Consider the following 72089-nt stretch of genomic DNA (forward strand, 5'->3'; position numbering starts at 1 on the left):
CCAATGCATCCCCAGGATTGCCCCCGTGCTCCAGACTCCCTGGTGTCTAGTGGGGGCAGCTGGTGGACGTCTGCAGAATGCACATAGACAACCTCTGTTGCTGCCTGGCACTTCAGCCCAAGCATGTCACGCTGGCGCTCCATCATAGAAGCCCTGGCGGGTAGCAGTGGAGACGTCCACCGGCTGCCAGAGGGGAGGATCCAGGTCCCCTGCAGCGCATCCAATTGATTACACCAGAGTAATGGGTTACCATCTAACTGTCCTGATTAATATTTTGGTAATTTTTTTGTATTTTACGAGTACCTTTGTGTTTCACCAGAAAAACAGGGAATTCCTCACCCATTCCCTCAAGATGGTAAACTTGCGAGCAGGGCCCTCTCCACCTAGTATCGGTTTGTCTTAGTCGTCATACTAGTGGTCATACTCCTCGAATACATATATATATATATATATATATATATATATATATATATATTGTAAGAAGTGTTGCATAAATTGTTGGCACAATATAAATAATAATAATAATTAAAGACCCTTACTACGCATGAACTACAGTCCAAAGCTCTGCTTTTTCACATACAATAAATGAGTCTTGGGGTAGGGAAGGGTTGGCACCTTTTGACCCAAGGGACTGGTGATGCCTAGTGCCCTCCAGCCCATTACACACCCTCCCAGTAACTAGCATACACATCAGCTCACAGACTATCACCTGAGCATCTCACACTCAGTCTTGGCCAGCCTGACCCTGCTAGGGGTAAATGTCAGATATTTGTGCTGGCTGCTCAGCCCCACAGTTTAAAATGGACAAAGGAAGGCCAACACTGGTATTACAGGCACTCTGGGCAAACAATGTCACATGACAATTACACTAATAACGAATTGTTCATGCGTGATGAATATATAAACATGCCATTCTAGTAGCGATTGGGGGATGTCCCAGAAATCACCGAAGGCCTGCTTGGGGCACCATTATGGACTTTCTGTACCTCTACTGCGGTTACAAATCTATAGAGACAAACAAAATAATATGCCATGTAGTTTCCTGGGCTGCACTGTGTGTCGGGCGCTGCTCTGCACGCAGGGCTCAGCGGCGCAGCGCTCTCCCTCGCATGCCCTCCTCATGTTGCTGAGGGTGTGTAGAGCACTGGGCGGGGCCTCCTCTCCCACCGACTGCGAGCCGCAGCCCGGGGCAGCCAGAGCCTGGGAAGGAGGGGGGAGAGCAACAGGAGAGCCGGGAGCAGCATCCGGGAAGCGGGGGTCACTCACACAACAGGTAGCGAGGAGCCCTTCTTTGGAGCCATGGGCTTAGAGAAAGAGAAAGCCGATGCCCGGATATTCATGGATGAGGATGACTTCAATCGTTCCTCCGTGCCAATGCTGACGGAGAAAAACATTGACAATTCCCCAAACCGAGACCCTCACAGACTGAACAGTCACCTGAAGGTAAGCAGGTGGGGCTCCATTGACATGTTGCGGGGTTACAGTGCCGGTAACCTGCTTGCGATTCCGGGGCGCTACTTTTATGTGTGCTCGGGAGATCTGCTCTGGACTTATATGGGGATATGCAGTTTTCAGCTAGTAGGGTCATGCTTCACATTCATGTCTGGCTTTACCTTGCAGATAGCTTTTGAAGATGTGATCGGGGAGCCTCCGACAACTTACAGCTTCGATAAAGTTTGGATCTGCAGCACTGCGCTCTTCGAGATCAGTAAATACGTGATCTACAAGATCCTCACCCTGGTCCTGGCCATTCCTCTGGCCTTTATAGCGGGGCTGCTTTTTGCGATCCTCAGCTGCCTTCACATATGGTGAGTAGGGGTACTGTCCTGCATGGTGCTGATGTCACACCCTATGCTTCTTGGTATAAGCTATGATGGCACACCAAACATTGTCTTAGCAGCCTTCACACATGTAGATCCATGTCTAATGTCAATAATGTGATTGTAAAGTAATAATGAAGAATTGGGGCATATCATGTATTTTCAGTATTAATGACAGGGACGCCAGGTGTTTCCATCATTTTTATTCAGTGAGGTCCCTGTCAAAAAGTCTCTGCAGCATGGAAGAACATAGAGATTTTAGAGAGTCCACTCCCTGGAGTGAGCTTTCTTACCTTAGTGCATCTCAAGTGTCAACACAAATGACAACATAGCCTAATGTTGTCCACTGTACAGCAAGTCCCTTGGTAACAGGGCTGGAGAAGAAGGGAGACATCCCTACAGCCTACTGGGTACAAAGCTGCCCCAACAGGGGCAATAATGTGTCAGCAAGATGTATGTATAGCTCTGAAAAAGGAATGTTTTGCTTAACCCAGAGATACTCACATAGTCCAGGGGTGTCCAAGTTTTTTCTGCAGTGGGCCACTTCATCAGTGCGGGCCGCACTCATTTTTCACTGTGTGAAAATATGGCCTTTAATAAGATATGCAGATTAAAATAAAGTAAATGACACAAAACCTTTACTTTTCCTCTCACTGATTTCTGGGCCTAGAAAGTTTTGTGACTACAAATTCAGGATTCTGGATAAGTTAAAATGAAATAGTTCTATTTATTTTAGGGATACACCGAAATGAAAATTCTGGACCAAAACCGAAAATTCAGGGTTCACTTAGCCAAAACTGAAAATGACCCCCCACATACTTTTAATAAAAGTAAGTTGCACACCGAAATTGTACAAAAAAAATTATATATTATGATTGTCAACAGCAATCTCAGGCATACCCAGATTCCAGCATGTACTGGTTGGCTGGGAATTGTGCCAGTAATTTTTGTCCAATTTTAGTGTGTAACCACACTTTTATTAAAAGTAACACACCACAATTGGACAAAAAAAAATCAACAATATGACTTGGCATGATAGGAGTGTGGTAACAGCAAACACACTCTTTTCATACCCAGGCAACCAGTAAATGCTGGAACCTAGGCATGATGGGACTGTGATTGCTGTTAGCAGATTGCTGTTAGCAATCACACTCCTATCATGCCAAGTCAGCCAGTACATGCTGGTACAGGGTGGCTGTAAGTGCAGACCCCATACTGCTGGCAGCATCAATACACAAGGGGGGCAGCTAGCCAGGTTTCAGCATGTACTGGCTGACTTGGTATGATAGGAGTGTGATTGCTAACAGCAAACACACTCTTTTTATACCCAGGCAACCAGTAAATGCTGGAACCTGATGATGGGACTGTGATTGCTGTTAGCAGATTGCTGTTAGCAATCACACTCCTATCATGCCAAGTCAGCCAGTACATGCTGGTACAGGGTGGCTGTAAGTGCAGACCCCATACTGCTGGCGGCATCAATACACAAGGGGGGCAGCTAGCCAGGTTTCAGCATGTACTGGCTGACTTGGTATGATAGGAGTGTGATTGGTAACAGCAAACACACTCTTTTTATACCCAGGCAACCAGTAAATGCTGGAACCTGATGATGGGACTGTGATTGCTGTTAGCTGTTAGCAATCACAATCCTATCATGCCAAGTCAGCCAGTACATGCTGGTACAGGGTGGCTGTAAGTGCAGACCCCATACTGCTGGCAGCATCAATACACAAGGGGGGCAGCTAGCCAGGTTTCAGCATGTACTGGCTGACTTAGCATGATAGGAGTGTGATTGCTAACAGCAATCACAGTCCCATCATGCCTAGGTTCCAGCACTTACACATCCATGCTATCACACACACACTCATTCATTCATATACTCATTCATTCCCTCACAGGCATACTCATTCAAACAACCTCCCCCACCCCTTACCTACTACAGCTCTCGATGCCGCTCACAGACTTCAGCAGGGGGCGCGGCCTCCCTCGTTCTCCCCACAGAGGAGGCAGGACTGGAGCAGAGAAAAGACCCTCCCACAAGTAAGCGGCAGGGCTTGTGATCCTGGCTGCCGATCTCACGCGGGGCGCATTTGACCCGCGGGCCGCATTTTGGACGCCCCTGACATAGTCAAAGTCTACACAGATATATTCTCTTTATTTAACTGTAGGATGGTCAACCTTACAATTACTGACTTGCCCACCCAGATGAGACAGACAATAATATGTCTCGCAAATGAAGTGGAACAGGCCTGTTAGTGGGTTCAGAATCTTTAATCTTCTGTTTGAGGCAATAAATAATGCTGGGCAAAAGGGTCAAAAATGCTTTCGGAGGACAAAAGCACAAAAGGCTGGCCTCAATGGTGACTCCTGTGGAGGTAATGAGGAGTAAGAATCAGGCCATAAACTGGGAGATTCCACCTACTGATGTTATGTCACATGCAAATATTATTATTAATTGATTTATATAGGGAATCATATTCTACAGTGCAACAATGTTTCTTAAACACATTTTCAGTAGACACTCAGACACAGAAACATGGTTTTTCACACAAGAGTTTGCTTCAGGTGAAAGTGCTGCTTTATGCCCGTTGTCAAAGATGCATATTTTTAGGAAATACAAATCCGTAGCTTCTTTTGGAATTTTGCACATGTGGCACTGGCCTAGGCCTGACCCAGGGCAGCACTTTAGACCTTCTTGTAGAAAGATATCCCTCACTTTTTGGCAGTGCGTATACACTGGGCCCTGGGATATGATGGTGATCTGCCACGTGTAGTATGGCACAGGAGTAGCACCTCTTCAGATCTACTGCCCTAGACCTAGTTAATTTAGGCCAGAATATGATGCCATTTTTTACCTCACTGTGGGTATTTGGCCCTTTCATAAAGCTTGAGACTATGGATATTTTCAACCATCACTTGAGCTGTTCCAGTGACTGTGGGCAGCATCGTGCATTCTTTGGCAAATGTTCACCAAAGAAAGCTAAACTCATAGAGCTTCTGTAAGAATATCTGATCTGGCACTGTATAATGTATAGGTAAATCAGTGATTAGTGTTTTAAGAAATCCCCCACATTACCTATGCATCATACAGGGCCAGCTCAGCCCTTCCTGCACTCCTGCACAAGAGGCTCACTGGGATCGGACCTTCCCATGAAATGTTCAGCTCTCCTATAAACCCCCTCTTTAGTTAATAGATCCCTTCATGCATTTAAAGCATACAGTAAGTGTAGTTCTTCAGTGAGGTGCCCCAGCCTAGGCCAACTAGGCCTAAGCCTAGGGCAGCGGATCCAGGGGGGGCAGTCACCCTGGTACCAACCCCCTGGTATTCCGCTGCACAGTGGGGCAGTTACCAAGAAGATCTTTGATCTCCCCAACCTGCCCATTTACGCTATGGAAGGTGTGCTGGGTGAGCCATGTAAATTATGTCAAAGTTGCAGTCTCCTTTAATTATAATTTCTCTCCCATTGGTTCTTCATTGGATAAATAATATATTAAGCTCCAGTGTACTCTGTTTTATGGGGAATCACCCTATACATACAATAATACACAGTAAGCTCAATTAAGTGTTACTGTGGGTATTGTGAACTATAAATGAAAAAAAAAAGATATTTCTTTTAGCCGGTCGGCAAATATTCTCGGTTAGAACACGTTTAAATATGGGGAGTTTCTACTGCAGTAACAAATGTTTGGCATGGAAAACACAATAGCTCCATGTCATAACTTGTGGAAAAAGCAGGCAAAAAGTGAACTGGATTGGTATCTTGATATTTTGATGCAGAGATTATATCCAGTAATACAACAACTTTTATATAAACAGTAAACTTAACATAAAGGTATGAACATTTGGTTGGATTTATTACAGGGTAGTGATGGACCAAGGAGGCATTACAGGGTAGTGATGGCATTGTAAACTCACGCATTTTGTGAATGTGATTTATGTAATGCATAAGATGAAAGAATTGGATGAAAACACAAATTACCAACATTTAATAGGAATGGGAGAGTTCATTCAACATTTTCACTGGATGGAAGTAGAGGTGGCCACTCCAGCCTCCCTTTGCCCCCCAAAGACATGGCGCCCTAGTCAAAAAAGCCTGCCTAAAAGGAAATCCGGCAGATGTAGAATTGAAGTATAAGATCAAATCGCTTGTGTTCTAATAGTTTGCAATGCACTACAATGATTCCATTGTATGTTGGCTGTGTTCACTGAGGGTACCTGGATTAACCCTATTGTCTTCTTGTAGCTGACCTATACCTGAACCAGGATTAGATAAGCAAAAAAATGTAATGTTACTTTTTGGCAGAATTAACACAGTGTTCTTTAATTTGCTGTATCTAACATAGCATATGCCAGTAGTAACTGAATGGACTGATTGTACACAAGATGAGTCAGCTATCACACGGTGCACACGCTTCCGCAAAAATTGGATAGTCTGCAGTCAAAAAAACTTTTAATATGTAGCTAATTGTAAAATGAAACCTGGTTAGTAGATCTGATTGACTAACAGCAGAAGTACCAGTCCATTATTTACAGATACCTCACTACTACGAACATACATACAGTATCCATACTAGAACACCCTGAGCAGCATCAGGGGTGACGCTCTAGAATGAGTCAGAAAAATGTATTTCTTACATATAGTTATTGTTAAGGTGAAAAAGAGTTCAATCGTCTTTCAGTTACCATTGAATGTTGCAATGTCGTTATCCCTTAGCTATTGGACTTACCTACGGAAACTTTATTCTTTGCAGGATTGTGATGCCATTTGTGAAGACCTGGCTAATGGTCCTGCCATCTGTGAAAGCAATATGGAAGGGCGTGACAGACAACCTTGTTGCGCCTTTGTTTTCCAGCATGGGACGGTGTTTTTCTTCAGTTAATGTTCAACTGGATCATAATTAGGCACAAGTCCAAATCCTCTTCTGAACGCATCAAAAACATGGGGAACAACGTTGCAGCTGGACTGATGGAACACATTCTAACACTGTACATGTACTTTCCGGATAAAACCTCAGTCTTAATGCAGAAATGTGCAAAAAAGAAATGTTCAATTCTAATCATAGCCAACTCACATTCTCTTAAGAGTTGGATATTGGTTGTATACATCAATTCCAATCAAACCTTTTCTATAGAAGTGTGCTCCTGACACATAGGAGAAGTATATTCAATACACTGGACCCAACAAACACTGCCAGTATATATCACCTTACACCAAGCTTGTTATTACTAAAACATGAATAGCAAACATATATAAAGCATGTGTTGGCAGATGGATCCTTAGAGGAACAGTCATGGTTGTTACTTTATGTTAAACCTGACTGTGCCCCAAGTCTCCCAATGCTCTGCAGAGTGTTTATATGTGAAAGTCCTTGTGGCTCTGTTGCTGTCAGGGTTCAAACCTGAACCCTGCTGCTAGGGGATAGAATGTTGTTACCTGTTCTCTAGGAGAGGTATTGAATAGCTGTTCATCTAGAGCAGGGGCGTCCAACCTGCGGCCCTCCAGCTGCTGTAGGACTACATCTCCCATCCTCCTCAGCCAGCCCCTTAGCTGAAAGAGCATTATTGGAGATGTAGTCCTGCAGCAGCTGGAGGGCCGCAGGTTAGACGCCCCTGATCTAGAGACACACACACACGCATGGTGATGGAACCTAAGAGAGATTGTAAAGCAAGGGGCTTGATTTATATTCAGTTACAGTGAGATAAGATTTATTTTGGAATAAGAGTAATTTATTTTGCCTACTTCCACACTGACTGAACAAAGTTGGAGAGATAGCGAAACACACAATTAATTCTACTGTCACTGACAGCTTCGCATCCTGTATCCTGGGATGTTCCCAGGATACATTGCTTGGCCACCTCAAAACCAAAATGATTAAAATCACCAGAATTACACAAATAATACTATTCCTGTATATAGCATATTTGAAGTATTGTTATTTCTAGATCTGGGGAAGCCGGCCAGTGGCCCGACATGAGCCAAGTCGGCTCATCCACAACATAAGGAATTGCAATGTAGTATGCGGATGGTGCACACACCTAAACTCTGATGAGCTGGGCCAAACCAGGAGCCAATATAGGAGTATATATCTTCTTTTAAACACATATGACATATGCAGTATATATATATATATATATATATATATATAGAACTGATTCTTTATAATAAAGTTTTTACTGTATTTTAGCCTCCAATGCACTGAAATATAATGCTTCTTTGTACATTTAAATAAATAGCTATACATTTTTCATCTTTTTGTAGAGTTGTGTTTATCTAATCCGTATCTCTTTGTAACTTTGTCACAGTCTGAACACACCTCTTTTATCAACTGGCGGACTAATTATTCTGTTAATAATAAGTACATGGGGTGCTCTGTGGACCTTTCACAAAGGTTACAGCTCAACACAATACTGCCTTAATCACCCAATGCAATTCATGTATATTGCCAGGTCACCAAAATTATCACCACTTTATATTCACTGTGTTCACATATTCCCTTAGGCAGAGACCTCAACACTCCAGACCACAAGGCACTGACTGCCCCAAGACATATACACCATCTCCCCCTCCCTTGTGCTGGTTAATAAATATGATTTCATATGGTTATAGATGATGAACTGTGGGGGAAAAACATTTCAGAGCTTGGGGGTCTCCTGCCATCGTGCTATGATGTAAAAGGTCAGCTTTTTACGACAAGAATGATCTGTTCTATAAATATAGATAGAATTTTCTTAAACAAGTGTTGTTTTTGATTCTGCATATAACTTGTAGGATGTCTAAATGACCTTTCTAAATGTTGAAACAAAGGCCCAAGTGAAACACTTAATTGCTTTGTATACAATGTATCTTTTATATTTCAGAAAAAAAGTTGGCTTTTCTGTCACTGGATTATTTTATGCCATATGTCTCCATTGCACATCTCATAAAATTACTGATTTCTGGAGGTCAATGTATGACATTCTATCTAAAGTCCTTGAGAAACAGAACTGTGTTAAAGGAGAATGTGTTGTAATTAAGCAAAGGTCCAGCTGGTACGGATGAGTGATTTCAATATCATGGACGCACTCCAGTCATATAACTGTGATGCACCCTGTGGTTTAATTCTCAGTCATAGCTGAATTAGTGGTAATTTTCAGCAGTAGTTTCAGTGATGCAGTTCAGGATTCACCTGGCCAATGGCATGGATACAACTGCATTTATAATATGCCACAGATAAAGCAACCATGATGTCATTTTCTGAGGATTACTATTATGTATTTTATATATATATAGAGTCATTTTTCAACATCCAGATGTGGACAGAAGTGGAGTGCTGCTGTAGGACCACCCTGTTAGTGGCCAGATTCTCAGACCCAATACCGTGTTCTTCTGTGTTGATGAGTTTGAAAGCATGGTAGATTGGTCCCTTGGTGAGCCATGTTCCCCCATCAATCTGTTGCATAATGAATGTGCTTTTCTGGTGGTTCAAGGTTTATACTGGCCCTAAGCAAAAGGATTTAAGGGAACCTTTTCTAAAACAGTACATTTAATCACATACAAATATTGCAATATTACATCATGGTGATGTAACTGCTAGCTGCCTGGTGGTGAGTATGGCGCACATTTACACTCGTAAGCAGTGCATCCAAGGAGCCAGATTGGAAATGCATAGGGTTGGATTCTGATCAATCTCTACGTCCAGTTTAAACAAAATAGTACGAACAGAATCTGACTTAGATACCATGCGATTTTTAGAAATATAATTTTATCTCTTGTTGCACTGATGATGGGAAACGTTTGAACATTTCACAAATGACTAATTACGGTAATTTGTAGGCAGTGTGTAGCTATACTCCACAAATATTTGATAAACCAGCAGTTTAATAAATCACCTTACCTTTTGCAGTGTTTTATACTCTTCCTTTTTTGGTAAAATCAATTGAAACATAGAGGAACATCTGTAGTTTGTGAAAAACAGCTATTTTTAGAACCCATTATCAAACAAACTCCCACAAAAACGGGCAATGCTGCCAACTTTCATCTGGATCTTCTTCCCTAAAAATACACACGGCTAATGCAAAGAGACCCAGTTAAGACCAGCTGGGAGGTCCACAGTGCACTTTGGTCTACAGTTAACACTCAAGTATCAGTGAATACGACTCCAGATTCTTCAAGAAAAGAAGAAACACACTCCAGATTTGGTTCAAATTCTAATTGATTATAAGACCACTCCCAAAAATCTGAATATTAATTTAGGAAAAAAAGAAAAAGCCTGAATATAAGACGACCCTATAGGAAAAAAGTTTTACCAGTAAATGTGAATTCATGTAAACTATGTGAACAATTGTTTGTTAATAAAAGCTATGATTGAGAAAAATATTTTGTTTTTATTTCCTTTTTTTTACAACCTCCCCCCCCAGTTATGCACATCTGCCCCCAGGCTTGCCACTCTGCCCCAGAAATGCCTTATACACCCTATATGCCACATGATATGCCTTTTAACCCTCTAAATGCCACTGTGCCCCATGATATGCCTTTTGACCCCATATGCGCCACTCTGCCTCCAGAATTGCCTTATACCCCTATATGCCACTCTGGCATTTAGGGGGTTAAAAGGCATTTCAGGAGGCAGAGTGGCATATAGAGGGTTAAAAGGCATTTCTGGAGGCATATAGGGTGTATAAGGCATTTCTGGGGCAGAGTGGCAAGCCTGGGGGCAGATGTGCATAACTGGGGGGGGGAGGTTGTAAAAAAAAGGAAATAAAAACAAAATATTTTTCTCAATCATAGCTTTTATTAACAAACAATTGTTCACATAGTTTACATGAATTCACATTTACTGGTAAAACTTTTTTCCTATAGGGTCGTCTTATATTCAGGCTTTTTCTTTTTTTCCTAAATTAATATTCAGATTTTTGGGGGTGGTCTTATAATCAATTAGAATTTGAACCAAATCTGGAGTGTGTTTCTTCTTTTCTTGAAGAATCTGGAGTCGTATTCACTGATACTTGAGTGTTAACTGTAGACCAAAGTGCACTGTGGACCTCCCAGCTGGTCTTAACTGGGTCTCTTTGCATTAGCCGTGTGTATTTTTAGGGAAGAAGATCCAGATGAAAGTTGGCGCTCTACACGCTGCCCGGACTAAGCACCGGGGACTCAGAAGCACCGGTAAGTTGGGGGGGAGGATCCAGGTCCCCTGCATCTGAGTCCCTGGTGCTTAGTCCGGGCAGCGTGTAGAGCTCTACCCGATTCGCGTAGACAACTTCCGCTGCAGCGGAAGTTGTCTATGTGAATCGGGTAGAGCTCTACACGCTGCCCAGACTAAGCACCGGGGACTCAGATGCACTGGTAAGTTGGGGGGGGCAGGAGGATCCAGGCCCCCTGTATCGCTGCGGGGGATCTGGATCTTAGTCTCATAGTCAGACCTATTTATAAGACCGATTATAAGACGAGGGGTATTTTTCAGAACATTTGCTCTGGAAAAAAACTTGTCTTATAATCGAGCAAATACGGTATTTAATTTGAAAGAATCAATCCATATTCTTATCTTTTTCGCAAACCAAAACTGTGCAAAATTTTATGTGTTTCGTGTCTCACTTGACGCTTACTTATAATGCATAGATCCACTGAACAATTATATTAGATAGTACATGTATTTTAAATAAAAGCAACTTCAAGTGACATTTACCATCCTATATAAACCCACCAATGAAGGATGTATATGAAAGTACTTTGTAAGGACTTTCAAATCAATGGGAGCACTTTCTGTGCATGTGGGATCTCGTTCAACCTCCTGGAACTATCTTGCAAGCCGATGCTGATAATGGCTGGCAGTGGCTATACCACATGTGTGGCAACCAAGTCATAATGGGCAAATGCTTAAGAGGGTTATGCAGAATGCCTCTATAAACCTTAAAGGGGGTCCAAAATGAAAATTTAAAGTGGGCACTCAGTTATCGTGTTTATATATGATGGCTGGAATGTCCATTTCAGTCTTGTACAGACTGACCCAAGCAAAATTGCGTTTGGGAGAGGAGAGCTATAAACTCAAGCTATTTTGGTAAACTTTGTTAAAAAAAGGGGAAATTACCATAAAAATCAAAGCTCCAGAAATGGTCATGTTTTTCCTTAATAGATCTATAGTTCCTAGGCTGAACATCCAGAACCACCGTACTTAAAAATTGTCATTTTTTAAGTATACATGTATTTCTGACGCAAACCTCTATTTTCAAGATAAAATGTATTTTTGGGCACAGCCTAATTGCAAGCTAAACTAAACTAGCTATTCTACATTTCCAATCACAGAAGACGAGTGGAATATGGAAAATATTCTCATGGAAATGTTTTTTTCTTCTGTGTGAGAACAGTTGTTGCCATGATTTCCATAATTTTCCATTTCTGTTTCCTATGGCGGCCTCAGATTCTATAAGATGTTGTGTCAGGATTTGTGCTAATGTAAACCAACCCTTTCGCACTCCATGGGGCAGAGAATCCCTGGAAAATATGTTATCATCGTTTCTTGTAATTGTTCTGCATTACAATGCGAGCCAAGGAATGGTATGAATGTGCCGAGCTGTTTACAATATTATAGGAAAATAAAAAAGTAGTGAAATTCAAATTGTTTTAAATGTAGTTGCATTGGTATATTTCTGCCCATGGCTTCAATCCAAATTTAGCTCTGAAAATAGTTTGTTCCATTTAGTCATCACACTTTAACCCTATTTGTGCTAGAATGCAAAGTTAGTCGAATCCTTCATTTAACTTCTTTTTTATTATAGGTAATAATAACATTGTTATAAACATGTTTATTAACACTAATCTGTCTTTATCTGTGATTCTCTCATCTAAAATAATAACGTATGTATATCTATAAAAGGAACATTAATTTTAACTGCATACTGCTTGCCATATTAACATATGTACTAGATATGAAACATGTTAATCCTGCTGCTGTTTCCAAATACGATTCGTTCTTTTCCCCACCCAGTGGTAATTTCTCGAAAGAAAACGACACCAAGCCATTCTGGTCGTCTCTATGTCCAATTCCAGTGTCCATGGAAAGACTTGTGGAAGTCATTGTTGCTTTTGGGGCATTAAGTAAAATGTCCTTCACGAAGAAGGTTGCTGCCTACCCCTTATACAGTCCTTATAAAGGAGAAGGTGACGTCTTCCTCTTAGAAGATTTATGCTATATTGTGAAACCACATACCCATCTTTTACTGGTCACCGCTAATGCAAATTATTTTTTTGGGTGCCCATTGTATGGTTCCAAATGTGCTATTGTCCATACGCAACAATCCATAGCTAATGTTTAAATTCACTTAATGAAATTGCTACTCACAATATATCTAAAACACATAATCGCTTTGAGATTAGGACTGTAGCTCTTTATTTATTCAGGGTAACTTATCTATTATTTGTAAAAGACTTATCACATTATGTTTGAGATGATGTTAGCAGAGCAAGGTCAATCACTGTAAAATATCAAATGTCTGCCTTGTTTCGGTGAAACGCATTGTGCATATGTGTTAAGCATAGTTTTTCCTTATAGGGTCTAATGAAATCTGCAGCTAGCATCTCCTAAGCCGAGTGGACAGCAGCGAGATTTGTGGGTCTGATGCCAAAGATACTTGTTCCTCAGCCATCTGTCTGTGCTTGCATTAAGTTGGGAAGCACAAATGTGATACTAAATGCAAGAAAGCACCCTTTGTCACAGGTGTAATACAGTAAACCATTGCATGGGGAAAGCGGAAAATTATATGCAATGCTGCAGACCACCCGCATGGTGTCAAGATGGTGACACAAGTGAGTGCAGTCCATAGTCTTGCTCTGACGATGGGCCTTTCCTTACTTTGTTAAGCCCGCACTTATAAACCCAATCCATATATACAGTCTAACAGTACTAAACAGAAAGGTATTTGAGGCCTCATATCATACCCAGAGACTGACATCATCCATAACATCCACAAAACTATCAGTCCTGAAAACCCAGGGAACCTGAACGGATAGCATGTCTGTTTTTGGCTTTCTTCCTGTACTTGTCTAAACAGGTCTATGACAATTTCTCACTAAAATCTGTCACACGAGCAAATACTTATTATATCTTACTATTGTATGTTCTAATCATCTCAAAACATACCAACCAATTGTGCAGCTCAACAGGGTGACAGAAACTCTAAACATATCCGTTAAAACATACATTGTAGATAAAGGAGAATTAGGGCCCCACCGGGTCCTAAAACAGGTTCCCACATGCCTTCGTTATGAATACAATCATCATGTATAAATGTATATAACTTGCTAAGGACCCTGGTCAGGTATTGCTATTGGCAAGGGGTCCCTAGGTAAGGGTGATCATCCACCTTAATCCTTACATAGAAACATAGAATTTGACAGCAGAACCATTTGGCCCATCTAGTCTGCCTATTTTACCTGATGTAAGGGATTCAAACCCTTATCAGTCCTTGGTCTGTTCCCATAGTGAGTACAGCTTCATGCCTATCCCATGTATGTTTAAACCTCCCCACTATATTAGCCTCTACCATGTCTGCTGGCAGACTGTTCCATTTATCTACTACTCTCTCAAAAAAGTAGAACTTATCAAAGCCTCTAATCCTCTAGTTTTAGACTAAGACCTCCTGTTCTAAATTTACACCTCCTTTCAAATGAACTTACCTCTTGTACTTTGTTAAATCCCTTTAAGTATTTAAATGTTTCTATTACACCCCTGTCTCTTCTTTTCTCCAAGCAGTGGTGACTCTAGAAACAATATATAGGTGGGGGCACACAAGATACCACAGTCAAACTGGGGGGACATTCATAATTTCCAAAAGTAATGTGCTATGGAACTATACTTTTGTTATCGGGCTAAAATAATACTTGATCATTCAAAATGGGAAGCCTGAAGCCACAATTGAGTGCGACTAATCCTTGAAATAAATATTATAACACAATAAATAACTTTTCCACTAAATAATTTCAGGGCCTTGAACGTTTTGTCCCCTGAAGTCACTACAACTTCAAGAGGGCATTTTATCTCTGGATAAATATAAATTAAATAATTCCTACTGTAAGTTAAGTGCCAGGAAACAGATGACCAAACACACACACCAACACAGGCTCTGTCACACCGACACCCAGACACACACCAGGAAAGGCTGTGACACACAGACAACCAAACACACACACACACCATGACAGGCTCTGCCACACAGACACCCACACACATCAGGACAGGCTCTGCCACACCCACATCCAAACACACACACCAGGACAGGCTCTGACACACTGACACACAAACACACACCCTAGGACAGACTCTGCCACACTGACAACCGAACACACACACCAGGACAGGCTCTGCCACACCAACACCCAAACACACACCAGGACAGGCTCTGCCACACCAACACCTATACACACACACCAACACAGGCTCTGTCACACAGACACCCAGACACACACACCAGGACAGGCTCTGCCACACAGACAACCAAACACACACACACACCATGACAGGCTCTGCCACACAGACACCCACACACATCAGGACAGGCTCTGCCACACCCACATCCAAACACACACACCAGGACAGGCTCTGACACACTGACACCCAAACACACACCCTAGGACAGACTCTGCCACACTGACAACCAAACACACACACCAGGACAGGCTCTGCCACACCAACACCCAAACACACACCAGGACAGGCTCTGCCACACCAACACCTATACACACACCCGAGGACAGGCTCTGCTACACTGATAACCAAAAACACACAAACAGTAGGACACAATCTACGTCACAGACATCAGGATGGATTTTTTCACACTGCATTGTCGTTTATACCCCCCTTAGTGTTGTTGCCCCTTGTGTATTGATTCCCCTGCTGCCCATATATATTATTAGCCCCAGTTGCCGATATAGATCAACACATTAACACACAAACCAAGCTTTGCATGTATAGATCAACTGAAATTCACTTGTGATCTCAGCACTGAAGGTATATATCAAATAAACAGAATCAGACATACAAATCATGTATTTGCAGGTATACAATAATAAAATATGGAATGTAGCATTGCAGGTATAGATCAAATAAATACATGGAAACAGCATTGCAGGTATTAATCAACTGAATAAGACATACAAACACTGTATTTGCAGGTATAAATAATGTATGGAAATATATAGATATGGATCTACAGAATAACACAAAAACCCAGCTTTGCAGGTATAGATCAATTGGAATTCACATAAAAACACGTAATTAAAAGGTATATTTAAAATCCCCTAAATTACAGGCATAGATCACAGGTTGCACACCCCAAAGCCAGCTCTGGTGTGCACACTGCCCACACAGCAATCACACTCCTATCATACCCAGGCAACCAGTAAAAGCTGGTACAGCTAACAGCAATCAAAGTCCCATCATGCCTAGGTTCCAGCACTTACAAATCCAACCAGTAAATGCTGGAACCTAGGCATGATGGGACTGTGATTGCTGTTAGCAATCACACTCCTATCATGCCAAGTCAGCCAGTACATGCTGGTACAGGGTGGCTGTAAGTGATGTGCAGACCCCATACTGCTGGCAGCATCAATACACAAGGGGGGCAGCTAGCTAGGTTTCAGCATGTACTGGCTGACTTGGCATGATAGGAGTGTGATTGCTAACAGCAATCACAGTCCCATCATGCCTAGGTTCCAGCACTTACACATCCATGCTATCACACACACTCATTCATTCATATACTCATTCATTCACATACCTGCACTGCAGCTCCTCGATGACGCTCACAGACTTCAGCAGAGGATGCGGCCTCCCTCTGCGTTCTCTGGTACTGCACAGAGGAAGCAGGACTGGACCAGAGTCATGTGATGTCACGTGAACTCTGCTAGGTTCCGCTTCCTCTATGCCAGGGGTGTCCAAGTTTTTTCTGCAGTGGGCCACTTCATCAGAATTGTATACGTGCGCGGGCCGCACTCATTTTTCACTGTGACAAAAAATATGGCCTTTAATAAAATATGCAGATTAAAATAAAGTAAACTGACACAAAACCTTTACTCTTCCTCTCACTGATTTCTGGGCCTTGAAAGTTTTGCGACTACAAATTCAGGATTCCCTAGATTTATTCTAGGGATGAACTAAAATGAAAATTCTGGACCAAAACATTCAGGGTTCACTTAGCCAAAACCGAAAATGACCCCCACCTTTAAAAATACTAATAAAAACTCACATGTTTAATAAAAGTAGGTAACACGCAATTGGACAAAATTAGCACTATGACTTGGCATGATAGGAGTGTGATTGCTGTTAGCCTAGGCAACCAGTAAATGCTGGTACCTAGGCATGATGGGACTGTGCTCGCTGTGATTGCTGTTAGCAATCACACTCCTATCATGCCAAGTCAGCCAGTACATGCTGGTACAGGGTGGCTGTAAGTGATGTGCAGACCCCATACTGCTGGCAGCATCACTACACAAGGGGGGCAGCTAGCTAGGTTTCAGCATGTACTGGCTGACTTGGCATGATAGGAGTGTGATTGCTAACAGTAGTCACAGTCCCATCATGCCTAGGTTCCAGCACTTACACATCCATCCAGTAAATGCTGGAACCTAGGCATGATGGGACTCTGATTGCTGTTAGCAATCACACTCCTATCATGCCAAGTCAGTCAATACACGCTGGTACAGGATGGCTGTAAGTGATGTGCAGACCCCATACTGCTGGCAGCATCAATACACAAGGGGGGCAGCTAGCCAGGTTTCAGCATGTACTGGCTGACTTGGCATGATAGGAGTGTGATTGCTAACAGCAATCACAGTCCCATCATGCCTAGGTTCCAGCACTTACACAACCATCCAGTAAATGCTGGAACCTAGGCATTATGGGACTGTGATTGCTGTTAGCAATCACACTCCTATCATGCCAAGTCAGCCAGTACATGCTGGTACAGGGTGGCTGTAAGTGCAGACCCCATACTGCTGGCATTATCACTACACAAGGGGGGCAGCTGGCCAGGTTTCAGCATGTACTGGCTGACTTGGCATGATAGGAGTGTGATTGCTAACAGCAATCACAGTCCCATCATGCCTAGGTTCCAGCACTTACACATCCATGCTAACACACACACACACACACATTTATTCATATAATCATTAATTCACAGATTCATTCCCTCAATCACACACACTCATTCAAACACCCTCCCCACCCCCTTACCTGTACTGCAGCTCCCTCGATGCCGCTCACAGACTTCAGCAGGGGGCCTCCCTCTGCCTTCTCTGCTAAAGCACAGAGGAAGTAGGAAGTCACGTGAACTCCGCTTCCTCTGTGCTGTCCAGAAGACCCTCCCACAAGTAAGTAGCAGGGCTTGAGGTGCGGCTCGTGTAAGATCGGTTGCCCTGGCTGCCGATCTTACGCGGGCCGCACCTCGAGGTCTCGCGGGCCGCATTTGGCCCGCGGGCCGCATGTTGGACGCCCCTGCTCTATGCAGTACAGAAGACCCTCCCACAGGTAAGTAGCAGGGCTCGAGGTGCGGCCCGCGTAAGATCGGTTGCCGTGGCTGGGCCGCATATTGGACGCCCCTGCCTTATTACTTTCTACCCCCTCTCCCTCCCTTATCACTTTTTAACCCCTCTCCCTACTCACTATCTACCCTCCCCCTTTGTAGTTCTCTCACCTTTAGGTCCAGCGACGGGAGCACAAGGCTTCTGTCTTCCTTCTCTGCTGCGGTGGCCGTTGCTTCACTGCTGAGCACCGAAATATGACGTCATATTTCGGCACTCAGCATGAAATGCCGGCACCGCGACGGAGGTAGAGGCCTCTCTCCTCCGCATTAAAAATAAATAAATTTTAAAAAAAGACGGGATTTAAAGTCGCATTGCGACTTTATTCCAAATTCGGCAGGGGGGCAACAGGGGGGGCAAGGATTTACCTAGGGGGGGCAATTGCCCCCCTGTAGCGATGCCACTGTCTCCAAGCTATACATATTAAGATCTTATCCTGCAAACCACTCACTATCTTTGTAGTTCTCTTCTGAACTCTCTCCAATGTGTCAATATCCTTCTGGAGATGGGGTCTCCAGAAGTGAACACAATAATCTAGGTGAGTCCTATACGCTATATTACCCAGAACCCTGCTTGTATTTTATGATACTTTATTGCATTGGAAATAATTACTCCCTTGTCCCTCTCTTCCGTTGTCTTTAACATAACAGTGCCCCCAATGCTATATTCTGCCTTTGGGTTTTTAGGTCCCAAGTGCATTTCTTTACATTTATCAACATTAAACCGCAGCTGCCACACTCTCCACCAGTCTACTAATTTAGGTAAATCGTTATTTAGGTCAAATGTAAATTGAAAGTATATTAGTTTTTGCTTTAAATGTCATAAAAGCATTTGGTGTAAACAACATCATTATAAAAATACATCTGCTCAACCATTTTAGCATAAAATTAACTCTTGTATTGTCTTGTCCTTTCCTGTCAGAACACAGGCTCGCAGACGTATTATTTCTCATCCTCTCAGGAGAAAATGTACTTTGTATTGACTCCTTCAGAATCACACACATACTATGTGGTATAGAATTTGCTACACTGTGTATGTCTCTCTTACAATTCAGTACGCCATTCGCTACTTTATGTTTTTTTACTTTCATATTTGCTTCTCATATCATGCTGTCCGCAATTTGCACCTCTCATGCTTGTTGCGTCTAGCCAGTATCTCATAGCCCGTTCAATGAGCTTTGGGCCTGTCCTCCACAGCATTCGCTACAATACATGTATAATAAATATGAGTATGAAATGTTAAAGGAAACACTTTGTATGTAGAGTATATTGTATATTATATACATACTGAGTCTTTTATTACAACAAACAAAAGGATTTTACTTTTTTACAGCGAAAACTACTATATACATATATAGATCGATATGTAAATTAAACATGCTTTACAACACAGAAGTGCCAGTGTAAACAAATTGTGCACAGCTCTTTGATGATCATGTTATCTCATTTTAATAAGCTTCAAGGGGTTGTTGGTGGAGCATGCTGTTCAGGTCAGCATTGGAAATTTAGCAGAGCGTTCCTCCTGCACGAAAGTTTTGTGGCTTGAAGCACCCTATTCCTTGCTGGTGATCCATGCGCCTTGGGGATATGTCTCAGTTCAGCACGGCTGTCATCCAAGCCAAAGCCAAGCAGAACAAACATTGGAGCCTGGCCAGAAATAATCCTGCTCACACAGCCACCTCCTTCCCCTCCTTTCCCTAGCTGTGCCTTTTCACAATACTGTATCTTCCTCGCACAGATCCCTTAAATCATACCTCACTGAAATCTCAATCAGAACTCCTAGCGACTGAACGACAGCATGTCTGGTGGCAAATACATAGACGAGGAGGTAGGAATTGGCACTGTTTGTGGCACAGTCACTCTGGGTGTTCTCTCTCTGTCTCTCGCTCTCTCTCTCTCTCTCTATATATATATATATGTATGTGTTTCGATGTTCCTGGGCACACTAATGTGACCATGGATGAGTTGCTGTAAAGCAATCTTTTGTAGGCTCCAGAGCAGTTTGTTCCCTGACTTCTTATTCAAAGTGTGCAGTTTAGGCAAACTACAAGGGGAATTTTATCTCCTTAAAAATACCTTTATATGAGAATAACATTTCATGGGGGAGTAGAGAATGGAATGTAACTTGGCTCCTTCAGTTTGGGTTTTATAGTGCTTGGCACCCTTTTAACTATTCATATATTACTCAATAGGAGATGCTAGGAAGAGATGTTTATTTTTTGCAGGTGTGCTGGTGCAGATATGGGGCACACATTTCCACTTTAAGGACAATGGAATGCTGTTTGGCGAATCTTAAACCTGGGTGTACATGGTATAACAGCGTACAGATGTTCTAAGACATCAACTCTGAACGTAACAGATCAGCACTTTGGTCATATTTTTGCTTCTGCAGGTAGCACATGAGCTAAATATATTAACATTTAGTTTCATAAAGAATTGATTCCATATAAGAAGGTGGCAGTACTGTATATAGCATTTCAAAAATTAGCTAAAATATTTATTTAATGTAATGACAAAAAAATATTTATTGAGTTAGGGCCACTTTTAAACATGTACTTTTGTGTTGCAGGTGTCACACTAAATGCTTTTAATTAATTATATATAGAAAGATACTAATTTTGCCAGTGTTAAAAAGTTTCATATGTGTGAACGGACTGATGACAGGTTTCCCTAAGATGTTAGCACTAACATGTTCACGTTTATGATAAAGAAGGTCACTTGTCCTGTCTCAAGTCTCAGGACACGAATTAGGTTAGCATCTGGGAGTACATGCATTAAAGTGCCATATGTTAGAGAAACGTCACCAAAAGCATAGAACTTGAGAGTTTGGGAGGAAAGTTGAATATAATGTATATTAATGTATAATAGAAAAAAAATAAAAAGCTGCTTGGGGTTGGCCCCTCATATTACATAGTTGAGAGTGGTGTGGTCTTCATAATGAATAGTTAAATGTTTACTTTTCCAGGGATCTCCTGATTCAAGGAACATACCACTTGTTTCCCACATATATATAACATATAACACATAGGAGTTGAGGGTTTAGGTCATAATGGAAGTCCCTTAAATGCCCAGTAGTAGTCCTAGAAGTACCAAACCTGCACTCCAAGCTTATAATGAAGCCAATAATCATTGTTCAATGGATGCTCAATGCTTGCATTACGAAGCCTCCTTATCTTGTGGTTTCTTGCCAAAATATGTAATTGGTTTTTGCATCTACTTCTTTTAATACACTATACTACTTTCAGCAAGCCCCATGTGTTTACAGTAGGCCCAGCTGGCCAGGGTTTAAGAAGAAATCACCAAAAAAACTCAGGTATTCGGCAAACTTTAATAAATTAAACCCATAGATGCTTAATCCCTTCATACACACTCTCACCATTTACATTGTGGGACTGGGTAGTTGGAACGATTGTTAATGCAATTTTACACTATATGCATTTTATTTTGGGTTTGAGGATTTGAAATGTTGAAAATACATTGGATTATTCATTTGGAATTAAATGTATAAAAAAGGGATGTTATTGATATTTGGGCACATTGTTCCTTTTGATGAAAAAATGCCTAATTATATTTGCATCTCATAATCTGGATTACGGAGTATAGTGCGTTTTTAAATTCACCGCAGATGGAGTTCAACGTGAGGCTTATTCTTTTAATAATAAAAACTGCAAATTCTTCCACACTTGGAAATACACGACATTATATACACACAGTGGAGTAATGTTCTATGTTTTGTGGGTTTCAATTTCTTAGTCATGAACTTGTTTTGAGCTTTCATTGTGTTTAATTTCTTCCTTATTTTTCATTTTGATATCAGTTTCCTGTTTATAATGAAATGTCCCAGCCTTGGTATTTTTTTCGATAACTCAATCAAGTTATTTTCTGGGTTCATTGGATTTAAAGTCCCTGCCATTGAAACCATATTTCCTGGGATATGGTGTTAGGGTTGGTACTGCCGACGTGAATAAAACAGACTTGAATGTGCCGTAACCTGATGGTTTAATGATTGTTTAGCATTATTATTATAAACTGAATGCAAGTTTTGGCAAAGGTTACGCTAGCTGACAAGGATCCCTTTAGGATGAGGATTACAGAGTGACAGCTGATAAACATCAGGGAGTTGGAAACACTGTCCGCACAATCTTTCTAAACATATTTCTTACAAAGTGCCCCTGAACCACATTACCAATAATCTATTAGGGTAGTTTTTTTGCACCCTACTGGAATTTGTCAAGTGACGCCCAGACATTAAAAAGTTTGATCACCAACATGAAGCAGCAAAGGAAAATGCAGGTTTTATCGTCCCAACTGCTCCAGACTACATTGCACATTATGGCAGAGCATGATGGGAATTGCAGTCCATTGTAATCCAGAGTGTAGTATGGCCATGGCTCCCCGTGCCGAATTATACAGCGGTAACAAGTCTGTTAGCCTGTGATTTACATTATCACCAAGGGTAGCACATGCTACACGCATGTGAACTACGAAGCTGCACAGACACACGGCACATAGTTAGAACTATTAAGAAAGGAATGGAGGGGGAGGATATACTTGGCATGTAAACATCCAGCTGGGCACAGTGACTCAGACCTCTATCTATCCCTCTCTACATGTCAGTAATTACAGACACACCCAAACCACTTACACACAAGGGGCCCAGAGGCACAGAACGTGTACCTGGTAACAGCCTCCTACATTGATGTCTACATTAATACATCCTATGTTATGGCATGCTATCTCCACCAATCAGCAGAGATCATATAAGACATGTATGTAGAGTGCTACTGAATAAAGCTTTGGGTGCACATAGGAGTCTGATGCACTGAAAATAATTAAATTAGATCATGTGGCATCTATCCCTGCCTGAATTAAATGAGTGTGGGGCTTGTGAGATGCTGGGAAGAGCTGCTCCCTGTCCAGTGTATGGAAAAAGTATGGGGATGGTTGCAGGGTGTGGCCCGCATGGAAACGGAGCGCTGTCTGCCCCCCCCCTCCGGGGTGTGACAGGGGTTGCCTGCGGGGGTGGTCGGAATCCCCCAGGAATGATGTAGAATTGGCGATCCGATGACCCCTGCTGGAGGCAGTCGGTGCTCTGGTACAGAGGGGTGTGGTGTTTTGCATGGATCCTTTTATAAACCAAGCCTTAGTTGTACAGAGAGAAGTTTGCTCTGCTCCGGCTGACAGCTCTGCCTCTTCCATCTATGGTTGCACGTTGCTAAAGTGCTTCTTTTCTTTTTTTTTTCTTCCCCTTTCCACTTGTCTTACATCCTCCCTCCCCTACACACCCCAATTCACCCCCCCCCCATTCAGGGTGTACTGTACACTGCGCCTATCATCCGAGATCAAGGTAACATCTATAAGCCCAACAACAAGATCATGGCTGATGAGTACGCGAGCGAGAAGGCTGAGCGTGATGCCCACACCAAGGAGATCGACCTGGTCAACAGGGACCCCAAGCACCTCAATGACGACGTGGTTAAGGTGAGGCTGGCGCTGCGCAGGAACAGGGTGTGCAGGGACTGGCCCCAGTGCACAGCAGTGCACGTCCTGCCACCACAACTGGTCTGGCAGAGCATTATGGGAGTTGCGGGTGGGTAACAGCTGGACATGCAGAGCTTGCCTACCTCTGCCCCTAGAACGAGCTTGTGGTTCCTAATATTAACCCCTTGTGTCGTAACTTTTGCACATTCACTTAGCGAAGCCTCTGATCTGTTTCATTCCGTTTCTACCTGTGCAGGAGCCATAGATTTACACGTGTAGGTTGGCTATAATGTGCTGTATGTTATACGTGTCATTTCTGAAAAGCTGTATATTATACCTGTTTGAGTAATGCACCCCATCTAACAAGGCTGCATAACCCCTTTGCCAATGCAATCTATAATGCCTGTTGGGCGTACAGCACCTTGACGTGTTCACCGGGCTGCCACCCATTAAATAACAGGGTTGCCAGGCTGTATTCTGATTGTACTTGTTCAGAGAATGCTGTGGATGCATTAAGTTAACACTGTCCTTTTCATGAACCGAGGGGTATAGACATGCAGTGTGTTACTTTGGACATGTTGTGACATTTGTGTAATGCTTCATTTGTTTTGCTTTCCATTCATGCTGGCAAAGTGTGAAAAAAGTTTTTGAGTTTGGAACCTGAAAGGTTTATGTTCCTGTCTATGCCTGAACTTGAGAGATTCCAGGTGACAGCACAGATTTATTCATTGTATTATTTAACACAAACTTTTCATATCTTGCATATGGCCAACCTGCAAGAAATCTTGCTCTGTTACATACAGGGCTAACATGCTCCATTCTCACAAGTGACACTGATTGGGGTTGGCCCTTCACAATGCATAGTGAAGTTGGGGAGTTGAAATATTTACCTCCCCAGCAAACTCCCTCAAACTCCAGGGTTATTAAATACTGCCATAATAGTGTATTCCAGGCATCACGGAATATCTATTAAGTGTTTCGTTATTTTATATAAACATAGTCTTTTAACTTGTTCCTGAAGCACATTTAAAGTGTAAACTATTAGATGCTTCTCTCTCAGTTGCTGATTTACATGGAGGGATTCACAAATTCTTTCAAATAATCCCAGAGGATACTCTGAATAAAATGTTGAATAGTGAAGAGAGTTTGCATTACATCTGTTTGTAGATTCTAATTTATAATCCATAAATCATACCAACTACACGATGAGTAGGGTGTTTATGTGCCCCAGATCACAACATTTAGACACATCTATCAGTATTTTTAAAAAATACAGCATTACATCTCTGGAGCCAGGAGGAGCCATATATGTTGCACCATTGATATGATAACATTTTGGGAAAGTAGGATCGGGCAGTGGGATGGTTGCCCCCCTTTTGACCTGATGATGATGAGATCTATGGTGGCCCCTTCTGACTTTCTGATACTGAGACATACGGTGCCCCTTCTGACCTTCTGATGCTGAGATCTGTGGTGCCCCCATCTGATACTGAGGTCTAAGGTTCCCTCTTCTGACCTTCTGATGCTGAGAGTTATGGTGGCCCAACTCTCTAAGACTTAAGGCTTAGAGCTACTTTAGCTGTGTCCCACAATGCTGTACATAAATGGATAACCTAATTGCCCCACTAAATATGCACATCTCAGATTCATGCTGGTATGAGTGTATTAAGGAAGGGTTTTATGCACTGCTATATTGAGAGGGGGTCTCCTGTTTTTGTTCTTGAAGCTTGGAGTTTGACTTTTTGTGCGACCTATTCTTGTGACACAGGTAGTATAGTGTAACTCCACCTCCACCACGCCCCTGTTTGCCTTTTTTAGATGAATCTCCTCCCACAATCCACATTAAATTCAGTCTTACGCTGCGCCTGTCCCCTTAAATTAGATAATTATCTTGGTTAATAGAATGGGGAATTTCTGGATCACTGATCCACATTTATTATCTAGATAAGTACATATTATAGAGGTCTAATCATTTTAAATGCATTTTGACTCTGGGAGCTATTTAATGCTAAATAATTTATAGATTTTTGTAAATACAAATATGTTATATCTTTTCATTGGCAAAGTGTCATGTTTTCGCATATACATGTTAATGGGGGCCTTTCAATTTTTTTAATTGTTCAAGGACAGGGCAGAACAGCCATATAAGTAGGTTAATATGTGAAAGATTGCTGTATCACTTATAAACCCTGTGAATCAGGGGCACCACATTATTACTATACATACATTTACTATATATAAGTTTACTATACATATGTTTCCAATACATAACTTGCCCCGCCAATGCATTTTGCAGGGTGCTTGTGTTCAGCATTGTAACCATAGGCACCATCATCGCAGCAACATTACACATTACAGAGGCATAGGGAAGGTCATGTGATCTCTGATCATGTGATCTCTGATTTATTCATGTATTTTGAGATTATAAAACAGAAATAAGATTTTTTTTTTTAAGTTTTGATTCCTAAATAATGTTTTCTATTCTTTTAATTGTAATTCAAGTGTTTTATGTACTCCAGAAGAAGGGTTACCAAACCCTATTTTTGTTAACTGACGTAGAGTTATAAAGTGTGCCTTATTATAAATTAACCATTAGTTATCCATTACATACTGTATGTTAACACATTTTCCTGTAAGGAAGGCCTGTGCACCACTGAAAGGTTTCCTGGCTCATATATTTCTTGTCTAAAACTTTACTTTTGTGATATCATTCACGTGTTTATTTATAAGAACTTATTTTTTGTCAGGTGTGACATTTATGTCATAACAGTTGCCAGTGCCTTCACACCTTTTCACATTTCATTTAGGAGAATCTTCAGTAGGGTGTGTTGTTAAAAAAATAAACATCTCTTTAAACCAGCACTTTGAACCATGCCTGTAAAGTCAAATCCAATTTGCAATCATAGCGAACAACGATTGCTATTATAATTGCAAGGGTCTAGTTGACGAGCTACGTTTTTGGAGCTGGACTGTGATATTATATAACCTGGTTATGTAATATTACAATGCAACAGGAAAACTTTCCAGTCGGATCTGGTCATCCGTGGCTAAATCTACACCTTAAATTTAGTTTTGCCTGAATAGGCACTGGAAACACTATGCTTGGTCTGCGATTTAGCTGAGCAGACCTGATTTTATTAAGACAATAAATAATGAATTAATATTGCCAAATTACCTAAAAAGTCATCATTTTGGTGTGTCCAGTGCCAGCTTTAGTGGTTTTTTTGTCTATCCACCATGTCTCCTGTGCCCTGTTCTCTTTCTTTTAGAGCACCGAACAAAATCAACCACCCAAAGCTTAGTAGATCTTAGGGTTTATTATGCATGTTCCTGCATATACATACTAACCTAAACAGGACAGCTTCCCACAAGCTTGGTCCCCTAGACATTAACATAGATCACCTAAATGGGTTCCGCTGGCCCTTTGCATGGTTGCATGTACGCTAGAACAATAATCTAGCTGTGCAGTCATCTTGACATTATACATATGATTTTTTATGATAACTTTGCTTAGAACGCCATTTATTAACATCTCCTTTTGAAGAAATATACTCACAAGAAAGGGTCATAGCTTTGCATGTAATAGGCAGCTCCTATGATTCTTAGCCATCTTGTGTAGTAGAGCAGCAGCTTTTGAAATTCATGTTGGCCACTCCAGCGTTCAAGGGTCAGACAATTCTTAAAACTTAATTCCCAGAGCAGTGGCATATTCTGGCCTAGGGTGGCAGGTGCAGGGGACTGCACCCCCTCTGCCGCATAACTGATAGCAGATCACCCTTTTTGGGTGAATAGGGTACCCCAGTGCCTCTTTTAACTGGCCCAGTTACAATATGGAATTTGTCAAAGCAACCTAGCAAGAGATGGACCACTGGGATATGATGCCATATAGAGGACAGCACCTACAGAGGTGCGGGTGTAGGGGTGTGGGGTGGCTGGTGGGCTGAATCTGAGTCAGCTGTAGGGAAACCAAAATTCATCATTGCCAACCTCCCAGAGATAGACACTTTTCCAGTTCTTGAATAATGGGTATGGATAAAATCAGGTAACTCTCCAGCTGTTGTTCAGTTAAAACTCCAATGAAACACAGGTTGGGAATCAGAGTACCGGTAATAAGATACCTGATACAAATTTTATCTCTACATAGACATAGAGGGCTTTTCATACTGTGTTAGAAATTGTATAATCCTGGAATCTTAAAGTACCATAGCATACAGGTCACCTCTACTTAACATGAACCGACAGACAGTGGAACACTGTGCACTATATAGAATAAACACGGTCTATATGCAGCATACTTGTAGAGTGTGTTTGACTTACCGTATGTTATTCCACTGACTCCAGCAAATGTGAAGGCACATTCACTGCCATGACAATGTAAGAAAACATAGAAACTGAATGTGTGTAAACCAGCTGTGAAAGATATGGAGCCATGTATTCTGTACGGCGCACCATAAAAGCATTCCATACCTCCAGCCATACAGTGATCTACAAGCAAATTCCTATGCCCCGACCAGTGGAAGATTCAAACACAGATACCATCATTACATTGCGTTCCATTACTCCTAAAAGTGCTCGAGTAATTGAAACACATGTGGCTATGCTGTAGTTTAGTATGATGTTGATATATTTTAAAATTTTGCCAGTCAAATATTAAGTGTAATTCTCATTAAGCTAAATTCGTTCAAAGTGAACTGTCACACAAGTGCTACATTGAGTGGAAATATTTGCTAAATAAGTAAGCGTGCCTTTGACTCAACAATGGACCTCAAATTCTGTATTGTCAGCGTCCCAATCTGCAGCTGTCATGTCAAATTCCACATCTTCCTATTGCACAGCAGCAATTGATTGAACTAGCGTATGCAAAGACTTTTTGTAAAAGAATTAAATTATTTTGCTTTTTATTTATGGCTTGTTTTAAGCAAGATAGTTTTGATGTTATATACAAAATTTACCAATGCTACCCCTTTTTCTCGAATCCTTTGCAGCAGCACAAAGTGAGTGCATTGCATATATAAGGGACAAAACAGGTGTCGATATATATATATATATATATATATATATATATATATATATATATATCATATAACAATTTAGAGTTACAGGTAAGGAGGGCCCTGCTCAAGCGAGCTTTCAGTAGAGAAGATTATACTGTCTTCACTTATTTTTAGAACTTATTTTCAGTCTCTAAAAAAAAACCTTAATGATAGTAATTGTAATATTTCTGTCTTAAAGAAAGTATTTTTTCTGACATGGATTGCTCAATTTAAGCAATTTGTCTAGTCTCTCTCTCTGTGAGACTTACTGCTGGAAGCCTAAAACCCCATGACAGCGATGGGTCAAGCTAAGGAAACTGCATTGGATGTGGATACATGGACAGAGGATGCAGTGTTGTTATTTTTTTCCCCATTACCCCTCCCTGGCTATTTGATATTATATTTTTGTAAGAATAAAGATTCAATCTACAACAACTATCCAGATGTTGCTACTTTGTTATTGAACCTCTCCTTTTTGCACCCTATAATCTATTCACAAGCTGACGCTGATCTCCCCCACTTACAGCTGTGTTACTAGTAACGTGGGCCAGTGACTGTTACCCCTCTGCCCATGTCTGTTTTGCTACATATAATAAACACATATGCAATGTTTATTCATGATTTATGAACCCCTTTCTCTAAGTCTACTGGATTGCACTGGCTTTTTACATACACCGTTTGGTTTTTTTTAAACCAAATTTAGCATAATTGTATTGATTTTCTTGCTAAATAATTTGGACACATCTGCCTTTTTCCTGATGTGATCTCTATACCACCTTATTTAGACAAGCAAAGACTTTTTTCCAAACAGTTGTTAGGCAGCTGCAGCCTAATGAACTGGCTCTTCTCTGTTCTCCTTTGGAAACCAGCACCAAGTAACCGTCCAGAGGAAAACACATAAATGAAGGATTACAATATGTCAGTGGAAAACTGGTAATGAAAAACAGTTTTAACTGTAAACATCAGTTTTCTATTTATATGGAAACTGTAGCCCTCTCTTTCCATTAAAACATGTTTAAGTGTTAAAGCAGACTTCTTGTCACTGTGTACAACAATGTTCGAGGAACAGGATTCTTAAAAATGAACCCTGGAGACCATTTCAGTGCCCGCATAGCATGCAGAATTGACAGCCACCATGTTCCAATTTCAGTCGGCTGTCCATTCTCAGCAGAGTTGGTGTCAAACCTATTTGTATGCTACTGAAATCTCACCAACATGAAATGGATATGAAAGTACTATGTAAAACTTTAATTTGCATTCTTGCAGATGAAAAAGTCATTAACCTGTAGGAGAAACTGCATCCCACCACCCCCTCAGTAGCCCAGTTTTCATGCCACTTATGACTGTACCACCAGCACTATTTACTGATCTATGGGCTGTTCACGGATCTCCCCAACCAACCCATTAATACTATGGAGGCCAGATTTGTCATGGTAATATTATTAATATACATTAGAAGATCAATAATGCAAATGGGAGCTTTAACAATATAAATCAGCTCACCATCTGCCCCAGTGTGAAGAACCAGGCTAGTGAATACGCATAGGACCAGAGTGATGCAGGTGCTTTGGACGTGCACCTGTAGCCTGGGTCAACAGCAGGACTTACCCAACATATTTCTTTCATACTCTCCCATTACATGTATGTTTTCTATATGTGCAACAGTTTTCACATTGAGAAGCTTTATATAAATAGCGAAATGTGCCTCAGTTTTGAATCCCTTCCAGACAATGAATCAACATTTGCGTGTTGTGGAACATCTCCAAAAACATATTTATTAAAAATACAAAATTGCTTTATTGTAGGCCAGCAGGAGATTGTGCTTTTTGAAGTTTGAGAGACACATTTTGCTTCCTGTATTTGTTAGCTGATAAACTAATCTCGAGTGGAAAAGATGGACATTCCAAAACAGCTTAAGGTGAAAGATTTGCATTCTTCATGAAAGATGATAAGAAATGAATTTTGCACTTGGAGATCACAGACAAAGCTTTAATAGCAAGGCGATGACTACAGTAGGCTGACTAATCTAGCAGAGCAATAAATAAACTAACGTGTCACTGGAATTGTATGAACTAAGCATACAAACAATTTACCCATTATGTACTATAAGATACCGTATTTGCTCGATTATAAGACGAGGTTTTTTCCAGAGCAAATGCTCTGAAAAATACCCCTCGTCTTATAATCAGGGTCGTCTTATAATCAGACCTCAAATAGGTCTGATTATGAGACTAAGATCCAGATCCCCCGCAGCGATGCAGAGGACCTGGATCCTCCTGTGTTAATCCCCCCCCCCCCCCAATTTACCGGTGCTTCTGAGTCCCCGGTGCTTAGTCCGGGCTGCGTGTAGAGCTCTACGCGATACAATCGCGTAGAGCTCTACACGCTTCCCGGACTAAGCACTGGGGACCCAGATGCAGGGGACCTGGATCCTCCTGTGTTAACCCCCGACCCAACTTACCGGTGCATCTGAGTCCCCGGTGCTTAGTCCGGGCTGCGTGTAGAGCTCTACGCGATTGTATCGTGTAGAGCTCTACGCTCTACACGATACAATCGCGTAGAGCTCTAAACGCTGCCCGGACTAAGCACCGGGGACTCAGAAGCACCGGTAAGTTGGAGGGGGGGGGGCATAACACAGGAGGATGCAGGGGACCTGCATCCTCCTGTGTTATGCCCCCTCCAACGTACCGGTGCTTCTGAGTCCCCGGTGCTTAGAGCTCTACGCGATTCGCGTGGAGCTCTACATGCTGCCCGGACTAAGCACCTGGGGCTCAGATGCAGGGGACCTGGACCCTCCTGTGTTATGCGCCCCCCCAACTCAGAAGCACCGGTAAGTTTGGAGGAGGGAGGGGGAGTGTTAAATGTGGGTTTGAGGCATTTCTGGAGGCAGAGTGCTCTGTGAAATGCCTTTTAACCCCTTTAATGCCACTCTGCCTCCTGAAATGCCTTAAACCTCCCTATATGCCACTCTTCCCCATAATATGCCTTTTAACCCTCTAAGTGCCAGAGTGGCATATAGGGTTAAAAGGCATATCATGGGGCACAGTGGCATATAGGGTTAAAAGGCATATTATGGGGCACTGTGGCATTTAGAGGGTTAAAAGGCATATCATGGGGCACAGTGGCATATAGGGGGTATAAGGCACTTCTGGGGCAGATGTGCATAACTGGGGGACAGGTTGGAAAATAGAAGGAAATAAAACCAAAATATTTTTCTCAAGCATAGCTTTTATTAAAAAAAGTGTTTAAATGAATTAACATTTACTGGTAAAACTTTTTTCCTATAGGGTCGTCTTATATTCAGGCTTTTTCTTTTTTTCCTAAATTAATATTAAGATTTGGGGGGTCGTCTTATAATCAGGGTCGTCTTATAATCGAGCAAATACGGTACTTTTAATTAGAACTCTTTTTGTTAGTAAGTATTTTCTCTGGATCTTAGCTGTAACCATTTAAATATTAATATACAGAAATGCAGTTTGACAACCAAACCATATTCTTTGTATCTTCATATCTGACAGTTCCTAACTAAAGTGACCCTATCACTATTTTGTTGAAACAGATAGCGCTTCCTCGCTAATTACTGGTACCCCCATTATATTTTTGTATTTCCAACTACCCCTTGCCACTAAGCCTGACATCCTTATTGCTTGGGATGGAAAAGCATTTCCACCATGCTTAATGTGAATGGAAAAGCCACTTCATCTACAGCATACACACACTGAAAATGTCCAGCGGTACAGTGTCAATTGGCTGTATCCAGTTTTTATTGAATTATACATCTGTCCTTAAGTTATGTTGTACAAAGGTGAATTCATAGCCCAAGCAATGCTAAGGGTGAGAAGTGCCCTGGTCATGACCTAGACGTTTAATGGGATAATTGACGAAAAAGTGAGTATATAGATGGGTTGTGTTGAGTGTCAAGCATGTCAAGCATGGGGAGATAACAGGTGTAGACATCGGGGGAAACCCTGGGTATGGCAGACACATCTGAAAGACAGTAAATGAGACATCAGTTCTTGTGACCATGATTTACAATGTATATGTTACACGCAGTGTGGGTCCTTTTATTTTGTACCTTGTCATTGTGTGGATCATAGTCAGCGTAAAAAATGTCAAGTCACCAATTTAAAGTTGACAAGTTTCTCCTGCAAGGAAAGTTGCATTGTCTTGGCTAAATGTATAACTAAGATTATCATTGATTTAACCATGCATTATTCAGGGTGATCTCGCCCCTTCCTTGCAGGAATAATTTGTTTGGGTTAACCCTTCATCATATGGTTAGTTTTAATCGCTGCAGATTGCCTGCTCAATCCGGGTTAATTAAAAAAGTATTTGGGGGACCAATATACTTACTGTAGTTACAACCTCACAATGTTCCTGTACAAAAGGGTCTCTCATACAGGATGAACAACCCTTCCTGTCTTCAAAGAACATTCTTTGAATTTGTTGAGAACTAAACTGTACATGGTCTCCCACCTAATGTAAGTTTATGAGAAGGAATGCAGGACGCAGCTAAATATTTTGAACTGATGTCTCTATTTGTAGTGGTGTTGCTTATTCAAATCTAGTAGAACATTCTGCTGGATGGAAAATGTGACATCACCTCTGTATTCGTTAGTTTCTATATAGAATTTATAAAGGCATTTTAGGGGGGTTTAGGTGTGAGACGTTAAAATTGTTACTGCATACATTTCATCTCATATAGAGAATAATGTAATAACCAGTATGATATATTGTTGAGTAATAGCAAGTAATCCCAATATACTATATCCACCAGAAAAAGGACACAGCACACCTCTTCCAGAGAAATGGTAATTTATTCCAACATAAAGCCTTTCCTCTGATGGGAGGCTGCTCCATTTATCTACCAGTCTCTCAGTAAAAGAAAACTTCCTTACATTACATCTAAACTTCTGACCCTTTTTGACTATCGCCTTTTGCTGGCTGATTCCCTTCGGTTTACCAGGTGTTGACAAAAGATTTCAACATTTTCAAGGAATATAATGTGGCTGCTATTAAATGTGAGTCCTCGTGTAAAAATCGCAAAGGATTTTGTAAGAACTCAACCCTGTAGTGAAGCTCAGGGAAGGAAGTGCTTGTGGTGGGACAAAGGTTACTTGCCATTTGCAGTGAACTGTGCTGAGGTGAAATTATGACCAACCTTGGTATTTAGCTGTGTTACTAAATTCCATAATAGAAAAAGGAATGCAACTAGCAGCATTCTTATGGTTGGTTCTTAAAAGCAAAAGCTCTGTTTTGCATACATGTACTGCCAGCAATATGGATGGTTGGCATGAACTGTATCCTAATTTGGAATGAAAGACTCTGAGACTTTTCAAATTAATAATGTAATAGTCCATTATAAGGGTTCAATGTCGTGACTTGCTAACCCTGGCAATCAAACAGTCGTAAAAACAAAAACAAGCATTATAAAATTGTTTCTTGACAAGTGATAAAGCTTATACTTTTGACCGGGGGACATGTTAAGATCTGTTGCCCCACCACCCTGCCCTCTCCCCTTGTATCTAACACGTACTTACACACACTATCAACACACGTTTACCTTACATCGGTGCTTGAAGACAATGCAAGCTGCCAACCTACTGCTATGGGGTCATGTCATTGGCTTTTTTCATCCAAATTCCAAGTAAATTCTATCTGATTTTCCTTCAGTGACTTGACAAACAAATAACAGGATCTTAGGAGAGCTCCTCTCTGTGTTCTGAAGATAGTTTTCATTCTTTATAGCTCTGGTTAATAGTAACACATGAAACAAAGTCAGTACTCTGCCACATTACCAAAAAAAGAATGTTAAGAGGACAATTGTCCACGTTCCCAGGCCCCAGAGTTTAATATGTGATGCCGGTCACATTTTTTTATAAAACGTAAGATGGAGTCGGAGGAATAATGCCACAGAGCTGACTTTCTATGTGTGATTTGGGGATATTTTGATACAGTACAGTTAAGTAAAATAGCCCATTACATAGCTAGCTTCCCTGCTGCGATAAATTTGCTGATGTGGTAGTGAAAATCCCTAGGGTACAGGTTATAGTCAACAGGGACTCAGAAGAACTCTTGAAGGTTTGCCTGCCTTGAAGGTGCTTGGCTAAAACATTAGAAATTTCTAAGGCGTTCCAGATTTCGATGGCTTTTAGGTCTTTTTTAAGTTCAGCCAAGTAGGGAATAGACCCCAGACATGGGTGGAAATAATGGCAAGGATTCAGTCTGATTCACAATGGCATCTAGCCCAAAATATGGGTTTATTGAGTGGGGGAAACAAGCTTGGTGCACTTATTGGTGAAATTATGAAATATGTTTGTGTTTTTAATTCCTAGTATGAAGCTAGTGACTGTCAAAAAATAGAATCTTCATGTCTGCCTAAAACATTCCACAATGATGTACAGTATTTCAGTGACTTGTACCTGCATGGCTTCAGGACCATGTGCTCTGCATCAGGGGGAATAAAGCAAAGTTTAATGACATTGATGTTGTTGTCATACTCAAAGTTAATCGGAAATAGATGAATCCACAACAATTATTAATGCAATAATCAGGGCTGTTTGTTGATGTCTGTTACTATACTGTCTAACATTTTATTTCTCTTAAATCTCAAAAAAGAAATCAAAGTCCTGAATAAATTAGCTTGATGGCTAAGGATGGAAAGTTACACATTTCTGCATGTTGACTCATGACTAATTCTCTTCCCAGCTGAGTAGCATATGTGACTACAGATGTAACGTTTGGTAGGAATTACTATACACATAGTTTCCATATATAACACAACATATCCTAAAGTGGTTTCCATAGCAATAAGGGCATCGAATCAACTTTTTTTTTTTAAATGAGAACCACATATCCAAGATGGTGTTAACGTGGATAATTTAATGTAAATTTTCATTGAAAAGTTATTTCAATTCACATTCCATTAGTGCATTTTATGAACCATAGACAAACCATTTTTCCAATGGAACTAATTAGGACCTTAAACTGCTACTTTTGGATAAAAAGAGTCCAGATGTGACTGGAGACGATTATGGCTCAGTACTAGCAATTAACCAAGTAGGCATGTAGACCCGTGGGTATTGAGATGCTTCACCAGAACATTACAGAACACAATTTAAGAGTATTTTTGCACGGCAGTAAGAAATATATTTTTGCAATAGAAAAAGCTGCAGCCTGATTTTCAGCTTCTATTAAAGTTACAAGGTGTCTTTGCCCACCTACCTCCCTGCACACTTCATGCAAGAGACGTGTGTACATGTGCAGAAATGTATCCCATTGATTTCAATAGAAGCACTTTCCTGCCCTGATTGACTGCTTCAAGCAGCCAGTCAGTGGCATGAAACATCAGGCCATAGGGAGGGTAGGTAGCTGCAGCTCTGCAGCTTCTCCAAAAGCTATGTTTCCCCCCTTTTCAACTGAATAAGGCACGTGAAAGTACTATGACGGTACCATTGCAGTTAAATGAATGTCCCTAGATACTCGCCAACTTGCTATTTTGTTCCATAATCGCTCTTCATAAGGATACTCCTTCCTGTTAATGTAGCAGTATGAAGGTTATTTTTTTTGATTCGATAGATGACCCTCTGTCTATTTTGAACAATTTGTAGCCACTTTTATATTTTTTCATGCAGTATACCCCATCTCTGTTTAGGTAGTTGAAAGATACCCCAGCAAGGACTAGGATGGTGGACAGCAGAATACTTAGATGCTCTGATCCAAATCATCTGGGCAACTAGGTTATATTTTCATTTTCAATTCCATGTAAGGCGGCATCCTTGTATTAATTAAGTTCTTAGAAGCATTGTCAATATCATAGCGCCCTCTCTTGGATTAAGGTCCCATTTTCTTTTGATGAGCAGCAGAGTGTTCCGCTCATTTCCTTGATTGGCAGAATATTTTACTTGCCTCCACCAATTAGAATGCTTTTTCATCCGAGCTTTTATTAGCATCTTCTCCTATAAAACTAAACCATATGCCGAAGACCCTTTGAAACCACCTGAATTGCTCTCTCATGTATATGTATAAATCTGATATCGCCCTGCATACGACTTCATTGTTTTCTGAATTATTAACGTATAGAAATATTTTCATATTGCCTATATAAATGGAGTCATTAAGGTGAACCGGTGCATTCATGGCAGTAAATATATATCACTTTGCAATATTTGCAGTGCATTTTTCTGTAGACTTTGATAATTAAAATGTAAATGGCACTGTGTGGGCTCTGCCCGAGTCTGAGTTTTATTAAGATTTTTAATAAATTGAAAAATGTAAAACTTTCTAGCTAATAAAACATCAGTTGCAATTCAGAGAAATAATTCATCTAAGAATCCCTTTGATGTAATTCCCAGGAAATGACACTTACTTCACCCAATATATCGGCTTGTTTTATGCTGCTCAGTTTCTACATTAAACTTAAATAATTTTGCCAAGATCCTTTCCATAGCTGATGGGCAAAATGTGAGTTTTTATTGTGATTACATTTGAGTTACTACTTTTCCTGATTGAGGTGATGCCCTAAGAGTATCTTCGTTAACCAAGTGAAGGATACTCAGTCCTGTAATCCATCATGGCTTTTTTTTGTCGAACTAAGGATTTGATGGGAGGAAAATATACATATGTAAATTCTACAGCGGTCCAACCTTGATATGGCTTAAAAATTTGAAAAAAGTCATTTGCAATAGAAAGTAGTTCCCAAGTGTAAAACTACCTTATTTGCAATTCCATTTGCTATATAGATTTACTTATTTAATATCAGATGAGGCCAACTTTTATAGATTATTATAGCGGTATGATTTTAATGATTTTGTGCTGTGCAATTTCCATATGCAGTTCTATAACCTTTGAAATAGTTATCATAAGAGAGAAAATGTGAAATGTTATGATCGTATTATGAATGGCCTGGACGTGTTAACATTATCAATGGATATTGTATTTACTCATCCATCAAGATAAAAATGTTATTTTTCCAGAAATAACATTATGTCTTTGGCGTTGAGATTAAACTTTAAGATTAATATGTCTCCTTGTGCAAATTAGGTTTTATAGCGGAAGAATAGTTCCGTAGATCATGAAAAATTGATGTCTGGTAGAGATGCAGAAGTTTTAAAAATGCCTGACCAATAATATAGAGTTTACAGGATTTCTGACAGTGAAGTAGTAGTTCACCAGGGGGAAAATACAATATTCTGCGATTTAGTCTTTCCAGTACGTATAGATTACTGTCTACTTTTAAATCAGACTGCCTGATGGGACGTAATCTATAAAACTGAACATTTGACTTTTTAATAAAAAAAAAAAAGAAAACTATTAGATCCACAATAACTTGGTGCCATGAGTTTGTAACAAAATAAATATATGTATATAATATATTAAATTTTTTTATTAATTTTCCTGATCCCTTTCTGACATTGAGACAATTGAAAAAGAAACAACATAAATTGATTTATGATAATATAGATGTCGTTTTTACATATCTTAAGCATACTAACCAATCCTCAGGAGAGCCAACAGCATATGATGTCATGTGTAGGTCTCCACTAGTTATGCTCTGGGTACAGTATACCCAAGGTGCCAACAGTGCCCAAATCAGGACACTGGCCAGGGAATCTGGCAGCCTGGGAGTCGGCATTGTAAGTCTGTCCTTCAAAATTGTGTTTAATGCTTTGATATCTTGCTTTTTGTTGGATAGCTCCTGTTCTAACTCTTATTTTTTCCATTATAATTTTGTTGATTTACCATATGAAATAATGTGTTCTAGTGTAATGAATAGTGAAAAGTATTTCAATGTCTTTAAAGCCACCTGTCCAAAACCTCATGTTGTATCTGTTTCAGATTGATTTTGAAGATGTGATTGCTGAACCTGAAGGAACTCACAGTTTTGATGGTATCTGGAAAGCCAGCTTCACCACATTCACCGTCACAAAATACTGGTTTTACCGCTTGCTGTCGGCAATCTTTGGCATCCCGCTGGCTCTCATCTGGGGCATATACTTTGCCATCTTGTCATTCCTGCACATCTGGGCAGTGGTGCCATGCATACGAAGCTACTTGATCGAGATACAATGCATCAGCAGAGTCTATTCCATCTGCATTCACACCTTCTGTGACCCCCTGTTCGAAGCCATTGGCAGAGTCTTCAGTTTTGTCCGAATTACCGTTCGCAAAGAAGTATAGGTGACGTTAACTAAGAGGAAAAGTTCACATTCTGAGTGTCAGTTTTCAACTGCAAAGATTTTTGGGCACTGACATAAGATCAAAGAAAACACTAGATGAGTTTATATCAGATGCAATGTAATTATCAGTATTTGTATTGTCTTTAGGAAGTCGACATTTTGTGAAACAATTCATATGTTGACAGCCATATGTGTGTGAAATACTGTTTTGTTTACTTTCTATGCACCTTGTACTTACATGTAACACGTATATTGGTGCGGCACAGAGACTAAGAAATCCAACAAAATCATGCTGATATTTTCTATGACAATTTTTGGGTGTGATGCATAGAGCTATTGCAGTGGAATGATCTATGTAGCTTGGCAGGTTGTGAAAGAATGTTCTTCCCATTGTATTATCAGCTAACTGCTGTAGTTAAATTCACTGGTTTGATTTCAGAACCTTTGAGTGCCAGAGGGTGACTAACACGTTGTATTGTAGTTTGTAGTTCACCTCTCTAGTACGTAAAAGGTTTTCTGAAATAAGGCTACACAGTTTTTGCAGAATATTGACGATCACTGAGAATGTAATAAGCCAACAATGCTTACATTCTATGCAATCACTATCTTTAACCTCCTAGTCAAGTAGATCATCTCATTTCTAGTGAGATTTCTAAATTCAGTGATTCTATGGATAGCGTAAGGCAATACCTTGGCACTAATGCATGCTACTGTATACAATGTACCGAGAACATTGACCATAATGGAGCAAAGACACAGCTTTAAGACATTTCTTGTGCCCTTTACCAGCTTCTGATAAAGCAATAAAGGCTATGTACAGTATTTTTGCAAATATATATTTTTCTACCTGTTCTTGCCAAAACAGCAGATTATTCGAGAGGCAAGATCATGACACCTTCCTCCAGCATACCCCATAGTGTTTTACTGCTAACAATACTATTTCACTGTGATCCTAGCTGCCCTAGTATCAGATATCACTGCTGCCTCTAATGTTTACACCAATTCATTTTTGTAAAAATGGACACTGGGAAACCATCTGTTTTTAGTATTATCTCAATTATCCATCCAAAAAAGTTGAGATTTCTATTGGATGGTTGACTGCAAAACTATCAAGAATTTTGTATTCTTGAGATAAAAACTCTAGTATGTTCATGGATATTAAATGTGTGATAATAAATGCATCTATGGCTGTTGCTAAGCCAGCTTTTTAATATAAATATATATATTTTATTTCCATTGATTTAGTTGCTTACTTGTTACACTACAACAACACATTTTGCATCTGATATACATGCCACTGCTTGGTTACTACAGTCAAACTAATGTTTGTGTTACTTGCAATTTTCATTTATATAAAGTGAATTATAAAGTGAAACTTTTTGATTGTGCTGTTTTTGTACGTAAACGTAAAGCTTTGTTTTGAAAAAGACGCAAAAAAGACCAAGTCCATAATTTACCCAACCTTCATGGAAAAAAACAACATGCTTGTTTAAAAGCATAGCAACTGTGATGTGACGTGGAGCAATCTGCAAGGACATTAAGTTGGTTGTTATGGTGGTTACACCACTTTCACTTCTTTGCACCACAGCTGTACTTGATACATAACTCCTCATGTCTGTTTTGGTTATTTTCTTTAGTAATACATTTAACATCATACACAGCATCCGTATAAAGATATGGTCCATTATATGGTCTATACTAGTACATGTTTACCATCTAATGCAAGTCTAACACATGTCACCAATGATGACTTGCCATGATGCTTTAAGCATAAAGAGGCAACATGTACTGTCTGCTATCAATTTTTATAATTTGGGTTCGTATGGGTAGTTGCCAATTACACAGAACAGAGTGGTAAACCACTTGAAGATTAGCTCAGACTCAACAGACAGTGTTTTGTTTTGTTAAATGAGCAATCAATATGGTATTTATTCCTAAGGGGTTTTGCAGCAGATGCCTTCTGCCTTTCACATACCTACCAACAGTCCTAATATTTGCAGTAGAGCCCTGACTTTGCTTGCTAGTGGTGCTAGTGTGGCATAGGGGCTGTTCAGGTAGGACTGGGCAGTGGTCATGCCTCCTGTACCACTCACTTAAGAGTTGGTCCTAGATACTTCTAGGGCTGACATTGCCCCTTTCCACACACCCTCATTTCAGGTGTGTGAATTTGGCCACCACAAAAAACAGGCAGTCAGCCATACAAGCTGTAGTTTAGCGGTTCTGCATTCAGTTACCTAAAAATGGTGGGCATGTTCACCTGTTTTCCATATGAATATGCATTCAACTCTACATAGTTTTCTAATACCTAAACTCAAGATGACAGATTAACGTATTGTAACGTATCCTAAAATAAAAAATGTTTTAGCTTTGTCCTTACTGTATAAAGAAAGTTCTAATTTAATCACAGAAAGGCTTAAAAAGTGTCAGACTGAATTATTTAATAAATTATTTTTTTAATCAAACAATAAAATACAAAGAAATGTCGGTAGTATTTGTTTCAGGGAACCTTCAATGTTTGGATAATTCTTGTTTCACTGTACAGTACTTGATGGATGAAATGTAATCATATCATGGGTTATGTTAACACGAGATTTAATAGCATTAGTAAGCGTCCAAGTTCCTAAGTGTAAAAATACAGGGTAAACTTCCAGTTTAAAATGTTCATATAAGGTATTGTTATCAGCAAGCTTTAAATCTAGATTATTTTGCTTTCTGGAAGGTAAGAATATAGTTTGACTTTGCTTTTAGCAGCATGTGGATTCAAGATATTAAGTAACTATTTCTGATAATGTACTTCTTCATTAATGAGGGCCGTTTTGACTTGAGCACAGCAAAAATTAGCAAAATTATTTTTCTCACAGTACAAATTAAATGTAAAATCTGAAATCTAATAGGAATCAAGTACGTTTTTCGCCATTATCGTTATTCCTGAAGAATAATTTACAGAATATGTTGTATCCAAGCATATTTTAATATTTTATACATATTTCCACTACTAATTTATTTTAACTTGTGTAGAAAAAAAATTAAATAAGAGGAGGTTCAGACAAGCATACTGAATTGCTATAGCAAGTTTCACAATAGGCAAAATCAAAATATTTATTACATATACGTTAAAAATGCAATTTTGCGTCTTAAAATAAAAATGCAAATATAGCACAAGTATATAATTTTCTGTATGCTTGTTTAAGTTGCTCCCTACCAAATATGTAGATTTTTATTAATGTTTGTAACTAAAAATAGAGTAGCAGTCAGGGTCTTTATAAACCTTTTCTTAGTCAGATCTTCTGTATCTGTTACAAGGCTCTGTTTTGGAACCAGAAATAAGGATGACCTTTTTTATCGGCTGGTTCCATGAAGATTGAGCAGGCCCAGTTCCCAACAAAACATGTGTTCTGTTATTAGTAACACATGTTAGTGCGTGAGACACAATATATCTCCAGATTTCCAAAAATAAAATAAGATATATAGTAACCACAGAAAGTTCATCTAATAAATCTCAAATTGTTTTGGTTTGATCTATTTTGGTTATATCAAAATTAAGGAAATGCTTCCTACTGCATGTCTGATCCATGTTTGTCCCTGAAGAACATAACCAACTTTCATTATTCTCTTTAAAAATAATTCTTAACCACGTGTACAGAAATTCTTGCAGGATTATGGTGGAAAAGCGGAAATGTTTAGATTAGGATCTTTGCTGGTTCCTTGCTTTCACCATCATATCATGGAATCAGGGAAATAAGATTACTGGTGGCTGGGATTGGAAAGCTAGCAAGGAGTGTCTGAAAAGAGGATGAAGAATATAAAAACGTTAAACGAGAGGAACTTTGCTTACCCCACCAAAGGACATCAAGGCATTGCCCAGGATTGTGAAAATCAGTATCTTGCAAACGCTGGAGAGGAAATTCGATTTGATCATATGTCTGATTGATGTAAGCAACATGCGCATTTTTTATCATTTTATTAGATTTATTGGTGGCACCTTAAAAAAAAAATATTCCATTTAGTCCATAAAGGGTTTTTTTATTTTTAGAAAGGTTGTTCGCAGAATTATAGTTCTGCTGATGTAAGAGTAAACCGTGTTGATTGAGTCCAGACTCCAGAAAGTATACAAGTACTGCACAAGGTCCAATTTTTAGAAGTAATCTCACAGGCTGTAGAAGAGTTTGGCTTTGGTGCTATAAAGCCTAACATTTTTCCAATCATAGATATTAATGATACCCTAGGGCATTCTGGAATCTTTTTTTTTTTTGCAATGCCCAATTGCCCATAAAAGGAAAATCTAAAATATGCAACATGTAAAGCTGCATTGCTCTAATAAAATGTTTAAAAACGAAACTAATCATTAGAGGCTGTTAACTAATGTTCCAAGCACAGTTATTTTTTTCAAAGATGTGTAAATAAAAATATGTTTATACAATAATATGTATTAAATGTCCACAGAAGGAGGATACTTAAATATAATGAACTCCAACACATAGTATATAAATATATTTTTCTGGAGATGCTGTAGAAATAACCTGTTTTGCTGCATAATACCTAATCCCTGAAAAGTTATTTTATTCCATAATTTTTGATAGCGTTTGTTTTAAAAAATATGGTTAGTATTTTTTTGCTACATAAAACCTAAAATCTTGAATTCTATTATTAATATAACATATATTATTTTCTACTGTTAGATCAGCTTGCCATCATCCAGGAGCAGTCGTCTCATTCCTGCTATCATTCCGGCTAATTCAATTTGGAAACAAAATGTGTTGTCACTCACCTTCATTCACTCTCTCTCACACTCTCTAATTTTCTCTAACAATCTGGTAGTACTTCATCCAACCAGGGGAGAGGGTGTACATCGAGGCTTTGTCTAATTGCTGAAGTATTACACCAGGCCATTTCCCCCCCCCCGGCAGATTTGCATTATTCTGGCCTCTTGGAGTACTTCCCAAAAATGTGGAGCAATGCCGCGCCCACGGGGATAGTCTCTCCCCCATTCTTTCAATGGGGGAGGTGGTATGTGCGGAAACTCAACCCTATTGTGGAAGCAGTCTGGGATGCCATGTTAATGCAGAGTAGAGCAGGTAGAAGCGAGCCAAGAAAGAATTGAGAAGTCTCTCCTGATTAGCTGAGAACTCCATCACTCAGAATTCTCATTCTAGGACAATGTATTGCGGGACAGTCCCGGGCAATCCTGGACATGTGGTGACCCTACTTACCGTGTGCCTTCATAACAACCATTCACTTTGCCAGGTGGTGAGAAATTATGTCATATCCCAGTGGTTTGCATTCCTGGTGCTGAGAAGGTTCACTATAGAGGCTATGTCAGCTAGGCAAAGTGCTTCATGGTGTTTAGGGGCTGGTTACAAGGGAGATATCTGATCTCTCCAAGCAGCCCGTGGTGCGCAGGGAATCCAGATCCCTTAATAGGTTGGGTACACACTCTGCCACCTCATTAAATAAAAAATAAATATATTTGTATATGTATGCTTGTGTTTTTTATTTACAAGAAGGGGGACTGTGAAATGTAATGAGGCCACCTGTTATGTTATGATAGCTCTATTGATTGTTTATATGTATATATTATATGATTATTTTATTATATATACTACAATCAATATAGAGCCATGCATTCCATATTACCAAAGTACCCGTAATCCTATAAGTGCCAGGCTGTTAAATACTTAATATGCATCTTGCATAATGTTTACACAAAGGGAATTCTGATTATGACAGCATACATAAAATGACAATTTCATCTGTCTTTACTGTGGCTGTCAATTATTTCCATCACATTAGTATTTATATTATGCCAAGCAACCAGTTAAGCAGAGCCACAGAAAGCAATTTTCAGTGTTTAAACAAATTTATTTTGATGGACTGGTTTAAGTTGTGTACCATGCGAGAGAATTTAATGAAAAGGAATAATCATGTTTGCTGTGCTATGTATTAAATGGAGGCCAGTTCTTTCCAATTAACTTCATAAGAAGCACTTATCTTTTTTCTCAGGTCAGTCAATAAGCTGTTTTTTTGTTTATTTACTCTTCTTAAATATATTAAGCACCTGAAGCGTATTGGATGCATGCACAATTTTATAAAGAATAATACGATAGCTGACAACTCATTACTTAAACCAGGAAGTGTAAGGGATATAAATAAAATCACATACTTTTTAATTAAAGTAACTTCTTGAACCAGGATTAAGTGTAACAATGCAATATTAAAATGCATATTATTATTATTACTATTATTATTCTTACTACTATACTATATTATCCCCAGCTACTACTCTTGCCATTGAAGGCTCAGAACAATGACCCACGTAGCTTTCAGAAGAGAAGAGAAGAAAGCTAGGACCTGTTGCTATAGTTTAAGATGAAGGGTTAGGGACATAAATGCAGGCCCCTATAGGCCTTCAGGGCCTCCAGGCCAATGCTCAGGGGGTTGGCGCCTGATAGCACCTCCCACTCACAGTTAAGTCAACTCATCTGGCCACTTCCTGGATACCCACAACCGTGCACACACGCAGGGCCGCTATCAGGGGGGTACAACCATTATACTTGTAAGGGGCTCCGCTGTCTTGGGAGTCCAATCAGGCAGACAAATTGTCCCTCCGTTTATTATTAAATACTACTTGGCAGGGTCAATGAAAGGATGCTGGCTTAAATTATGAGTTATTTTACTCTTTCCCTTCACTTGCAATTACACCCCTTCATTATAGTATAGCCCAGGTTCACCTAGCTCTTGTCAAGTGCCATTGTTCTCCTTCTCCCTATTGGTCATTAAATCTGTCTCTCTGTTACCCTACTGGCCATTAACTTAGTTTTCTGTTTGTGTTTCATCCTATTGGCTACCTTCCCTTAGATCCCACCTTTCATCCTACTGGACTCCCAGTCTATACTAAACCTTGGCGGAGAGAGTTTTTATCTTTTTTTTTTTTAACAGGTGGCAGAGTTTATTACAAAGGTGGCAATGGTGACACTTTGATTACACAGTGGTTGGTGTACCACATTGTTCTACTGGGCCATTGTTGTTCCCAAACAACTTGTCAGTGCCCCAGGTTGTCTGTGCCATCAACAGCTTGTTGATGCCCCCACCCCCCCAAAAGCATGTCTTTGCCCCAAGATAAAAGAGCAAAATAGATCACTTCTGTAAGGTGCCCCCAAATTTTTGATGGTGGCCCTGTACACACGTACACAACACATACCACATACCTTTAGCATGCAGCCACATACTACAAAATGGTAGAATGAATCCACAGGCCTGTGATTTATAAACCACTGGGTTTAAAGCACCAGGGCTCATTATACCACTCCAGTCCAGCACTGTTCACATACTAGATGCACCTAATGGCTATTATCTACTGTAAAACTCTGTTCTTCTATGCTCTTTTTTGTTGGGTGGCACCCATTTCAGCCATAGTAAAGTTCATAAAGTACATAAATATATATATATATATATATATCCAGTATGTTTTTAATAGCACACTGCTACCTTACGTTGTTTTACTGGCAATGTGTACACGCATCTTTAAATATTAAATAGTAAAAAATAGTAGTGATTCTAAATGCATCACAACAGAAATTGTGCTGTAGTTGATTTTTACATTTCCAGCAGTTTGATCCTTGACTTTCTTCTCAACACAATTACAACACAGGTACCCAGGTAACTTCAGTCTTTGTTCAACAAAAGCATTTCCTGTTGTCCATATGACTATGATTTAGCATGCTTTAAGCAGATGATATAATTCTGTTTTGTATAGACCTAAAAACTGCTCCTTAACAAAGGGCCGGGCTAACCTAAACACATGTAGATTAATGTGCCCATGGGATCAATAAGGTTTGCATTTTTTAGTGTTTGCCGGGAAGGCGCTTTTCCTTCTAGCTTTTGCATCTGTATCCTGTGGGAGATCTACAATCATACCACAAACCTATACACAATTGTTTACTCTGTTTTGTTATTGTGCTGGTATACACTGAGCTCAATATTTTAACATGTTTATTTGGCTAACATATTTATGTTAATAATACCACATTCTATCACTTAATTTACAACCTTTGTTTCTGCAGGAAAACATTTGGGATCTGAACGTTATAAAGGCAAAAGTGGCTTCAAAGAGGTGTCACCATCTTAAAATCGCACCACAAACACCCATGCATGAAAAAAAATGGTTTTTTTTGCATTACAATATATTTACTGAAACCAACAACAATATTTTAAGTATGCTTATATGTATCCCTACATGTTTGCAGATGTATAGTATTTAATGACTGCACCTCTACATACATCTTCTATGATAAATGCAAATACACCATGTGTGCTCAAAGTAATTAACAATTTAATGGAAATATGTGAACACTATTTACATTAAATTAATAGAGGTAGAACCCATGTATGCTATTAATTTTTAATATACTTCCATTGTATGTTGTAATGAAATGATTAAACCCTTACATCTACAATCCGCAGTACAATAAATTAGGAAGATTTTGCCAGAGACAGAACAAAAGGTTATGATTGCTCTTGCATCATATATTAAGCAGATGAAACCACTAAAATATTGTACCCAAATTCAGAAAGAATGGACATGTATTTTACGCCATGAATAATATAGTAGGAGGAACATATATATATATATATATATATATATATATATATACTCCTCCTACTATATTATTCATGGCGTAAAATACATGTCCATTCTTTCTGTACGACTCATGTATATTTAGATGCAAATATATATATACTTAACTTACAAATACAACGTTTTGTTTGCATCTAAATATACATGAGTCGTGCAGTCAGCCTTCTACAATTACACCTAAAATTATATAAGCATGATTAGATTGGGGTTCCTGTATCAAGGCCAAAAAAAATATTTACTAGCAAAATATCAAAGGGTTAAACAATTTTACACAGCTTTCTTTGCTCATATTTACCACGTGTGCCAATATTAGTGGAGGCACTGTACCTTGTCAGCTCTGACACAATACTGTTTGTTTGTAATTACATTTATGCCAGATCTAAATGGTGCTGCTGTCATGAATCTCAATGAGAAAACATGAATACTTTCTAAATAAACAAAAATAATAGTCTCACAAAGAGTTCATCACCATAAAATGTCTCCCCCCCCCCCCATTTCATATAATTAAAATGTCATTCATTGCTGACCTTCACAGCACTGGGAAAATAGGACCCAGATTAAGATGTATATAGCATGTCTTCGCTGGATGGGATTTTCGGTGTGCAAAATTGCAAGCAATATGTTTTTAAGACAACACAAAGAACACTGAACAATGGCAATTACAATGTGTCAGTGTGACCCATACTGTAAAGCAGGAGAAGTGATGTGCGGCTGGCTAAGAACAGCACGACAATATGTTTGTGATGGCAAAGAGTGGATGCGCAGTCAATATGTGACAGGGTTGCACATACAGAGGACAATATGAGTGATGCAGAACCAAATACCAGGAAAGTACAAACTGTTTTCCTGACAATCATTTCCTGACAGAGGCGTTATCTAAAACAATTGCTTTTGTTCACTGCCTGAATAAATTGTTCTGGAAGGTTTGGAAATTGTTATTGCCTGCATACAGCATGAAACCCTTTGACTTAGTAAATTCTAAGGGGTATAGTGTATTTTGCAAAGGTCTTTTGCCCTCTGTTCCAATCACACTTGAATCACATACAATAATAGTGTACCTTGGCCTTATAGATATCTGTAGATGAAAATTGTTTTGCATCCAGAGATTATGAACAGGTCTATGTAGATAAACTCTCCACCTAATGTGGTCGGGTTGTCTTAGTCTGTCAATTCTCGCCTTGTCATACCCCTTGAATATATGTATTGTATTAAGTGCTGCGTAGATTGTTGGCGCTATATAAATAAAAGATAATAATAATAAGCCCTAAATAAAGAATATACACAAATCAACAATTTATAGAATATGTGTACTTAATCCAGAAAATATATATTGTTTTACTATAATAAAGAAAAAATATTTCTGGATTAAATTATTATAATGTATTTTTCTCTTTCTCACAAATACTGATTTATAGATATATGCATATTAATATATATCATAAGGCACCAAAGGTATAAGATGTTAAACATGTATTCTTCAAGCACTCTGGCCTTATTTTGTCAAAGTTCTGTCATTGTTATGCAAAGACTGCCATCTACTGGATTTTAATATAAAAATATGTATAGCGATATTGAGCTTAGAAGTAGAAGTAATTTAACTGCGTGCATTAACCTATTATCCAGTAATGAGTCTTCTACTATGTCGGTTTATCTCTGTCATTTAGTATTTAGGTTGATCATCCCCAAGTACACTTTGGTCCACTAACAATCTGCTCAATATCTGCTCAATATACAACATTTTAATGATCAATTGTCCTTTACCAAACATTGTTCCCTGATCTAACTAAACTTTGTTTGCACCCATAAGGCATTAAAAAATAAAACAATAATCTAGTACACATACTGCAAAATCTTTCAATAATATGAACCTGCTTAACTTCTCAAACAGGCACAGGATTAGATATACTCACGCTCACATACACACAGTGGGTAAATGGGACCCAGGCAGCCCTTTGGCACAATTTGCCATTCCAAGACATGTTTCTGGATAGATTTGTGGAGAAAGAGAATTGTTTATTTGCATTTGCATTATCTGCATTATTCTGGCTTCTCGTGCATTTGTGCAAAACAGAGGCGCCATTGGGACAGAGTCTTCTCCATTCCTCCAATGAGTATGTTTGTTGGCTTGAGAGTGTAAGTGTGTGCAAAAATGTGTGCCAGTGAACCTATATGTACATGTGTATGAGCATGGATCTGTACTTTTGTGTGCCCATGGAAGTGTAAGCGGTTGTGTGTGAGCATGAATGTATATGTTTGTGTGAGAATGAGTATGTTTGTTGGCTTGAGAGTGTAAGTGTGTGCAAAAATGTGTGCGAGTGTGTATGTGAGTTACTTGGGGGCAAAGTGCCAAATATAGGATCTGGGAGGCCAGGTTCACAGAGAAGCAGATGAACAAAGAAGTCAAAGGGAGATGTCGACAAAGAAGACAGAAAAAAGAACAGAAAAAAAGGAGGCAAGAGATGAAGCGGAGCTGCAGGAAAGCAGAGAGGAGCAGTTGGCTAAGGAGGTAGAAATGCATTGTGAGAGAGTATGAGTGAGAGTGTGTGAGCATGAGCAGGGCCGGACTGGGAATGAAAAGCAGACCTGGAAACATTTGCACACCAGCCCCATATATTACCATATTTGCTCGATTATAAGACGACCCCCCAAATCTGAATATTAATTTAGAAAAAAAAAGAAAAAGCCTGAATATAAGACGACCCTATAGGAAAAAAGTTTTACCAGTAAATGTTAATTCATCTAAACTATTTTTTTTAATAAAAGCTATGATGGAGAAAAATATTTTGGTTTTATTTCCTTCTATTTTATGCACATCTGCCCCAGAAATGCCTTATACCCCCTATATGCCACTGTGCCCCATGATATACCTTTTAACCTTCTAAATGCCACTGTGCCCCATGATATGCCTTTTGACCCCTATGTGCCACTCTGCCTCCAGAAATGCCTTATACCCCTATATGCCACTCTGGCATTTAGAGGGTTAAAAGGCATATTATGGGGAAGAGTGGCATATAGGGAGGTTTAAGGCATTCAGGAGGCAGAGTGGTATATAGAGGGTTAAAAAGGCATTTCTAGAGGCAGAGTGGCATTAAGGGGGTTAAAAGGCATTTCACAGAGCACTCTGCCTCCAGAAATGCCTTATGCCCCCCATTTAACCCCCCCAAACTTACCGGTGCAGCAGGAAGGAGGCGTGGCTAGCAGCGGGGGTTGTCTGAGTCCATCGCGCAGACCTTCCCCGACTGTCAGAGATCAGAGTTCCCCGCAGCGGTGCGGCACCGGTGCGGGGAACTCTGATCTCTGATAGCCGCGGAAGGTCTGCGCGATGGACGCAGACAACCCCCGCTGCTAGCCACGCCTCCTTCCTGCTGCAGCGGAAGTTGTCTACGCGAATCGCGTAGACATCTACACGCTGCCCCAGCTACACACCGGGGGCTCAGAAGTACCGGTAAGTGGGGCGGGGGGGGAGACAGGAGGATCCAGGTCCCCTGCAGCTGCGGGGATCTGGATCTTAGTCGTCTCATAGTCAGACCTATTTGAGGTCTGATTATAAGACGACCCCGATTATAAGACGAGGGGTATTTTTCAGAGCATTTGCTCTGAAAAAAACCTCGTCTTATAATCAAGCAAATACGGTATATCTCGTGGTCGAGCTCTTGTACCCGCACGCAGCCCTCATACATACCACACTATTTGCCATCCAAATAACTATAAATCATTCATTTTTATCACATTATTTGTATTAAAATCCCAGAAACCAAAAAATTTTCAAAGGCCCAAATTAGTTACAGAGATTAAACATAATGGAATCAAAACATTTGTTACTGTCAGTGTGTATGTAAAAGGTTCTCCCTTAAGGGAGAAGGACAGGGAATTGTCCCCTGTAGAGCATAATGAAATCAGGCCTTACAATTAAATTGGGTTTCACAGACTCCGGAGATCACAACCACCATCCAAGCTTCTGCAACTATACCTTTGTGATAAAATCTGTATATTGAAATAGAGTAAATAACATAATATCTTTACTTTTCTTCTCACTGATTTCTGGGCCTAGAAAGCGACTCTGAAGTGACTACAAATTCAGGAGGGCATTTTATCTCTGAATAAGTAAAAATTACATAGTTAATTTTATTCCTACAGAAAGTAAAGTGCCAGGAAATAGATGACCAAAAACACACCAGGACAGACTCTGCCTCACCGACACAAAAACATACATACCAGGACAGGCTGTGCCACACTAACACCCAAAGACACACCGACACCCAAGCACACACACCAGGACAGGCTCTGCCACACTGACACCCAAACACACACATCAGGACAGGCTCTGCCACACCGACACACCAAACACACCCACACCAGGACAGGTTCTGCCACACCGACACCCAAACACACACACACACACACACACACACACACCAGGACAGGCTCTGCCACACCGATACCCAAACACACATACCAGGAGGACAGGCTCTCTCACACTAACACACACGTCAGGACAGGCTTTGTCACACTGACACACCAAAACACACACCAGGACAGGCTCTGTCACATTGACACCAAAACACACACCAGGACAGGCTCTGCCACACCGACACACACACCAGGACAGGCTCTGCCACACCGACACCCAAACACAAACACCAGGACAGGCTCTGCCACACCGACACCCAAACACACATGCCACAAAGCCACAATTAAGCATAAAAAAAGTATTTTCTACACTGCTTTGTCATTAACCACTTTATATTTTTGCCCCTTGTGTATTAATGCCCCAGCCAGGCCCCTCTTTTGTATTGATTCATTTGTGTCCCCCCACAACCTTGTGTATTGCCCCCTTTGTGCATTTATGCCCCCACACCCTTGTGTATTGATTTATGTGATGCCCCCATCTAGACCTCTCTTAGTATTGATTTATGTGAGGCCTACCAGCCAACCCCCCTCCATTGTGTATTGATGCCCCCAACCCTTTAGTATTGGTTAATGTGATGCCCCCCATACCCCTGTGTATTTCCCCCAGACAGCCTCCCCTTTAGTATTGATGTAGTAATGCCCAACCACCCTCTTGTCTATTGATGCCCCCCCACTGCACGTATCTTACCCGCAGCCACCACCCCCTGATCTTGTAATGCCAAAACATTTAGTATTTCATTTTTAATGATCTCCGAAGGCAACCCCCCCCCCTTGAATATGGGTCCCCTTTCCTCTAACCCCTAACTATCTTTTTGGGAAATACTTAAGTTTTGCTTTTCTTTTTTCCTGCTCTTCTCTGACGTGACCATCCTCTCATTGACATGAGGAGCACTTCTGTGAGCCTGCCCCCTTGAGCGTCACGTCTTCAAAGGGGCAGGAAGAAGAGCCTCACTGCGGCACAGTGTGTATGCACACCAGCATTTTTATTAGGTGAGTAGCGGAGGGGTGCTCTGAACCTCGTGGCCACCCTGAATGTTGGGCTGCTGGCCCACGGACCGGCAGCCCCCCCCCCAGGGAAATTTCCCAGTGGGCCAGTCTGGCCCTGAGCATGAGCAAGAGTATGAGAGAGTGATTTTATTAATTATTTTTACAACTCTCAGAATCCCTATGGAATGGGGCTGCATCAGACTTCCAATAAGCTGGTAATAAACCAGTGGAATTCAATAAGTGCCTACTCAGAGATTGCTTATGAGCAAAAATCACTGAGGAGTGGGACAAAGGAGCATCGCCTCCAGAGTAAATGCTAGCGGAGTGATTTTTCTTTATGAACATTTAAATTACTGGGCAGTCCCACCACATATGCAAGTAAGAATCAGACGCTGGCCTGCATCTTCAATATTCAGAGTTTGGGGAAAGTATTGCTACCGATACCAGAACAATAACATTTTGAAAGTGGTATTTTCCTGAAACCTGGAGGCCACAGAGCACTATTTTCTCCCATCGCTGTGTGGTCCAGGTCAGAACAGCCCTTTCTAAACAATTTTGAACCTGCATGAGGAGAGATGAACAGGTTGTCACAGGGGTTGCCCCAGTCCCCCTAGATGCACAGGCACATCGCAGTTGCAACCACTGCGATCTCTGTAGTTATGCCACTGCTTGTAACCGTCTCACTGAGTGGAGGGACACTGGGGGGATTGATTGCCCGATAGGGCCTGGGCCAGGTCACTGCATGTCTCATCAGTTTATTCAGGTCAAACAATTAAATCTTTAACTCCAATGGTAATTGGTTTGTGAAAAGAAAAATACACTTAGTTCATCTCCCTCCAACCGTTTTTTTTTTAAGCAGTACATTTTATTTTAAAAAAACCAACAACTTAATAACTGCTTCACTCGACCTAACTTGGGTCAAGTGGACTTGCTGAATTTGCAGGTGAGTCGCATTTAAATTCAAATTTGCTTTCATTCCAGTACCTTCTGGGAGGTATCTAGGTGCCATTTTGGACACAGCACTAAACACCAAATAAGAGGCTACTATAATAATGAAAACATGAAACCTAACACTAGATGGCAGTAGTTAACCTCTCAATAGGTAGTTTGCCTTACATTGTCATTTGGTAATCCTAGGAATCATACAGTAAAAAAAAATTGTTATTACTTCTTGCTAGGGATCCAGCAGGCCATTTGGAATTTAATAAATAAACTGAATTGAGATAGGCCTTTAAATATTTTATTATTTTATTATATATTAAGAAATTTGCCAGGCACCACAGGCTGTTACCTGGCATGGTGGTCAGTGGTCCCCTGCATGTCCCCTGCTGCACAGCTGCATGATCTGTAAGAGTAGGCGGAATAGGAGGAAGCCAATGAATAAAGTTTGTGGACGCCCCCAAACACAATCCAATCCAGTGCAGTGCAGGGGGCAGTTTTCACCTGTGGAGGAGTGGGAGAGCCAGGTGTTATGATTAAAAGGCCTTTGTCGTTGACCTCTGCTTGACTCTCTTTGGATTATTGCCGCCTGCCTTGACTTTTTGGACTGTTCCTGATTTTGCTGTTCATACCCTTTCTTTTGCATCCTTGTGCTTCTGTATCTACAAAGGGGGGGGCTGCTTTTTTACTACCGCAGACCACCTGATAAGGGTGCCATACAATGTACAAGCAGAGAAAACTAGTTGGCAACAGGAACTCTTGGGGGTGTAAATATTTAAAGCACACGTCATTAAAAAATGACAAGGATTCACTTGGCAGCTAATTGCTAGAAAATGTACAGGAAAAAAAGGTATTAATCATTTTAAATAACCCCATTATCTCATTGGTAGCATAGGGATAAAAACTACAAATACGACTGTCAGGTGGGTGTGTACAGGGATCATGCTACACAGAACCCACATAGCCATATTGAAAACACCCAGAAACCAGTGCAGCACTAGCAGATTTTAGTTAAGTATTAATTCTTACATATACATTTATTAACGATTTCCCTATCGCTCTGTGTGTGTATATATATATATATATACACACACAATATATATACAGTATATAGCCATAACATTATGACCACTGATGGGTGAAGTGAATAACACTGATAATCTTGTTGTCATGGCACCTGTCAGTGGGTGGGATATATTAGGCAGCAAGTGAACATTTCATCCTCAAAGTTAGAAGCAGGAAAAAGGGGCAAGCGTAAAGATCTGAGCAACTTTGACCAGGGCCAAATTGTGATGGCTACACAACTGGTTCAGAGCATCCCCAAAACGGCAGCTCTTATAGGATGTTAATGGTCTGCAGTGGTCAGTACCAAATTAAATGTATTTTTTTTAACCAGTATCAAAAGTGGTCCAAGGAAGGAAAAGCGGTGAACCAGCGACAGGGTCATGGACGGCCAAGCTCATTGATGTGCATTTTGCGGGGCGAAGGCTGGCCTGTGTGATTAAATCAGATGAGCTACTGTAGCTCAAATTGGTGAAAAAGTTAATGTTGGTTCTGAGTGTCAGAGCACACAACGCATTGCGACCAGTCAGCGTGCCCATGCTGACCCCTGTCCACTGCCAAAAGTGCCTACAATGGAGACATCAGTATAAGAACTGGACCATGGAGTAATGGAAGTAGGTTGCCTGGTCTGATGAATCACGTTTTCTTGTACATGAAAAAGCTCTCTCGGGGGTAGAGGTGGGGGAGGATAGCGGGATGGAGGTACAGGACAGTCAGGCAGCTAGCTGGGTTACAGTTAGAAGGCGGGGTAGGGGGAAAAGCGCCAGGGAGGCTAGTCCTGATCTAGCACACCCCAACAAGTTTGCCCGGTTGGCAGATGAGGGGAATGTTAGTTCAGAGTTAGCAGTACTGCAGCAAGTCACTGCCTCTGACCACCAGAGGGGTGTCTGCTCCAGTAAGGAGGGAAGGAGGAGCGCAGGGCAGGCCAGACAGGTGCTGGTAGTGGGGGACTCAATTATTAGGGGGACAGACAGGGCGATCTGTCACAAAGACCGGGATCGCCGAACAGTGTGTTGTCTGCCTGGCGCTCGCGTTCGGCACATCGCGGATCGGGTTGACAGATTACTGGGGGGGGCTGGAGAAGACCCAGCAGTCATGGTGCACATTGGCACCAATGACAAAGTGAGAGGTAGGCGGAGTGTCCTTAACCCCTTCGTGACAAAGGCTGATTCTATTTTTTGTACCCTTCGTGACAATGGCTGTTTTATCGTTTCTGCGGTGTTTGTGTTTAGCTGTAATTTTCTCTTAACCCATTTACTAAACCCACACAAGTTATATATTGTTTTTTTCAGGACAAGAAGGGCTTTCTTCAGACACCATAATTTTTTATATATGATGTAATTTTCTATAATAAAAATAATAAAATATGACGAAAAATTGAAAAGAAAAAAAAAATTCTCACTTTTATTTGAAAAATCTTTTATTCATCATAAAAAACTACTGAAAAAACCTGCTAAATAGATTCTACTATTTGTCCCGAGTTTAGAAATACCCAATGTTTTTATGTTTTTTTGCTTTCTTCTACACGTTATGGGGCAATAAGTACAAGTAGCGTTTTGCTATTTCAAAACCATTTTTCTCTGAATCTGGTAATTCTGTCTCCATGTGGTATTTGGGGCATCTTTGAAGCCAGCAAATTAAATTTACCCCACCAAACCATATATTTTTGAAAACTAGACACCCCAGGGTATTTTAGATGCTGATAGTTTAACCCTTTCCATGCACTAATCCTACCACCAACCCTTGTCAAAGTTTGTGATAGTAATTGTTTTTGCTGTTTTTTAAACATACTTTGTACTTCAGGTGTAAAATTACAGCTCCTGGTATGTTGTTGCTGTCACACAACACCCCGATATGTGTTCAGCAACATCTCCTGAGTACATTGATACCCCACATGCATGGGTTTGTCAGATTGTTTGGGGGCAAAAGGGCCAAATTTGGAACATGCCTCCTCAGCCGTATACCGCTGCATGGCAACAATTGCAGCAAAAATAGTGGGGAAGGAAAGGGTTAATGGCTCTAATAAAAAAATTTAAAAAAACCCTAAAAAAAAAGTACAAAAAAAAAAAAGTAAAAAAAAAGAACCCCAAAAACAATTGCCACTATGCAAGATCACTGTTTATGCAGTGATCAATGGCAATGAAGGGGTTAATATTAAATGGGTGGCTCTTATAAGAGCCTTTGGATCAATATATATATATATTATTGAGAAAACCTAAAAACACACTGATCTGTCTCTCTCCCTCACTAGAAGCAAGTGAAGGAGGGAGGCAGATCCAATACTGATCAAAGGCAATGTTTAGAAAACATTGCCTTTGATTTATCAAATCATGATCACTCTTATGAGTGATCTGACCACTAGGGGTGTTATTCACTGGATGTCCATGACATCCAGCAACACCCCCCCCCCGATGATGACAGCAGGCTCCGCCCCCGGCTTGATGGGCGCCGCCATCTTGAAACACCGCATGTGTTTCGAAGACGCCGGCACCGGGAAGGTAAGTTGAGCATTTAGGAAGCGATCGCGAGTCGCTTCCTTTGCTAAACAGGTGTTGCAAAGATGCCTCGATACTGAGGCATCTTAGCAACACCAGCTAAGCAAAGGAAGCGACTCGCGATCGCTTCCTAAACCCGTTTTTCGGCGGCGGGCGCCGCCATGTTTGAAAGACGTGCAGTCTTTCAAACATGTTTTTTTATTTGCTCCTAGGAGCGATCGGGGGGGGGCCGGGAATGTTTTTTTTGGTGTTGCTCAATGCCTCGATGTCGAGGCATTAGAGCAACACCGTTTGAGTGAAAAAATCGATCACGGATCGATTTTTTCACCCGTTTAAAGACGTGCCGGTCCTGGCACGTCAATTGTCATAATCGTCACGATTTTCGGTGACGTGCCCGGACCGGCAATTGTCATCAAGGGGTTAAAAATGATTTCAGGGACTTAGGTAGCAAGCTTAAGGCAAGGACCTCCAAGGTAGTATTTTCTGAAATATTACCTGTACCACGTGCCACACCAGAGAGGCAGCGGGAGATTAGGGAGCTAAACAAGTGGCTCAGAAGCTGGTGTAGGAAGGAGGGGTTTGGGTTCATGGAGAACTGGGCCGACTTCTCTGTCGGATACAGGCTCTACGGTAGGGACGGGCTGCACCTCAATGGGGAGGGTGCAGCTGTGCTCGGGGAGAAGATGGCCAGAAGGGTGGAGGAGTGTTTAAACTAGGTAAAGGGGGGGAGGGAAACTACAATATAGAAGGGGAAGATAGTGTAGATAGAAAGCTGGGGCTTATAAATGTACCTGGGGTGGAGCGGAGGGAGGGGTTAGAATAGTCAATAGGGATAGGCTTCATAGGGAAAAAAACCATACACCTCTAAATTGTATGCTTACTAATGCCAGAAGTCTGACCAATAAAACTGACGAACTGGAGTTAATAATGTCTGAAGAAAACTATGACATAGTGGGTATAACAGAGACATGGTTGGATGATAGCTATGACTGGGCGGTTAACTTACAGGGTTATAGTCTATTCAGGAAGGATCGAAAAAAACGAAAAGGGGGAGGAGTTTGCCTTTATGTAAAGTCCAGCCTAAAGGCCACACTGCGGGAGAATATATGTGAGGGAAATGATAATGTGGAGTCATTATGGGTAGAAATATATGGAAAGAAAAATAATAAAATACTGATCGGGGTTTGCTATAAGCCACCAAATATAATGGAAGCAGCAGAAGATCAATTATTAAAGCAAATAAACAAGGCAGCAAATCACAACGAGGTGGTTATTATGGGGGACTTTAACTATCCCGACATAAACTGGGAAACAGAGACCTGTGAATCTCATAAAGGAAACCGGTTTCTGACTATAAGTAAGGATAATTATCTGTCCCAAATGGTACAGGACCCGACCAGAGGGGGCGCCCTACTGGACTTAATATTAACCAACAGACCTGACAGAGTAACTAATGTGCAGGTCAGGGGGCATCTAGGAAATAGTGATCACAATATGATACATTATAACTTGTCCTTCAATAAGGGAACTCTTAGAGGAGCCACAAGAACCATGAACTTTAGGAAGGCAAAGTTTGATCAACTAAGAGAAGCCCTTAACACTGTAAATTGTGAAAATGTCCTCAAAAACAAGAGTACAGACACTCAATGGGAGATTTTTAAGGATATCTTAAATTCTCACTGTGAAAGGTACATACCGTATGGGAATAAAAGAGTCAGGAACAAGAGAAAACCAATGTGGATAAATAAAAATGTAAAGGGGGTAATAAATGGCAAAAAAAGGCATTTAAGCTACTAAAACAGGAAGGCAGTGAGGAAGCACTAAAAAGCTATCGGGAAAAAAATAAAATATGTAAAAATCAGATAAAAGCAGCAAAAGTGGAGACAGAAAGACTCATTGCCAAAGAGAGTAAGACAAACCCCAAAATGTTCTTTAACTATATAAATAGTCAAAAGGTTAAAAATGAAAGCGTTGGCCCCTTAAAAAGTAATGAGGGAGAAGTTATAGACGGGGATCAGGAAAAAGCTAATCTATTAAATATATTCTTCTCTGCTGTATTCACAGAGGAAAATGAAATGCCAGGTAATATACAGCAGGATGAGATAACTGCCCCAGTACATGTCGCCTGTCTAACCCAGGAAGAAGTGCAGTGCCGCCTAAAAAAAATCAAAATAGACAAATCACCAGGTCCAGATGGCATTCACCCCCGCGTTCTAAGGGAGTTAAGTAATGTAATAGACAGACCCCTATTTCTAATATTCAAGGACTCTATAGTGACAGGGTCTGTTCCCCAGGACTGGCGCATAGCAAATGTTGTGCCAATATTCAAAAAGGGGACAAAAAGTGACCCAGGGAATTATAGGCCTGTTAGTTTAACTTCTGTTGTGTGTAAACTGTTTGAGGGTTTCCTAAGAGATGCTATTTTGGAGTATCTCAATGAAAATAAGTGTATGACTCCATATCAGCATGGGTTTACAAGGCATCGGTCCTGTCAAACTAACCTGATCAGCTTTTATGAGGAGGTGAGCTCAAGACTGGATCGGGGTGAATCGCTGGATGTCGTATATCTTGATTTTTCCAAAGCATTTGATACGGTGCCACATAAAAGGCTGGTACATAAAATGAGAATGCTTGGGCTGGGGGAGAATGTGTGTATGTGGGTAAGTAACTGGCTCAGTGATAGAAAACAGAGGGTGGTTATTAATGGTACATACTCTGAGTGGGTTACTGTTGCTAGTGGGGTACCACAGGGGTCAGTTTTGGGTCCTATTCTTTTTAATATATTTATTAATGACCTTGTAGAGGGATTGTATAGTAAAGTATCAATCTTTGCAGACGATACTAAGCTCTGTAACGTGGTTAACACAATAGAGGACAGTGAACGATTACAAATGGATCTGCATAGGTTGGAGGCTTGGGCTGGGATGTGGCAGATGAGGTTCAACACAGATAAATGTAAGGTTATGCACATGGGGAAGAAAAATCCAGGCTGGGAATATGTATTAAATGGGAAAACACTGGGGACGACTGACATGGAAAGGACTTAGGAGTTTTAGTTAACAGTAAATTTACCTGTAGCGACCAGTGTCAGGCAGGTGCTGCTAAGGCAAATAAAATCATGGGGTGCATCAAAAGGGGCATAGATGCCCACGACAAGGAAATAATTCTACCACTGTACAAGTCACTAGTCAGACCACACATGGAATACTGTGTACAGTACTGGGCACCAGTGTACAAGAAAGATATAGTGGAGCTGGAGAGGGTTCAAAGACGGGCAACCAGAGTAATAAGGGGAATGGGAGGACTACAGTACCCAGAAAGATTATCAGAATTAGGGTTATTTAGTTTGGAAAAAAAACGGCTTAGGGGGGATTTAATAACTATGTATAAATATATAAGGGGACAGTACAGAGATCACTCCCAGGACCTATTTATACCCAGGACTGTATCTATAACAAGGGGACATCCTCTACGGTTGGAGGAAAGAAGGTTTCTACACCAGCACAGACGGGGGTTCTTTACAGTAAGAGCGGTGAGATTATGGAACTCTCTGCCAGAGGAAGTGGTTATGGCAAACTCAATAAAAGAGTTCAAAAGGAGCCTGGACGTGTTTCTTGAAAGCAATAATATTACAAGTTATGGATATTAGATTAATAGGGACAGAACGTTGATCCAGGGATTTATTCTGATTGCCATATTTGGAGTCGGGAAGGAATTTTCCCCCTGGTATGGGGCAATTGGCATCTGCTTCATAAGGGTTTTTTTGCCTTCCTCTGGATCAACACAGTAGGGACACAATATGTATATAGGTTGAACTTGATGGACTTTGGTCTTTTTTCAACCTTATGAACTATGTTACTATGTTACTATGACGTGGATGGCTGGGTGTGTGTGCATCGCTTACCTGGAGGACACATGGCACCAGGATGCATCCATGGAGGCCCCACCTGGCAACTTACAGGAATTACAGGATCTGCTGCAAACGTCTTGGTCCCAGATACCACATCACAACTTCAGAGGCCTAGTGTAGTCCATACCTCAATGGGTCAGGTCTGTTTTGGTGGGAAAGGAAGAACCTACACAATATTAGGCAGGTGGTCATAATGTTATGAATGATCAGTGTATATTTATAATGTATTTTACTGCAGTGGATCTCCACATGTTTCAAATGACTGGTCCACATTAATATTGCATGTAGAACTAGTTGGTATTTGATATATGGAGAAGACAATTCTCCATTGTTTTGTTTTGATTTCTCTTCTGCAATGCAAAACAGCCATGGAATTATTTGAGATAACAGCATAATAATGAAACTATTAAATATTAATCAATGGATCAACAATATCAAGAACAGTTAACAGGCCTTTCGTTCCATTTCAATATAAATGAGTGTCAGATGCTAATTCTCCTTGTTCCCAGCAGTTTTAAATAGAAAAAAAATTTATTCTGAACCTTTTTGATCCTTGGGGTAATAACGGATAAGATATTGGCATGCTGTCACAATGACCTTTTTGAATAATCATTTGTTGTCGCTTATAGTCAGCTGCATTTGATGACTGACCATTGCAGTCTGAATTGTAGTAATCTTCAATTTCCTAATATGTATCAGCATTTAAAGTTGCTTTTAATTCCCCTTCTTGTACTGCTCTTCAGATGTTTGGTGAACAAACTGCCTTCTGCTACAGCCAAATATTTTAATAGTTAAGTTGGTTGGCCTTGTTTCCACGTCGGAGATATGGGTTTTTGGCCACAAGTCTTCCATGAAGACCACTTCTGACTTGACTTCTCCAGACAGTAGATAGCTATACCAGGGTCCCTCTGTTTTTTTGCCAATGCAGAACTGATGGCACCGCTGGACATCTTCCGATTGTAAAGGGAAGTAAGCATGATGTGTCTTTCATCTGCTTTCATTTCCTTGGCCGACCACTGCATCTACGGTACTCAATCATTTCTTAGTGCATCTTCAAAAGAGTGTGGGCAGAAGATTTGGAACCCCATATTTGCTTTAAAATGTATGCCTGGGGGAGACCTTGGTGATGCTACCATGTGTCTTGTTGTTGTGCTCACTGGTCAGTCTTGCCATGGTGTATGACTTTTGACATTAAACTGTCCTCAGCAACCCCACGTTTTTTAGTGAATTTGGCTGTTCCTCCTACAGAGCTGTTTCTGTTTCAGTTAATGATTTCAACCTACATATTAAATTCATCATCATTAACATCAGTTTGGTATAATTGTTTAATCAAACCCCTAACTATATGCATACAAAATCCCTGACTTTGTGCAAGGTGTTTTGAAGGCAAAGGGTGATCACACCAACTATTGATTTGATTTAGATCTGTCTTCTGATTGCTTACTTTACATTTTGTTAAATTATATAAATAAATTATTAACATGTCTAGTTTTGAAAGCATTCTTTCACACCTGCCTAAAACGTTTATACAGTACTGTATTTATCATTCTCTTATTATTGAACTTTATTTCTTATGTACATTTCTTCTTATGCCCCAAGCAAAGTTCTTCATAAAATCTAATATTCTAAGCTTCCTCATTTTCTCACTTTCTTTGTCGCTTCCTGTAGTGATGGGTGTTGTTATTGACTTATGTGACATAGCTTAATCAATGCTTGCTTTATGACCTGTATACCATTCCCTAGATTACAAAAAATGATAAACAAAAATATATATATTGGCCCAGATTCAATAATTAATTAAAATGAATTAATGTTTTTTTAATGCCATTTTTTCCATTGCAATCTATGTGGAGGTTCATATTCAATTACTTGCAATAGATTTAACTCGGGCATTAAATCAAGCCCAATTTTTAAATGGAACAATGAAAGTACTTTTTAGGGGAAGTATAACTGTGAAGCATGGCTATACAATGATACTTCCCATTAACAAAGAACCTTGACATCTACATATTAGTCATGCATTTAAGCAGGTCCTCTGAGAACAAAAGAAACCACAGACAAGAGTGATCAAGGTACTGGTTTTAATTATCAAGCAACATCACAACTATAATCATAAAAATACTCATCATTCTTTAAAAAACAGTATTCATTTCCAACTTTCTGAGCCAGCACATCCATAAGGACTAGCAAATCAGCTAGCTGGGTTTCAAGTTGCAGAGTCCAACTGTTCCCCCAAAAAACAAGGTATTTCATCAAAAATACATGAAAAAGTAATATTTTTATTTCAGACCCATTCTGCCTGGAGATTGCCACTGTAGATAGTCATGTGATGTTTGGATGCCATTTATCATGTTGAAATATCCAATATGCTGATAACTTTATGGCAAAAGATTAAGACACTTTGGCTAATTTCTTTTCACAGGTCTCTACTGTTTGATAGCCAGTAGAAATTAAGTCACCGTATTGTTTTATACAAAGCATGGCCAATATGTTGTAACAGTGAAAGAATGCTTACATAAAGCAAAAATATGGCTGTCAGAAACACTGTATTTCATTAAACTCACGTTATTGTGAAGATGAAAACTATGTAATACCTTTAAAGGCCCTTTTAAATTGGTACTAATAATAAAAAATATGGCTGGTATTCCCCTTTTAACATTTCAACCATCAATTTCTGGTAACCACAATGTATGACGCTGCTCATGTTTTAATGTGTGCCACATTGTCATCCAGTCGAAACAAGAGTCCAAAGGTCATTTATACATATACTTGGCTATCATAACATGTTATCTTTAAGCTATCTATTTGACATTTTGTCCAAATGTATGATCTAATGAGAAGTATATAAAATAATTCATAAAAGACCAATTCAAAAGCGTGATAGATAAATGCACTTCTTAAACATTTAAGAAGATCATTGGCAGACCATTGAAGTCTCATATTGGATAATTAACTGCGGGCAAGAAGAATACACACCATCTCAGTTATAAAGAGGTCAATACCACCTAACAGTAAAAATGGCAGAATCAAGGAGTAAAGAGGATTATGTGATTGATGTTGAGGTATCAGTAGACGAAAGAATGATCAAGCTATCCCTTACACGTCAATAATAAAGACCTTTAATCCTATGCACCAGCATGAGACAATCAATAAAGGTTACAGAATTGAAGCATACATCTATATATCTCTTTTCTGGAAATGCCAAATGTTGGGATTCGGCCAGCCTTAATACATGCAATTCAATGTATTAATGTTATAATGAAATTTTGTGTTAATAACTATTCCTGCTTGTGTGCCACGATTTTAAGCAGTTAAGAGAGTTCTGAATAAATAGGTGAAAAAGTCCATTAAGAAAGCCTATATATTGTGTCCCCCATTCAACACTGACCACGGGGTTAATGTAAACCCAGTATGATTATGTCAGCATGATGATGAATCGTGTGCGGGCAAAGACTCCCTATACTTAAAGATATATTAGCACAACTTACATTAAGGGAGAAGTGAATCATTTAAGATGGAGCTTGAGCATCCCTGGACAATTTAAAATTAATGTCACCCAAGCTTCACTATATATCTAAACTGTATCATAAAATGGAATCACCTATCTAACACTTTATCCTCTATTCCGTTTCGTTACCTCATGTTAGGTAGGATGTAGAGGAAATTTCAATTATACTGTAATTGCTTACAGATAGCGCTAATTTAGGGAGCACAGAGAGGAATAATGAAAATACAGATTACACAATTGTTATTAAATCTAAACATGAAGCTGAACAGTACATTAAAGTTTAACTATTCTATTTGTTAAGCACTTCTATCTCTAAATATTAGTTATATTTCATATCAGTGTTGATTCTGCATTTAATAACTAACAATAATTAGAAAACAAAACAGTTAAACAAACGTTATTTGTTATAAAACGTAGGTTTGCAGAACTGTCTGCTTACATTTGGCAGAAAAGAGTATTTTTAGTTTCCTGCCCGCCGCCTTGCTCCTTCCCTTCAGATGACCATACAGGAGCCAGATTTGTCCATAAAGAGCAGTTTGATCTCACTAAGCAGCAAGAATTTAAAGAAAATATGTAGACTTGATGATAGACCAAATTTCTGACATCTGCGTAGGTTTCCGGCATGGAGCAAAAAGTCAGTTTGTTACCATATCTGTAGTAGAGGTGAGAGAGCTAGTCCATGGCAAGCACAAATCAGCCTGGGCCAATCCAAATACTATCCTCCAAGAAAAAGCAAGCATGACGCTAGATTAAATAGAGAGAGGCATTAGTAGTAGGAAGAGGGAGGTGGTTCTGCCACTTTACAGATCTCTGGTCAGGCCTCACCGAGAATATTGTTTAAAGTCCTGGAGACCTCATCCCCAGGATGATATTGACATATTGGAGAGAGTTCAGAGGAGAACTACAAAATGGTAACGGGATTGCAGGACAGAAATTCTCAGGAAAGGTTAAAGCATCTTAATATGTATAGCTTGGAGGAAAGAAGAGAGAGGGGACATACAATAGAAACATTGAAATACTTAAAGGGATTTAACAAAGGACACAAGTCAAACTTATTTTAAAGGAGGAGCAATGTTAGAACAGTCTCCCAGCAAAAGTGGTGGAGGCTAATACAGAAAGGGAATTTAAACTTATAGGGTTTAAACCCCTTACATGATTAGGAATAAATGAGCAGACTAGATGGGCGGAATGGTTCTTATCTGCTGTCAAATTCTATGTTTCTAGGAGTGTTGAGCTTTCAACTTACTGAATCAATTATACATTGTAAAGGGCAATTTCTGGCAACTTCCCCTGTTTTAGTACTGAGCTGACCCTGTTTATTCCAATCAGTGAGATCAGTTTTAAGAAAGGTCACTGATTTAAATATGTTTTTTACAAAGATAACTGAAACCTTCAAAATGTATTGTTATTTTGGTGAGTTGGAACAGCTAGCAGAATCTCCTTACCAAATTTCCCATAAATCCCTATGCCCATGGGTATGTTTCTCCAGACACATGCAAGTATCCTTGCAGAATAGAATAGGGTAGAATAGGTGGAGGTCTTATACCATCCTACATATACCAGTTCTAGGACAGAATCTATTTATGGGGACATATGAGTGACTACCTTAGCCAATTAGCATTGACAGTAGATGTGTTTGCCTCATGAGCTCCATTCAGTATTTATTTGTGATGAACACTCAAGGCCCAACAAGCTAATAAATGAAATACATCCATCTAACCTGTCTATAAAGTTGTACTTACATTCTATACCGCTAGCAGGCTTCTAAAATGCATTAATTTGCTTTATGCATTCAGTGGATAACATTAGAGATACACATCCAGACAGGTAGATCAATTAATGGATTGATACATTTATTGATAGACAGCAGCAGATTGCAGCTACTCACCTATACTCAGGATTTCTGAAGTACATTTCACTTATGAAACATCTATATTTGCAAGAAGGATTGGTGTAAGCAAGTGAACATTTTTCTCGCCTTTCTATTCGAGTTATACTTTAAAAAACGCCATCACATTTCTACTGCACTGAGTGAATCTGACACAATATGTAACAAAAATGAGCAGCATACAAAACCTAGTGAATTTGGTACAATATGTAACAAAAATAAGGGACATTAATGGTCTCGGTTCATTCCCTTTTACCAAAATGATCACTTCTGACAATTAGAGAGACTGCCAACTTTTCAATCCTGATTGGATAAGGTGTCCACTCATGGTATAACATCATTAGCTGCCAGTTTAAGGTCTGTCTTATACAGAGCTTTAAATTTAAGTATTTTAATACCAGTTTCCACATCTTATTGCAATACTTAGATCTTTGGGTGGCCAAATTTCAGCAACATGGTCCATCCTTAACAGTTGCAAAATCTGCTAATGGTAAATGGGACAATTATGAAAAAACATCATAGAATATGACATAAAACATCATTATAAGTAATGACCTCACATTTGTAACTGGCTAGCAAGCAAGCAAGCATTGAGGGCCCACGTAGTGTATTCTGCCCTAGTGGCAAGCACATGGCTGAGAGCCCTTTAACCTGCCTGTATCTTTAACTAGAAACCCATGTTACAATTCCAGTTTAAATATGTAAACAAATATACAGATATTAAGAGAATTTCAACAGAAACATGAGCACTGGGTCCCAAAGCTTGTCATTTCCAACTCACATTTGTACATAAGTGACATAGTGACTTAATTGCATGTTAGTCATTTGGTCTACAGACGTGGACCTGCGAATGGAATCAGTTAACATGTCAGTTGTGTAAGAATCATGATCATCCACTTCCAAAGGTCAGCATTTTAGCCCTTTAAATAATGCTGCCTGATTATATATCCAATGAAGCAGTAAATCACTGCCAGATGCCTCTGTCGCAGGTGTTCTCCCACTGCTGCCCTGAATTCTAATCCCCTCTCACTCTCCTTATGAATGAGAAGGAGGGAACTAATCAGCACAGCACCAAAAATGTTGCATGTATTATTGACTAAAGTAATTACGGCAACATAGTAAGCACTACCATTGTTACATTTTGAAAATTAGTTTAACGGGCCTTTCACGTTTCACAAACATTCCCCAGTTTCTGGCCCAAGTCAAAGCAAGTAGTATAGGTGCAAGGTCCAGAAACAGCTTAAATGGTACATAAAGTACCACTCTGGAGCAGTATAACACATTTTAAACAAATAGCTAAATTGCTGCTTGACACTTCATAAATTGGGATTGGTATGTCATGAAAGCAACTTTGGGGTATCTTGTGTGCCTGATTGTTCCACAATTCCAGCACTGATGTATGAGCATGCAGAATCTTCATGAAATGTGTCTAGAAGCAACAGAAGGCAGATTCTATTTTAGAAAAGTTTTTAGTATGAAATACTGTATGTCTAGTAAATCTAGTAAATACATATCCATAACAAGAGGAACCTTTTTTGTTTAAATAAAAAAATGTTTTATCACAACTTAATATATTAAGATTCTTTGGGCCCACAGGAATATGCAGTATAATAAATTAAATTCAAATTAAAGTCCAATTGAATACAATACTTCTTTTTCACATTTGCGTATGCTACTTTGCTAACAGACCATTATTTTTAAAACCATATTCCTTATATATATATATATATATATATATATATATATATATATATATATATACACACACAGTATATATACTGATCAGCCATAATAGATGTTACAGGCATCACTTTCTACGTATATTGTTCTGGTTGGTATAAATCATTTCCCCTAAAATTTAATGTTGCTGAAGTTGTTTATCTGATGAAATGAATGATAACACACTCTTATACAATGTTATTTAGAACAAAACATGTTTTCATGAGAATATGGCACATGTAGAAATTATTTCTTTTACATCTAACCCTTTGTTTCAGATATTTTGAGCTGTCTTGAGATCTACCTCTCCCAGAACATTTTATTAACATCATAGATATAAATTACAGTTTAACAAACTTATTGTAACTAAATAAATTACAACAATACCTAAAATGAAAAGAATCTAAACATGTATTGAACTTAAGTGCTGAGCATTTCCATGGCGCTCTGCAATTAGTGTTCTTGGCGTAGCTAACATTCAGTATTGTTGTTTGCTGGCTTTCTAATAATATAAAGTATAATTCGATGGATAAGGAAAAATGAAATTGTATAATAGATTTGTCCCTTCAGGCATTAAGTGAATGTTAACAAAAATGCTAAAGTGGCAAAGGCAATTAGATGAACAATCATTTGTAGATGTCAGTAGGAGAATTTGGCAATTTAGAATTTAATTTAAAATTACAAAAGGTCCTTTGATAATGCCTTCTTGTTAATGAGTGCGCTGCAGTTATGTTGCATGAAAAAAATAGCAAGGAGAGTAATAAGCATGAAGAATTATGATAAAGAATCTTCTATAAAATATTTTTCATTATTTTAATTAAATACTCTCTCCTGAGTGCTGATGGGGACTGTTTATCAAAATCAACACAAGCAGAGCACCCATAATAGGCTGAAGGCTGGTAATAGCGGCAGTAAATAATATGTCAGAAAAAACTCGCCTGTATGGCAATGTCCTACCATGATGATGAACCAATTTTCAGTACTGTATATGATGATTTCATCACCATGAAAATGTTATAATGAAACAACTGCATATCAAGCAAAATTAAATATTTTACTGTGGATTTAGTTGGAGCACGGTATCCTGAATGTACGGTATGTCCTCTACCATGACTATGAAGTAATGTGTTTTATACTATGTCAAAGTATACAGGAAATCTTCTAGGGTACATTTAGCCGCACATGACATCACAAGGTAGTTTTGTCCCCATGTTATGCTTTGGGCATTATATACATATACAGTTTTCAGGATTTGGGATGCTAGTTTGGATTTGGTGGCAATGATGTTGACAAAGGTTAATATGAAGGTAGATGTGATTTAGCTGAATATATGGGGTTTTCAGCAGGTTATGAGTCCAAATATTAATAAAAAAAATGCTGATTGTAGCATGCAAGATTTTTTTTAATAAACACACAACCCTTGTTCTTTTAACCCCTTAAGGACAATGGGCGGTCCCTAAACCCATTGAAAACAATGCATTTTGAGCCCGTACATGTATGGGCTTTGTCATTAAGGGGTTAATCAAATCCTGTTATATTAGTTTTGCTGTAGTGATTCAGTGCACCTATTTACTGTGCAGGAAGCAACCAGAAGCACTAGTCATATCCTTCTACCGCGTACCTTTTTATGTGGGCTGTAGTCAGGAAGATAAACGTCTTTTTTACTAAAAATATTCTTTAAGAAGCTATTAAAACTGGACGAGGAAAAAAAAATCTAATTACTTTGGAAAATTGAAAATTTAAATGTGCAAGTTATGCACCTCTAGGCTTGGTGGGAAAAAAGCTGACTTCGCTAGTAACACCTGGTTTATAAATTGTGTAACCACAACAAATTGACAACTATTGTGGTTTAGTGTTAGAACATGAGACAACAGTTTAAAAGGACTGTTACTCTGTCTTGGCTCATTTATTTTCCCTGTGGATGGTGTGCTCACCTCCTGAAAGACAGGACTTTGGGTCTCCTGCATGCATAGACACTGGCATAAGACTTTCTATTGTCACAAAACATTGTTTCCTTCTCAGTGAGATCAGGATTGAATCCTACCATGACCAATTTATGCTACTAATATACTAGCCATCTTAAAAAAGAATGTGCCATCCAATTAGTGTATGAAGCCTGGGTCCTCAATATTTAAAATAAAGGGACTGTCAAACAAGCTAAAGGCACACACAACCTATCATATGCATATCCTGCTGATTGTGCCCCAATAGTATACTCATAGACTGTCTACACCAGTACTCGTTCAGCATGAGTTATGTTGGGTATCTTCGTGTGCATTCCATTCAGTGGTGTGACAATACAACTATGGAAAGAGATGTTGCTCTGCAGCTCTGAAGCTGCAATTTCTAAAGAAATGGGACAAAGAGGTGGCCGCCTATACAGTTGTTTGTTTCACGGCATTAGAACAATCAAAATGTCCTTCCATCGGTTCCCTGATTTCTAATAATATCCTTTACCTAAAATGTTGCCACGTTCAGTGCTTCAAAATCCTATGCATTTAGCTGAACTGATATATTTCAACTTATATCTGGTATAAAACAAGTGCTTCCTTGTATGTTCCCTGTATTTTGAAAGTCGTCTGCAATCCTCTATAGGTCATAACAGTTGTTTTAAACAGGAAGATGGGTTTAAAACTCCAATTAGGTCAAGCCAACAATGTAGTTACTTAAGATGAGCACATATGCTTCTTACATTTAGCTCATGGGAGTTATCCTAACTTATGATGTGAACTTATCCAGATGTTATTTTTTTCTCTTCTACTTATCTTCTGAATAGTAATGTGGAGAAAACTTAAATAAATGGCTATAATGCAATTGCAAGATGTGTCTTCTACACTATTATGTAAGTACGTGTCTGGTTATTGGTTGATGCAATACTGGATTGCGCACAAGTTTGCGAAGGCATGTGAGTAAAATGCCATATAAAGAATGAGCTTCTGGATATTAGCTGACCTGTATTAAGTGAAATACCCTATATAACCAAAAGTATGACATCCCTCCTAATTATTAAATTTAGGTGTTTCAGACACACCCATTGCTAACAGGTGTATACAATCAACCATCTCCATTGGCAAACACTGGCAGTAGAATGGGTTGTACCATAATGGGTTGTAAGAGCTCAGTGGCTTTAAATGTGGTACTGTCAATTTGTGAAATTTCTGCTAGATCTGTTAATGCTATTGCATACAAAGACATTTTAGACAACTGTTGTGGCACCAGTCTCAGGGAAGCTCTTTCCTGTTTTAGCATGACTGTGCCCTTGAGCACAAAGCAAGGTCCATAAAGACATGGTTTAATGTGTTTGGAGGAACTCGAGTGGCCTTTACAGAGCGCTCATCTTAACCCCATTGAATACCTTTAGGATAAATTGGAATGTGTTAATACCATTTACCGGAAGCCTGTGTTAGATCTTGGAAGCATCCCATGTTGGGAACCACAGGTCACAGCATGAACCTTAGCCAGATAATTCATA

At 39.8% G+C, this 72089-nt stretch overlaps 2 protein-coding genes across 2 annotated transcripts; both read left to right on the top strand.

The window, feature by feature from the left end:
- Positions 1-1299: 1299 nt before the first annotated feature.
- On the top strand, positions 1300-6723 carry LOC149302797 (caveolin-2-like). Its single transcript, XM_089482191.1, has 3 exons — positions 1300-1443; positions 1621-1808; positions 6573-6723. The coding sequence occupies exons 1-3, from the start codon at positions 1300-1302 to the stop codon at positions 6721-6723; spliced, it is 483 nt and encodes a 160-aa protein (XP_089338317.1).
- Positions 6724-20170: 13447 nt separating this feature from the next.
- LOC149302798 (caveolin-1-like) lies at positions 20171-39065 on the top strand. The gene is made up of 3 exons (XM_089482065.1): positions 20171-20200; positions 23683-23853; positions 38724-39065. The coding sequence occupies exons 1-3, from the start codon at positions 20171-20173 to the stop codon at positions 39063-39065; spliced, it is 543 nt and encodes a 180-aa protein (XP_089338191.1).
- The last annotated feature ends 33024 nt before the right edge of the window (positions 39066-72089 follow it).

The sequence above is a fragment of the Sceloporus occidentalis genome, unplaced genomic scaffold (assembly GCF_023333645.1).
Source record: "Sceloporus occidentalis isolate IW3139 unplaced genomic scaffold, rSceOcc1.0.p SCAF_17, whole genome shotgun sequence".
Classification (NCBI taxonomy): Eukaryota; Metazoa; Chordata; class Lepidosauria; order Squamata; family Phrynosomatidae; genus Sceloporus; species Sceloporus occidentalis.

Excerpts from the sequence above, each read along its gene's own strand:
- LOC149302797 (XM_089482191.1), top strand. The coding sequence starts at position 1,300 with ATGGGCTTAGAGAAAGAGAAAGCCGATGCCCGGATATTCATGGATGAG. Across the intron at positions 1,444-1,620 it reads GACTGAACAGTCACCTGAAG|ATAGCTTTTGAAGATGTGAT; the intron begins GTAAGCAGGTGG and ends TTTACCTTGCAG. Across the intron at positions 1,809-6,572 it reads CTCAGCTGCCTTCACATATG|GATTGTGATGCCATTTGTGA; the intron begins GTGAGTAGGGGT and ends TATTCTTTGCAG.
- LOC149302798 (XM_089482065.1), top strand. The coding sequence starts at position 20,171 with ATGTCTGGTGGCAAATACATAGACGAGGAG. Across the intron at positions 20,201-23,682 it reads GCAAATACATAGACGAGGAG|GGTGTACTGTACACTGCGCC; the intron begins GTAGGAATTGGC and ends CCCCCCATTCAG. Across the intron at positions 23,854-38,723 it reads TCAATGACGACGTGGTTAAG|ATTGATTTTGAAGATGTGAT; the intron begins GTGAGGCTGGCG and ends TATCTGTTTCAG.